This window comes from Pinus tabuliformis, chromosome 3_2 (genome assembly GCF_031772625.1).
Source record: "Pinus tabuliformis cultivar Carrire ecotype Pingquan chromosome 3_2, CPIR1, whole genome shotgun sequence".
NCBI classification, from domain to species: Eukaryota; Viridiplantae; Streptophyta; class Pinopsida; order Pinales; family Pinaceae; genus Pinus; species Pinus tabuliformis.
Window position 1 is genome coordinate 934680490 of NC_142302.1, and position 72089 is coordinate 934752578.

Consider the following 72089-nt stretch of genomic DNA (forward strand, 5'->3'; position numbering starts at 1 on the left):
ACCACTTTTCCTAATTTAGACTTAGGAAATATTATATTATGGCAGATTAATTTAATTAAGGTTTTTCCCAAGCTTATCTTGCAAAACCTTTTCTAGGTTTGGATACCTCGTGTTCCTAAGCCTCTTAGCATCATCTAAGACTAGATCACATGTTTGATGTTGTTAGTGTCAGTCTTTGAAACCTTCCTCCAGTGATCAAACATGCTCTTACAAAGTGATTGTAAGGTGTCAAGGTCAAATTTTGTCATTTCAGTGAGTCTTCAAGTAAAATTTGGTCACTAGGTATTAGGTTTAGGGTTTGTTTTCACTCCTTTCAAAGTTGTCTAAATTTTGGTCCATGTCACCATTTATCTGAGTGTACCATCATTCAGAGGGTTTCCATCATCATATCAGTTTCCAATGGGTCATTTTACACCTTGTTCATGCTTTAGTTGTGCTTAGGTAAGGTTCATTTCCCTCTCCTAGGGTTTTGAAGGTAATTTCTCTTGGATGGTCAAATAATCAACAAAACTTGTATCCTGATGTTCATACACCTTCCCCTATCCTTAATGTACCTTATTGAACACTTCCCATCACTGATATCCCTCAAATTCCTCATTTTCGCACAAAACCTAGTCTCTTGCTACAATTTGACAATTTTCTAGGCTAGGCTTGTGTTTTGCCCTTCTAGACCCCTTCCCCTCACTCAATCATTGAAATTCCACTTTCCCCTGCTTCCTAACATCCCTCCCTACTTCCCAAAATTTTCTCAAGAATTTAGAAGCCCCTTATCCCTTTCATTGCGACAAATCCCCTGTTCCACACATCGGGATAGTTTTACTCAAATGATGTTTCTGAGCAAGAAAAAATGAATTTGGAAAAATTGAGAGGGGATTTTTTCCATAATATTCCAAGGAAGAAAACCCTCCTTCATGTTTTACACAGGTGTCATGGTTTTAGAGAAAAGTAAAAAATACAGTTGCCTCAGGAGAACTGATGCACCTCTGAAATGACCTTGGAAAAATCAATATTTATCCTAGCTTGGTTGGCCAAATGACTTTCTTGATGAGTCAAATGATAGCTAGACACAAATCCCTTTCCAATGAGCTATCATGAGCTCAATTTGGAGTTGAGGAAGACTTTCAAAAGTTTACTGCAACAACACTCTGCCTTTAGGCAGCCTCATTTTTCACATTTTGACCAGTCTTGGGCGATTTGACTTTTGATAAGGAAAATGAACTCCAAATTGAAAAATTCAAGTTGTTTTGGAAATTATACTCAATAATATTTCCAACGAGCTATCATGCACCCAATTTGGACACCGAGAAGGCCTCCAAAACTTGATCTGAAAACAACGCTACGCACAGAATCAATGGCGCTACGCATAGAAATTTTTAACACAAGCTTTTCCAACAGGTGCGTAGCACCACTGGCGCTACGCTTTTGATGGAGGCATATTCTTGCAAAATGGCTTACATATTTGGAATCAGCATGAAAAAATATGCATGCTCAGAAATGGCTGAGAATTTTGGACAAGTTTTAGGTCTCCAAAAGGGCAAAAAACACCTCAAAAGTGCCCTTTCTGCCACTTTTTTGCCACACACGAAGCAGTCTTGGGAGAATCAACTTTTGGAGGAGAAAATGAAATCCAAATCCCAAAATTTAAGTTTTTCCAAAAAGTAGACTCACCAAACTTTCCAACGAGCTATCGTGCACCTAATTTGAACTTCGGTAAGCCTTCCAAACGTGGCCTGGAAAAAGTGCTACGTATAGGATTAGTGGCGCTACGCATAGGAGAAATTTTACCAATTTTGCCTGTTTGTTCAGAATTTCACCCAGTTTAGCTATCAGTTGACTTTTTCTTCTCTCTTTGATAAATTAATGTTGTAATATGATGTGAAATGATTTACTATGATGAAAAATGACTTGAGGGGGTAGATACATCAATTAGAATTGGTTGGAGGATGAATGAATCAGTTTCCATAGTTTTAGAGGCAAGTTGTTCCACTGCCTATTTTTCAGTTCCTAGTTTAGATCTTATTGAAACAGCTCCTTGACTCATGGATTCGAACCCTGATGGCTAGCATAGGTGGTTTGATGCCTATATCTTGTACTTTCTTAGTCATTTATCAAGGTTGGACTCTTGTGGATGCATTGAGCCCTATTGTAAATCACTTCTGCAGTTTGACAAGGAAATGAGCCAGGGTTTTGCAGCATTTTGTGGGATTCTTGTGGTAATGTGTCTTGGCATTGTTTTCTCTTTTGTAATTTAGCTTCTCTTATGTATATGTGTTCCAACATCTATTTCTTTCTTCATAACTAAATAAATCAAGAGAATTAGGTAGAATCCATTGATATTCAGTGCTCTGCCTGGAGGATACATTTAGTTTTTTAATATTTTCTGTTGTTTGAAGAGGACTCATGAACCTTGCATGCCCTCTCCAACTCCTCACCAGTATTTAGACTCACCATCACACTCATTTCAAAGTGCTAAAACACTTGCCTACCTCGCCCCACAGAAACCTCTACAAATCTGAGTTGATTTCCCAGATCCAAATCTATCTTCCTCATCTGATCCAGCAACCAACCATTAAAATCTATCAAATTCCTCTGAGCATATACCTAGCCTAAAATTAGTATTCATATCAGTCACATTACTTGCCATATTTTCCTGAGATTGAGAAGGGGAGAGCCCTCTCTCGACCTGGTAGGGCTAACTACCAGGTTAAGCGTGGTTTGATGTGACCCTAGACCTGCTTTTCTCAGCCTAAGGTAGATTTAGGCTATAACATAGTGGTGACTCCACTGGGGACATAGTTTTGTGTTCCTCAGTGAAATGTGTCAAGTTTATATCTGATTGTTGATGGTGAACAACGATCAGACACAGCAAGGCTGAAATCATTCACCTAGCGACTCTAAATCAGTTTCAAGATCAGATCCAAGGACTCCATTGGAGGGTGAACCTGACCAGCAAAAACACGAAAGGACAATATGGAAACATCAGGTATTCAAGTTGGAATTTCATCCAAGACATTTTGTTCTTTGTTATAAATTGTTTCTTCTCTTTTCCCGAGAATGTCAAGAAGGCTTTGCAAAGTATATTGTATTTGAGAAAATATCCTCAGCCTGCATTTGATTCTTTCCCTTTGAATATTGTGAATACAAAACATTCGCATGCCTTTGATCTTGATCAAGACCATTCTTTCAAATCTTATGATGTTCGTCTTCAAACTGATGAGCCTAAAGAGACCAAGACTGATTCTACACCTTCTGTACATACCCCTATACCTTGTAAAATTACAAATCGATACAAGTCTCTGATTTTACCTCCTATATCCCATGCTTTCCCTAAAAGTCATGACCTATATCTACCAAGATTTGATTGTGAACACGACAACATCACTGCTGAGAGATATGTACTAAATTTTGAGTCTTTCCTTGATCTTTTTGAAGTTGAAGAAGAGGATGTCAGTATTAGGCTTTTTGCTCTTTCTTTGCAAGGCAAAGTCAAGAGTTGGTTCAAAAACCTACCTGATGCGAGCATCTCAGATTTCCAGCAATTCATCAAAGTTTTCCTCGAAAAGTGGGTGGCTAGACAAAACCCTTTCTTGATTATAAAAGAGTATAACCAGCTGAAAAGACAGCCAGGGGAGACAGTACAACAGTTTTCTTCCAGATTTAACCAAGTTTATTTTTCGATGCCTATTAATATAAGACCTCCTCCTGGATCCGCTCTCTTACACTACCCAGATGCCTTTGATCCGGAAATGGAGTTTCAGCTGAGAGAAAGGAACCTTGCAACACTTGAAGAGATGCAAAACAGTGCAGCAGATGTAGAGGCTAATCTACTGATTAGAAGGACAAAGCTAAAGGAAGAAGAGATAAAGAACATAGATCCAGAGGAATCGACATATTTAGAGGTAAGGTTCGACATTTTGGTAAGTGCAGTGGAAGAGATGATGCAAAGGATCACCACAAGGAATGTGTATAATGTTCAAGCCCATGGCTCGCTGATTGAAGAAGAACAAGTTATTGATCCAAAACATATTCTTTCTTATCCCAATTGTCATAGATCTAATAATGATTGTTTTAGAGATCATCTTGGAGAAGAGAGATCTGTTGATATGACATGTATGCTTGATGATGTGTTTTATACTGATGATTTGCCTCAGTTTGATTAGTATGATGACGATTATGTTCTCCAAACCGAAGCTAGTCTTGCAGACTAATAAGCAGTTGGTTTGTGGAAGGAGGAAGTTCACTTTCAACAGCTTGAATACAGTGATCAACTATTGCATATCAGCTATGGAAGTGAGGAGGAAAGTGCAGTCAATTTTGAAGTAAGTGAATGATCTTTGCCTTTTTGTTTTGCTTCGTTTCAGTTCATCAGAGACAAATTTCATGCAATCAGAAATCAACTATCGACAAGTCTTGATCTGAACCATTTTGAAGGCAATGAAATCCTTGTTCAAGACTTTTCATATCCAAAGTTGCAGCCCCCGAATGCCTTTGATTTTCAAGTTGCAAATGAAGACATGGAAGCTGGACCATATGATCAAATGATGCAAGATGATTCTGTACCTTTCTGTTTTGAATCATTTCAGTTTTTGAAGGAAAATTTGCATAGTATATCTTCAAATGAGTAGCCTGTAGAAAATCATGCAATCTCATTAGAACCAATAGAAAATGGGTTGCAGTAGTCTTTTTAATTTTTTCATGATCCAATAGATGATGTGTTGGATGATGTCTACAGTCAAAGTCTTTCTCCTATCTGTGAGCTTGACAAAAGTATTGATACAAACTTGATCCAGCAGCCGGTTTCTTTGTCATTTTCAGTAGGAGTCTTGTCACAAGGCTCACATCAAAGTTTGCATTCATGGTATGAGGAGAAGATAAGTAATCCATTGGATGAGCTAAGTCCCAGTGTGCATGAATTTCAATATCCTTATGCAGTGTTTTTGGAAGCGGATAGGGAATCCATTGTATTCAACGGATCTATTCACAATTTTTCATGGGAGTTGCCTTTCAGTAGTCCTCTCTTGTTGTTCATAAGCAAGCACTTGCGGAGAATTCAAACAACAACCATAATACTTACTTGGTTGCATTGGTTGTTTCATTTCACTTGATCAGGTGATGAATGGAACAATTAGATTAGGCTTTATTGAATAAGCTCCATTTTGAGCATATTTTCCAGTTTGTCAGTTGTGTTTTAGTATTGAGTCAATTTCAAGTCAGTTTGTGTCATCAAGTCATCAGTTTTAAGTCATGCATTTCAGTTTGAGTTTTTGACTCCATTGCCCAATGGATAAGGCACTGGTCTGCTCTCCCAAAGATCTATGATTCTTGGCACCTCCAAGGAGCTACCATCCCCATTGGAGCCAATGTTAGTGTCAGTCTTTGAAACCTTCCTCTAGTGATCAAACATGCTCTTACAAAGTGATTTTAGGTGTCAAAGTCAAATTTTGTCATTTCACCGAGTCTTCAAGTAAAATTTGGTCACTAGGTATTAGGTCTAAGGTTTGTTTTCACTCCTTTCAAAGTTGTCTAAATGTCAGTCCATGTCACCATTTAGTTGAGTGTACCATCATTCAGAGAGTTATCATCATCATGTCAGTTTCCAATGGGTCATTTTACACCTTGTTCATGCTTCAGTTGTGCCTAGGTAAGGTTCATTTCCCTCTCCTAGGGTTTTGAAGGTAATTTCTCTTGGATGGTCAAATCATCAAAAAAATTGTATCCTGATGTTCATACACCTTCCCCTATCCTTAATGTACCTTATTGAACACTTCCCATCACTGATATCCCTCAAATTCCTCATTTTCGCACAAACCCTAGTCTCTTGCTACAATTTGACAATTTTCTAGGCTAGGCCTGTGTTTTGTCCTTCTGGACCCCTTCCCCTCACTCAATATTTGAAATTCCACTTTCCCCTACTTCTTAACATCCCTCCCTACTTCCCAAAATTTTCTCAAGAATTTAGAAGCCCCTTATCCCTTTCATTTCACTTCATTTCGACAAATCCCTTGTTCCACACATCGGGATAGGTTTTACTCAAATGATGTTCCTGAGCAAGAAAAATGAATTTGGAAAAAGTGAGAGGGGTTTTTTCCATAATAGTCCAAGGAAGAAAAATCTCCTTCATGTTTTACACAGGTGTCATGGTTTTAGAGAAAAGTAAAAAATACAGTTGCCTTAGGAGAATTGATGCACCTCTGAAGTGACCTTGGGAAAACTAATATTTATCCTAGCTTGGTTGGCCAAATGACTTGCTTGATGAGTCAAATGATAACTAGACACAGATTTCTTTCCAATGAGCTATCATGAGCTCAATTTGGAGTTGAGGAAGACCTTCAAAAGTTGACTGCAATCGCACTCTGCCTTTAGGCAACCTCATTTTGCACATTTTGACCAGTCTTGGAAGATTTGACTTTTGATAGGGCAAATGAACTCCAAATTGAAAAATTCAAGTTGTTTTAGAAATTATACTCAATAAGATTTCCAACGAGCTATCATGCACCCAATTTGGACACCAGGAAGGCCTCCAAAACTTGATCTAAAAATGCTGCTATGCACAGAATTAGTGACGCTACGTATAGAAATTTTTAACACAGGTTTTTCCAATAGGTGCATAGTGCCACTGGCGCTATGCTTTTGATGGAGGCATATTCTTGCAAAATGGCTTACATATTTGGAATCAGCATGAAAAGATATGCATGCTCAAAAACGGTTGAGAATTTTGGACAAGTTTTAGGTCTCCAAAAGGGCAAAAAACACCCCAAAAGTGCCATTTCTGCCACTTTTTTGCCACACAAGAAGCAGTCTTGGGAGAATCCATTTTTTGAGGGGAAAATGAACTCAAAATCCAAAAAATCAAGTTTTTCCAGAAATTAGACTCACCAAGCTTTCCAACGAGCTATCCTACACCTGATTTGGACTTTGGGAAGCCTTCCAAAAGTGGCCTGGAAAAAGCGCTACGCATAGGATCAGTGGCACTACACATAGGAGAAATTTTGCCTGTTTTGCCTGTTTGTTCAGAATTTCGCCCAGTTTAGCTATCAGATGACTTTTTCTTCTCTCTTTGGTAAATTAATGATGTAATATGATGTTATATGATATAATATGATGTAAATATGATGAAAAATGACTTGAGGGGGTAGATACATCAGTTAGAATTGGTTGGAGGATGAATGAATCAGTTTCCATAGTTTTAGAGGCAAGTTGTTCCACTGCCTATTTTTCAGTTCCTAGTTTAGATCTTGTTGAAACAACTCCTTGACTCATGGATTCGAACCCTGATGGCTAGCATAGGTGGTTTGATGCCTATATATTGTACTTTCTTAGTCATTTGTCAAGGTTGGACTCTTGTGGATGCATTGAGCACTATTGTAAATCACTTCTGCAATTTGACAAGGAAATGAACCAGGGTTTTGCAGCATTTTGTGGGATTCTTGTGGTAATGTGTCTTGGCATTGTTTTCTATTCTGTAATTTAGCTTCTCCTATGTGTATGTGTTCCAGCATCTATTTCTTTCTTCATAACTAAATAAATCAAGAGAATTAGGTAGAATCCATTGATATTCAGTGCTCTGCCTAGAGGATACATTTAGTTTTTAATGTTTTCTGTTGTTTGAAGAGGACTCATGAACCTTGCATGCCCTCTCCAACTCCTCACCAGTCTTTAGACTCACCATCACACTCATTTCAAAGTGCTAAAACACTTGCCTACCTCGCCCCACAGAAACCTCTACAAATCTGAGTTGATTTCCCAGACCCAAAGTTGCCTTCCTCATTTGATCCAGCAACCAACCATTAAAATCAATAAAATTCCTCTGAGCATATACCTAGCCTAAAATTAGTATTCATATCAATCATCTCCTACATTACTTGCTATATTTTCTTGAGATTGACAAGGAGAGAGCCCTCTCCCGACCTGGTAGGGCTAGCTACCAGGTTAAGCGTGGTTTGATGTTACCCTAGACCTATCTTTCTCAGCCCGAGGTAGATTTAGGCTATAACAGATGCTACCATATCCTTCAAAAAATAAACATGGAAGATGTTAAGTTCAGGATTAAGGAGCTCGCTAATGGGAAATCTAGGGATATTGAAGGTTACCAAGCTGAAAATTTCAAAATTGGAAGGTCTATCCTCACCCCTCATATACATATTACACAAACTCCTTAATGTGGTAGTGAAACACTGCTTCCTTAATCCTTGGACACAGAGCCTAATTGTGCCTATCTTTAAAATTCAGGATAAAAAAGTTCCCTCTAACTATAGGACTATCAGGATTAACCACATTTTAGCCAAATTGTATGGGCTTATTTTGGAGAAAAATATTAGCCTTTGGCTTCAAATCCATTGTAAAAGAGCTAAATGGAAATCCTGGTTTAGGAGGCATCACTCAACTATTGACCACATTGTTACTCTTAGGTCCATTGTCGAGGAGTGTCACAATAGTAAAATTGGTCTTTATTATTGTTTTGTTGACTTTAGAAAAGATTTCGACATTGTTCCTCAGGAGAAGTTATGGCAAAGGATCGATGAGATAATGGCTCCTCTTGAGTTGAGGGTTGTTGTAACTAGGTTATACGAGAATGTTATCGCAAAGCTTAAGACCACCAAGGGTTGTTCTGAGGAGATTAAATGCAATATTGGAGCTAAGCAATATTTTCCCCTATCCCCTACCCTTTTTGGCATTTACATTGATACGCTAGAAGAGTGTTTAGAAGTTGCAGCATGTGATGGACCAAGCTCGCTAGTATAGTCATTACTCTTCTCCTCTATGCTGATAATACCTTTATTCTTGCTAGAAGCCCTGATGAACTCGATAAGCATCTTAACATCTTCCATGATTACTGCTCCAAGATGGATATAAATGTTAATACTCACAAAGGTTAATGTCATGATAATTAAATCCAAAAAGATCAACATGATAATTTCATTTACAATAATAATTACTTGGAGAAAGTTTCATCATACAAATATTTAGGCATTGACATTCACCATCAGCTCAACGGGAACTAAAGCATTGAGAAAAGGATTATTGGAGGCTTGAAATCCTACTATGAGCTTGAGAACAATTACAAGTCGGCATATCTTTGGGTTTGGAGTAAAAAAAAGTTCCTCATCGAGACTCTCGTCACCCCTGTTATTTTATATGGATGTGAGGTTTAGGGTTGTAGTATATCTAGAGAATCATGGAGAAATATTGAGATTATCTAAAAGCATATTATAACTTACAACCTCAAGATTAAAGGAAACACTCCCTACCCTATTATCTTGATTGAAGCTAGAGTTTCCCCCATTGAAAGCCTGGTTAAGTTTAGGTATCTGATGTACAAGAAAAAGTTGTACAACATCAAATCCAAGCGGCTCCTCAAAATTTCTTCTAATTCTAATCAAAACCGGGTCACCATTGGCTCAAGCGGGCCTGGCATAAGGATGCCTAGTCTTGGCTTGGCCATTGGGGGATAAAGGAGGAGATTATCTTGGAGAATAAGGATAATATTAAAAACAATATTACTTCCAAATTTAAGAATAAGTTGTGGGATGATAAGGAGTTAGAGAGAAAAAGGGAAGCTAAGGTATTATAAGGAGGTGATCAACTCCACTCTTGCTAACCAAAATTATATTTCTGCCTTGACTAGTGCTAAGAAGAAAATGAACATTGCAAACATGAGAACTAATTCTCATGATCTTCAAAGTGAAACTAGGCATTGGTATATTCCTAAAACACCTTAGGACAAAAGAATCAACCCCCTTTGTGATACTATGAGAGTTGAAGATGAAAATCACTTTCTCTTGGATTGCCTGGCCCTTACTCACATATGTTCTCCTTTTCAAAGCATTTGCCACACTACCAACCTTCTTAACATGTTAAGTCAACAAAACTATAGTGATCTCATAACACTTCTCTCACTTATTTTTTATCATAAAAATAAAAGATTAGAAAGTCTAAGTTAATCGATTACTTTCTTAAGGTCCCATAAACCATATTAATTTTAATAGACATTAGTCAATCATATATATATATATATATATTACATAAAATTAAACAAATAACATTGAATTTTACCACACCATAAATGAAAAATAGAATTTGAGAATTTCATATTTAATATTACATCTTGAAACAATAAAAATAAAAAATTATTAAAAATAAAAATAAATAATCAAATGACATTAAACTTTGAGATATAATAATATAAAAGTAAAATTTGAAATATAACAATATAAAAGAAAATGATGATGTAATATGAAATATTAAACAACCAATACATATATTAAACATTTTTAAAATTTATGTTTAACCTGAAACGTAGAATTTATGTTCAATATAAAACACAGTTTTCAAACTATAAGCTTTTTAAACAAGAGCCATTGTAATGGTCGAAGTCCCTCCCGAAAAGGAATTGCAATTGCATAATTGGAATGTGTTTCATGTATTTGTTTACTTCATGTTTTAGAAGAAATAAAAAACAAAAAAATTACTCTAATATTTAACAACAAAAGAAAAAAGGAGCTAATGGATCCAAGAGCCATTGTAATGGTCGAAGTCCCTCCCGAAAAGGAATTGCAATTGCATAATTGGAATGTGTTTCATGTATTTGTTTACTTCATGTTTTAGAAGAAATAAAAAACAAAAAAATTACTCTAATATTTAACAACAAAAGAAAAAAGGAGCTAATGGATCCAGCACTGTGTTGTTCGCCCTTTTCTCTTGTCGACCATTTTCTTTGCTTTTGGTTTTCTCTTAGAGGCTCTTGTTTCATTATATTATTTTCAGTTTGCTCCCTAGGAAAACAAGGTAGGCTGCGAAGCATCTAGTCCCTGCACATAGTTCTTCGTGTACTTGGCAAGCCTCTACAAGGGTCCTTTATACTATGTTCGTTCAGAGATTGACCAGCAGCAAAATCATGGTTTTGTTATTGCCAATTTCATGTTGTTCAAGGAAGCATGTGCAACCATGAGTACGAAATGCAATTTCTGCCTTATTTGAAGAACATAATGTAATGGGGTTTGACTTATCAAGTTTCACTTTCAGAAAACATAGTACGAAATGCAACTGTTTCACTTTCAGAAAACATAGTACGAAATGCAACTTCTAAGATATGTAGCTCCGCAAAGAAATCTTTGGACATGGGCTGTCGTAGGCTTCAGTTTTTAAGAAGTGGTAGCAAGAGCTAAGAGCAAAATGCAGCTTCTGTATACCAGAAGTTTTAATTTAAACTTGCTAACATTTCACAATTAGATCATAACCCAAAGCCAATGAGAAACAACAATCGGGAAGCAATAAATAACCCAATGTCACCCATTAACAAAAGCATGGTTGAAATCAGAGATATAAATCATACATGGTAAGCATTCACATATAGAACATTGACTCACAAATGAATATATTGTTTCAGTGATAGCAAACTGACATTGATTTTTGCTGCATCGAGTTGCTATTGTTTCAGTGATAGCAAACTGACATTGATTTTTGCTGGATCGAGTTGCTTTTCTTAATAAAAATAGCTAAGAGCAACGGGTAGGCAAAGCCTTAATGACAAAACTATTTCGCATTGTAGTTGAACTGATTCACTAGCCGTTATCCCTGGTAAAGATAGGGGAGTTGCTGCTGCTCATGGAGAGCCACAGGCATTCAAGGATGAGTACAGATGGGCAAGTTTGTTCTTATCTAACTTATGAAGTTATTAAGACACAGACATTCACTGTAGGCCGAGAGGTACATGTTGTCTGCAGTCGAGCAGAGACGATAGACGCATAAAAAATGCGAGGTGCAGCACCATGGCGGACCCAAATGCATATTTGAAGCATCCGTCGTACACCTGTAACAGAGAAGGAAGCGGGGAAATAAGACAATGCGTAAGATAATGCAAAAGAGATGTTAATTTTTTTTTGGTTTCTTTTTTCTTTGTCTTTCGACTTTTGCGATGTCAATAATCAGAAGAGTCATGAGAATAAGTGCTAAGAGAAACAATGCTGTGAGTTCAGTAAGTTGGCTTATGCTAATGGATTCCATGTTATGTGAAGCGGGGAGGTGTATGTGAATATCCAGGTGCAGAGGAGGCCAATTTATACAAAAGTTCAATGTGTTTGTAAGGTGGTTTTAAGTGTGAATGGAGCTAAAATACTTGAGGTGCAATTAAGTGGTCGATAAGACATGGGGAGCGAATGGCATATGGAATGATGTATTTGGCGGCAGAAGTGATGTATCTAACATCGGGCAATCTTGGTGGTAGATTGGGTGCGACAGGAGATCTATGTCAATATCTAGGTGCAAAAATAATCTTGAAGATCAGATTGGATCAGGCCAGTATTTAATGATGGGCATATCGATCTAACATGGGGAGCAAATGGCATATGGAATGATGAATGTGGCGGCAGTAGTAAATGCGAAATTAGGTGCCCCTTTGAGTTTGTGGCGGTAGATTAAATATGATCAGTATTTAATGATGGGCATATCAATCTGACATCGGGAGTAAATGGCATATGGAATGATGGATGTGGCGGCAGTAGTAAATGCGAAATTAGGTGCGCCTTTGAGTCTGTGGCGGTAGATTAAATATGATCTGTAAGCATAAGTAAGTATACTCATTAAGCAACAGGTTTCATGTCCTGCATGTGCAAACATGTAACTTCTTACCAAACAAATTGCCATGTGGACTCCACACAACACGGTTGACAGATACACTCGGTTCCTTAACAAGTGCCGCCTGCAGCCCCAGTGCAAAAGATTAAAAACACAAATCAATTTAACTGCATGTGCAAAAACAATGCCCTGCATGTGCAAAAACAATGTAAATATGGAAAAGACACAATGTTTGTGCAACAGCTTTCAACATGTAACTTCTTACCAAACAAATTGCCATGTGGACTCCACACAACACGGTTGACAGATACACTCAGTTCCTTAACAAGTGCTGCCTGCAGCCCCAGTGCAAAAGATTAAAAACACAAATCAATTTAACTGCATGTGCAAAAACAATGTAGCTTTCAACATGTAACTTCTTACCAAACAAATTGCCATGTGGACTCCACACAACACGGTTGACAGAGACATAGCGAATAAGAGATAGCATAAGACAAGCTACGATACAATAAGCGATAAGCAATGGTTCAGTAGTGTATATTGCAGTTTTCTTAGCAAGTTGAGAAGCAGGGTAGCTTCAAGATTATTTAATCAAGTACAATCATGATAATAAATTTGTGTGCCTGGATTGCTCCCTTGTTCATGGGGTTTGATCTGGAAGCCATACAGTTGGCAGGGGATATTGGATCCGTAATAGCAAATCAGAATAACTTGAGAGTTATAAATACAAACCTTTTTTAATGATGTTTGTAACATGCCAATAGGTTGGTAAGGATCATCTCCTCCACCAAATCTGCAGGTTGACACAACAACTTTATAATTGTTCATAAATCTTTTATCTTCAAGATCTATATCAAAGCATCCACGTTCACTATAGAAACCACAGTGTACAGTTGTTGTCTCTTGTACCTAAACAGAAAACCAGTCCACAAAATTTAAATACAAGTGTTGAGATTAGGCACCGCAAAAAAATTGTAATTGTGTTTAGTTATGCATATGACAAACCATGTAACAGTTTAGAACATCAGACTCACAATCAGTTAAAGTGTCATGCATCCAGCCAGAAAGGCAGATTGTGAACAACAATGATACGCCATACTCCAATCGTGCGACTCTCATGAAGTTTCCTCCCTTCTGCTTCTTGTTCCAACAATGTGATTTCATCCCAAAATGCTACATAGCACACCTGAATTTCATCCACTTAAATCAGAACTACTCTAATTTAATAGCAAATCAGTATAACTTGAGAGTTATAGATACAAACCTTTTTTAATGATGTTTGTAACATGCCAATAGGTTGGTAAAGATCATCTCCTCCACCAAATGTGCAGGTTGACACAACAGCTTTACAATTGTTCATAAATCTTTTATCTTCAAGATCAATATCAAAGCATCCACGTTCACTATAGAAACCACAGTGTACAGTTGTTGTCTCTTGTACCTAAACAGAAAACCAGTCCACAAAATTTAAATACAAGTGTTGAGATTAGGCACCGCAAAAAAATTGTAAGTGTGTTTAGTTATGCATCTGACAAACCATGTAATAGTTTAGAACATCAGACTCAAGCAATATTTGGCCAAATTTCAAACATTTGGGCCCCCACAAAAATCTCAGAATATAGAGTAAATGTTCCACCTACATCACGTCAACATAGCATCTTAGAAACCGTTGATAAAATTGCATGCATATGCACACTAAAAAGCAAGAGACATGAGTAGTTTTTGGGTAGCAGGAACTCTTTGCTAGTCTAATTGAAATTCATAGCCTTCATTCAGGCCTCTGCAAAATATTTGATAGAAAGCAGTGAGCATAGTCATTCAGATCAGACAGTAGTACAAAAAATGTTTCAAGTGGATATTAAGTTAATTCAACTGATACAAGAGTTCAAAACATTGAGTTGCCAATGGCATGACAAACTTCTGTCGTTAAACAATAAGGAGCTTTCTTTGTTTAGTTATGCATATGACAAACCATGTAACAGTTTAGAACATCAGACTCACAATCAGTTAAAGTGTCATGCATCCAGCCAGAAAGGCAGATTGTGAACAACAATGATACGCCATACTCCAATTGTGCGACTCTCACGAAGTTTCTTCCCTTCTGCTTCTTGTTCCAACAATGTGATTTCATCCCAAAATGCTACATAGCACACCTGAATTTCATCCACTTAAATCAGAACTACTCTGATTTAATAGCAAATTAGTATAACTTGAGAGTTATAAATACAAACCTTTTTTAATGATGTTTGTAACATGCCAATAGGTTGGTAAAGATCATCTCCTCCACCAAATGTGCAGGTTGACACAACAGCTTTACAATTGTTCATAAATCTTTTATCTTCAAGATCAATATCAAAGCATCCACGTTCACTATAGAAACCACAGTGTACAGTTGTTGTCTCTTGTACCTAAACAGAAAACCAGTCCACAAAATTTAAATACAAGTGTTGAGATTAGGCACCGCAAAAAAATTGTAAGTGTGTTTAGTTATGCATCTGACAAACCATGTAACAGTTTAGAACATCAGACTCACAATCAGTTAAAGTGTCATGCATCCAGCCAAGCATACGGAACAAATTGTTCACGTAACATACTGTTGTATCAAAAGCAATATTTGGCCAAAGTTCAAACATTTGCGCCCCCACAAAAATCTCAGAATATAGAGCAAATGTTCCACCTACATCACGTCAACATAGCATCTTAGAAACCATTGATAAAATTGCATGCATATGCACACTAAAAAGCAAGAGACATGAGTAGTTTTTGGGTAGCAGGAACTCTTTGCTAGTCTAATTGAAATTCATAGCCTTCATTCAGGTCTCTGCAAAATATTTGATAGAAAGCAGTGAGCATAGTCATTCAGATCAGACAGTAGTACAAAAAATGTTTCAAGTGGATATTAAGTCAATTCAACTGATACAAGAGTTCAAAACATTGAGTTGCCAATGGCATGACAAACTTCTGCCGTTAAACAATAAGGAGCTTTCTTTCTTTTCATTCCAGTAGAAAATAAATGCCCAAAGGAAGAGTAACTACAGGTATAACAGTGGCATGAAGATGGTAATCCGAACCATCAAAACATTCATCAGAGTTGTTTATTTTCAGCCCAACAGAAACTAAAATGCCGAGAGGAAGAGTTCTTATGTTCAAATAATAATAAAGACAGATATAACAATACTATGAAGATGGTATTCCAAGCTTCCAGCAAATATGAACTCGTAGACTAGAGAAAGTCACATCCTACAGAGGATAAAATGTGTCAATCTGTCCGGACAATGACATCCGAACTATCCAACAGGAAGCTGCTGTGTACATGGAAATCTCGCAAACTGTATGTAATGTCGCCAACATCTTCGAGATATTTTTCATACGTCAGTCCTGTTAAGGATGGACACAGTTCAAGCAGTAAACTGTCCTTTAGGATGCATTTGTATTGAACATTTCCCTCTGTTTGGATTGTGCAATTCAATTGCAAACTGCGTCGATATATAGTTAGTTGTTTGCATGTAGAACAATTAAGTTGGTCCATGATAAATGTTCCAAATGTATCGGCGGGCAGAGAGCAATTGTTACAGATTATAACAAAGGGTTCTGCGTGTATGTCTGCTATAGTCAGCATTCCTTTAACCTGGTCCATGTTTCAGTACAAGCCTAGCGTTAGATATTGTAATAAAAATGCTAAAAGGATGTTAAATGAACGTGCGTAATTTAGGAGAACAGGAAATAAAGATTTATAATATATATTTTGTGGAGTATGAGAGGACCTTTGTTGTTGAGGCAGGTAGTTTTCTCAGGTCTGCAAGTACCCTGTCTGAAGTAACGGCTGTAATGAATGTAGATTTGCAAGTGCGTAACGACCCACGTTCTCTGCCTCGGGCAACATTTCGAAACAACACCATTGGTGCTTCTTGTTTCAAAATTTGTTGTTGGATTGATTTGAAAATTGGCTTAAATGTACTAAAAAGATGCACCTACGTTGCAAAATGTACTAGTGTTAAATGTAATTGCTTTTAAGTAAATGGTTACTTAAAATGTATAGATGATTTAAATGTTAAAAAGAATAAATGGTTGAATTTGTATATACCGTGGCTTTGTCTTTTTGAGCTGGGCCGTCCTTGATAGTTAGGACATATTGACCAGCTATTTCTTTCGTTGTTGTTACAAGGCCGGCAACTGTGCCGATTGCAAACGCAGCTGTTGTGCTGGTGAGCTGGTTAATAGTCGTCGTGGGAACAAATCTGTATTCCGTACAGATAGGTGGAATTGGTTCCAAGATGGTCTTCCCATGCAAAACAAGTATACACAGACAGTCTCCATGGTCGTAAACTGTCTTGGCAGAGACCTTGAAATCTGTAATACAGATTCCCTGGCCCACTACAAGTTTCGCTTTAGTAGCAGGAATCAGGTTGTGTTGCACATTTAGCGTAATTGTCATATGCCCTCTGCTGTCCACTAGGTCAACACGTAACAATTCAATTCCGTGGGCTTCGTCCACCAGTGTTTTGTATATTACCAGAACCTGGCCGTGAAAAGTTGTGCCCATTTTCAGCCTTTTTAACTCTTGTATTGTGATTGTTTTGCATAATTGATGCTTGGCTGCTATCTCAGATGTACTTTCCTGTTTCTGCCTGTAGAACAATATTAAAGAATCTAAATTAACATTATGTTTGTACTACAAAACTTGATGTACTCTCCTGTTTCTGCCTGTAGAACAATATTGAAGAATCTGAATTAACATTGTGTTTGTACTACAAAACTTGTAACAATAGATTTGAAGGTTTTTTAGTTACTTTTTAGCAGTTTCTGAGACGTCACAAGTCTCTGAGAGGGAGCATGTCTCTGGAGCAGGTACTTCTTCGTGTTGTCTTTTCATATTAATTATCTGTTTACCAGTCTCTGATCTGAAAGGCAGCAAGGCTCTGGAGGAGTTACTTCTTCGTGTTGTGTTTTCTTATTAGTTATCTGTACAACACGAGTACAAGCTATTAGGTCTAGAAGCAAAACTTGTTCCATGTAATAATAAATATGTATTCTATTAGGTCTACAAGAAAAATGTGTTCCATGTAATAATAAATCTGTGAATAACGTTATTCTATGTGTCGTTACATACCTAGATCAGTTAACGCAGAGTGTTGCAAGGGAGCTACAAGAAATAGACTTTCAGTATCGCCATTGGAGATTGATATTGCTCGGATAACACAACATTTGTTTGAACAACACAGCATTTGTTTGAACAGGGAAATATGAAGTTTCCTTGAATATGAAGTTTAGCAAATTGGTTATTGATTTGTTCCAAGGGTCATTAGAGCTGTAATAGCGCATAGAATATGCTGTGATCAGACCAATAAGCCCATGTTACATTTATCTCACACTGTTTCATAGGCAAAGTTGTCCGGATATGGTCTATTACTGTGTTTCGGCGCGGAGATAGTTTGCTTGTTATTTCATGTAAGTTTTCCATTTCCATAAATTGTACAAAGAGTTTGCTACGAGCTATTTCTTGTTGTATGTCAATGTTCAAATCACCAACAACTAAAAAAACACAGTCAGTATATGTAGTTTGCGACTTCGCTTCCTGAATTATTTGCATTATTGTGGACAATTGTTCAAATGGTGCTGCATAAATGTTCATTAAACAAATTGGTCGTTGGAAGTACATGTCAATTAGGCTTAGCTCTGTTTTTTTCTTGCAAAATGTCTTTCTTGCTCTAATAGGTATTTTTTTGTTTACGCAAGTAAGAACTCCATGTGTAGAATGTGCAGCCGCAAAATTGAATGATAAGAATTCTTTGACTACTGGTGGAGTGTACAAATGAGTTTCTTGAAAACATAGAATCATGTTGTCCATTAAGTCATTGTGATGAATAACGTCACTAAGATGTGCACATAGACTACGTGTGTTCAGGCTTGCAATCGATAAAACATCCTTGTTAACAGGTTTCTTCTTTGCAAATTCTAGTTTCCATGCACCAGTTGTTTCTAGCCATGCCATCTCATTGATTATTTTGTTTTTGACATGGAAGTTTTGTTGTGTCAATTTGTTAATCAAGTATAGTGAGTCAATAGTTCGAACACGTGATAATGCAATGTAGACTAGACCATGTTTTGTGACACCAGTTGGGTCAAATGCAAGTTGATCCAATGTCAACCCTTGTGTCCGGTGTATTGTCCGGGCACAGGCTAATTGGATTGAAAATTGTTTTCGAATTGTAATTTGTAATTTGTTCCGAGACATTGCTAGCGATTTTGCTATTCGAAAGATTGGTGTCCAATTTGGCATTATGTTTATGTCGTATAGTTGTTTGAAGTTGCTTCTTTGTTGTTTCCCAATTTTTGGGTCTGAAAAATCTATCCAGACAATGTCAAGCATGTTGTTATTAGATGAATAGGATTTGAAAATCCCTTCAGCACCATTTACTAATCCATCGTTTGTATTGTAATTTCCTGCATATAGTTCAACTAACATGTTCTGTTTAACTGTAATTGTTGATGGCAGTGAGATTGTTTTATCAAAAGCAAAATAACTCGACCCAGGAAGCTCGTAGTTGTCAATTGCAACGAGCATTATTTGTTCCCCCTTTGTTAGGGAAAGCATTTTCACATTGTGAATATGGACATCTTTGTTGCGATAGAAAATGTGTGGGAAAACTGGGCTTGAAGGTGGGACCCTATAGCAGTTGTTGTTTACATAAGCAATATCTTCATCTGTTTGCATGTTTAATCTCATCCTATTTAGTACATCAGTGAACAATGGGTCTTTTTTGCGCATGGATGTGTGCAGTTGATAACATTTTATTTTCTCTGGCCAGAAGTCATATGGAATTGTGTTTTTGTTGATTTTTGGGTTTTCAAAGATCAGGGAGTCTCTGACTGGGTTTGCCTGGTAAAGATCGCCGGAGAATATCGTGTCAACATTTCCAAAGTATGAAGTTGGTGTGTGTAAGATTTGTCGCAGGCGCTTATCAATTTGATATAGTGTTGTTGCACCAACGAGCGATGCCTCATCTATGAGGAGGACACACAATTGTTGGAAATGCTTTGATAATGTGTCCAATTTTTCATTGTTTAGTGAGGGGCAATCTGCTTTGTTAAAGGGCAAATAGAATGCAGAATGCAATGTGACACCACCAGCATTGAAGGCAGCTTTGCCCGTGTATGCAACGATTATTCCTATTAGTTGTGATGGGTTATAAGGCAATGCCACATTGTGTATGCGTACTAAGGATTGGAAGATTTCCTTGGCTGTGTGTGTCTTGCCTGTTCCTGCACCTCCTGTTAATAACAGGTAGATTAGCTCGTCTGGTCTGTACAATTTCCTTGTTATAACATCAGTAACTATGCTTGCTTGTTCGGTGTTTAATTGTCGCATTAATTCATATTACTCTACGTCTTCAAGTATACGTGGTTGTTTCACGATTTCATATGGCCTTGTAGATGGTAAAGCAAACTTTTTGCTATCTTGCAAATGTCCCAAGTCATTTTGGAAGTCGTAGTTTTCATATTTGTCATCTATCGATTTGTTAAATGTTATAGTTTCTGTTTCATTTGATTTCAAACTATCTATGTCAAATATTTCTCCAGTTTCTGTTTCTACTGTGTGCATTGCGTCATCTATGTCACCCCATGTAGTTGTTGTAGCAAATTTGAACTTCTGTTCATTTTGCTTGACTATTTCTTCGACCGCAACATATGCAGCTTGCCAACTTGTGTGATGTTGCTTAATTGCAGTTTCACTTCCTCGATAAGGATAGTATAACATCAATTGCTCTCTACAGTGATTTTCAATGTCCTTGTATTTGTTATATCTAACAGATCGAATGACACATGGTCTACTTGATTTTCTGCATTCTTGTCCTTTCTTTGTATAGCTAGATGCAAATTCTGCTAAGCAGACATGTTCAATAGCAGTAGGTCGGAGAGCATAGTAGTCAGTAATTGATGGGCACATTATGTCTTCTGAGTCATCTGCTTCCTTCTGCAGATCTTTTTGTCTTTTAAGAACAAATGGACGATCATTGACAGGAGATGTGTTAATAAATACACATTTCCGTGAACTGGAGTTTAGTGGGAGCGATAACACAATATGCACTGCTTGTTGTGCAGACATTTGTTGCAAGTTGACCAAAGCTTTCCCTAAAGATCTAATGGTATCTAGGATATCAGATTTTGTTTTCACATGATTGTCGCGTATGTTTTTAAATGTTCTTGTGAGTGTTTTATCTTCTTTTGTCATATAAGAACTGCAATACATTGCAGCTGCATATGAATCAAGTACAAATTGGGAATCAGTGTTTGCAATCCAAATTCCTGGAATATGTTTAGCGAAGTTGTTTGTCCAAGTGTCAACTGGGTTCCTTTGCAATAAGAGTGTTGTTCGCTTTAGTGTACATTGGATAGCATGTATGTATTCATTGTGTGCTAGTCCAAGGTTGGCTAAAAAGCTATCAAATGTATCATTCTCACTGTATCTTGTGTTGTTTATTGCTTCGAAGATTAGCTTTGCATGTGCTTTTGTTTTATCACTATCGAATTCAAGAGGCTCAAGTATTTTTGTTACTTTCATTGGCGGTACTGGGAAATTAAATCTGCAATTAGAATTTGCACGCTTCCTACAACTTTTTGTGTGACAATGGTGCTGTAGAACTCTAAGTTCACTTGCAAGTAACAGTGAATTAGTTGACAAGTAATTGTCAACGAATTCTTCGACTTCAATATTTGTATTTTGACCATAGATTGGTGCAGATTTTATCCATAGTAAGCCATGTTCATGTTCACTGCCCCGGTTTTGGAATTCAGCTACATAGAAGTGGTCAGTGAGCTCTCCATAATACTTGTGATCATGAGATATCAATTGATGTAATGCATCCCTCCTAGATCTATAGTAACGTACACAAGTAACAGGGTCGTTTCTTATTAATGAGCTAGGTTCATTTTCATCAAGTTCACCTGTGTTTGGTCTTCTAGTGTTTTGTTTTATGTGTCTCAATGCATGCATTAAAGGATCCCAAAGATGCTCCGCATTGCTAAACGAAACAAAGAAAGTGGGCGGCCCTAGTTGTCGTATCATTGCATAGAGTTTGTTCTGTATTTGCTGGTGGTAGTCCGGTGAGGTACGAATTGTTTTTAGGTCCATGTACCCAATGTCAGAATTTAAAATACGATCTAGGTTTGGTTTTGACTTAACGTCTTTTGCAACTAGTTTTCTACCTTTCAACTGCCCTTTTCTAATTCTAATCCACATTGTATTCAACACCTGATTTATGATAATGCGAATTGCTTTATAGAACGGGTTTGTAGTATGATAAGCAAAATCGTGGCTTTTATGCAGCACTTCCCAGTGGCAAATCTTTTGATATGTAAACTTTTTGGAGATGTCAGCTGGGCGTTTTTTGCCATAGAAAAGAGATGGGAAACTCATTTCTTCTGAGTACTTATCTTTGAAGATTCCTAATGGCATGTATCCAGCAGCAGGTGCAATGTTAATTTGTTTATTTACAAGGTCATGGACGGTGTGTGCATCAATGAATCCATGGACCAATGTTTTTGTCGTTGGTTCATTGTTGTCTTGGTTATCGTCTTCGCTATCTTTAGCGTCACTTGAACTTTCATAAGCTTCTTGGTTCTGTAGGAATGCCTCTTTCCAATTGTCATTTATGGTAGCGTTCTCGAGCTTGTAAAGCATCCTTTTGCATAATTGTTTTAATGCTTTCATCACTTTGTGAACTCGAACTCGACCAAATGCATAAGCACTTTTGAATCTTAAACTCTTTTTGAGAACAACGGCAACCGTGTCAGTGTCTTTTATAGTTCGAGGCAATGCAGATTGGATTCTGGAAATGTTAGTGGGGACATTGATGACTCCTCCAGTTAAGCCCAGTTGCGACTTCTTATGTCGATGGCCCATTTCTTTTATTTGCAAGAAGGGCAATCTTAATGCGACTAGTCTTTCCTCTAGTTCAGTGAGGTCTCTCAGTGTTCTAGTGCCATTATTTCTTCTTATGTGTTCAGGGACTGCATATTTAGCAATTGTTTCATGTTTAATTGCTTTTTTGCAATGTTTACAAATGTAGCAATTTTCAACACGAGATTTAACATTCTCGAAACTGGTTGATAGTTTCCTAATCTTATTTCGTTTTGCTTGACATTCTTGTTTCACAAAGCAGATGTCTCTTTTGAAAAAAGTTGTTTCACATGATGAACAATTGAAAATAGGTGTGTCACTTACTTGTCTTTGATATATTTGATCAAACTCTGATAATTCTGGTAATTTGTTCATTGATCTTGATTGAATCGAGAGGTCGGATTCTCCTGATTTCTTTGATTGTGCTGAACGATCCTTTGATGTTGTTGCAAATCGATTGTAGTCCATGTTTTCTATGACTATTTCTTATTTCATTGTTGTTGTGTTGAATGCAAGTCTTATTTTCTCCGTTTTCGATTTTGTCCGGATAATGCCTTTAAGCAAATGCAAAGATAAGCTTTTTGTCTCTTTGCCTAATGAGCAAGGGATTACAATTCCCGTTTGTGCGTTGTTTCTAATTTGTTTTTTCAAGTTTCTAAGTGATCGAAATCTCAGTGTCTCGAATTTTACTTGGTTCCTTGATCTTCCTGTAGATGGGCTGTAGTCCATGTTTTCTATGACTATTTCTTGTTTCATTATTGTTGTGTTGAAGACAAGTCTTATTTTCTGTGTTTTCAATTTCTCCCGAATGATGCCTTTAAGCAAACGCAAAGATAGACTTTTTGATTGTTTGTCTGGTCGACAACAAGTTACAATTTCTGTTTGTCTGTTGGTTCTAATATGTTCTTTCAAGTTTCTAAGTGATCGGAACCCCCGTGTGTCACTAACATCTTTTTTGTGCGGTGCGTCACAAATATCTTCTGTGTTGTTTAGAATTACTTGTTGTTCCATTGTACTTCTGTTATATTTAATGCTGGATTTTCCTGAGCAATGTCCTTAAGCACATGCTTGTTTAAGTGACAAGGTGGTTTGAATTTAGCTTCAATTGGTTGACATTTTGTCTTAGGTTGTGGTTCAATATTGTTCTTTGAGGTATCGGCTTGTTGTTGGAAGGTACGTACAATTGTAGGCTGCCTATGAACCAAAGGCTCGAAGTGCCCATTCAAAGGATCATCGTCATGGAACAGTATGTCACAAGTATTTGTTGTAATACCTGAATTGAAGTGCAAATACAGTCTCATCTTTGTTTTGGACCAAACCCTAATTGGAATTTTCAACCAGTTTGACAGCCAATGGATGCAGAAAATATCTCCCCATAGACCTCTAAATGCTAGGGGTATATTGTTTGAGGCAGATTTAGCCATTTTGTCTAAATAGATTTCACGGTTTCTAATGTTATGCATTTCTTTCAGTGAGGCTTCATGCAGTTCATGTTCATAAGACCAAATTGCCTGACTATCTTGTTTTTTGAGACAGTTTCTAAAATATTATATTGTTCCTTTCCTTAGCTCCACTGATGTGTATCGGAAATCTAGCAAAAGTTCTAAACTATCGAATAAACAGTCTCCAATTTGATATGAGAAATCGTCCACACGAAATAAGTCATGCCTTTGCAATACCAATTGCAACTTGTGTTTATCAGACATAGGTGTGTCACAAACATCTTCTGTGTTGTCTAGAACTACTTGTTGTTCCATTGTACTTCTGTTGTATTGAATGCCTATGTTTTGCCTTTTCTGATTCTTTTGAGCAATGTCTTTAAGCACATGCTTGTTTAAGTGACAAGGTGCGTGTAATTTAGCTTTGATTGATTGACATTTTGTCTCAGGCTGTGGTTCGATATTGTTCTTTGAGGTATCGGCTTGTTGTTGGAAGGTACAACGGATTGTAGGCTGCCTATGAACCAAAGGCTCGAAGTGCCCATTCAAAGAGTCCTCGTCATGGAACAGTATGTCACAAGTATTTGTTGTAATACTTGAATTGAAGTGCAAATACACTCGCATCTTTGTTTTGAACCAAAGCCTAATTGGAATTTTCAACCAGTTTGACAGCCAATGGACGCAGAAAATATCTCCCCACAGACCTCTAGATGCTAGGGGTATATTGTTTGAGGCAGATTTAGCCATTTTGTCTAAATAGACTTCATGGTTGCTAATGTTATGCATTTCTTTAAGTGAGGCTTCATGCAGTTCATGTTCATAAGACAAAATTGCCTCAGTATCTTGTTTTTTGAGACATGCTCTAAAATATTCTATTGTTCCTTTCCTTAGCTCCACTGATGTGTATCGTAAATCTAGCGAAAGTTCTAAACTATCGAATAGGTAGTCTCCAATTAGATATGATAAATTGTCCACACGAAATAAGTGGTGCTTTTGCAATACTAATTGCAACTTGTGTTTATTAGACATAGAAGACATGATGACGACTAAGTGTTCGATGCAATATTATGTTTACTGATGCAATGCAGTTACAACCAGAGAATCATAATAACAAGTTGAAACAATGAAAATGATTATAGAACAAGAAGTGATTGTGCGCACCTTTGGGACCGCAAATGTCTGCTGAGCTATGGAGACTCCTTATGTTAGGTAGCATCCACTGCGCAGGTCTGATACTGAAGTTCGAAATATGACTGCCAATCAACCCAATGCCGCAAATCAAACAAACTAAAAGCAATGTAATGTCACTAGTACAATCAAATTTGACACTGGTTCAAAGCCTTTGATGCAACGAAGCAAGCCACACCAAATTGTTACAGGTATATTGTTTCTCTTTCTTATGCTGGCATTTAAGACAAAAGAAAATTACTTATTTCGCTAAGCTACTGCATCAGCAAAGTAATCCCTCTGCAAGTCCCCAGTGTTTGCCCCTGGTATTTTGACATGCACAAGTTCTCCAAAGTGGCCAAATAATTATCTCAGCATTTCATCTGTCACAGTGGACTTAAGACGTCGGAAAGACATGTAGAATAAGAATATCAAGTGATAAATTCCTTTAAAAAAATGAAAGCGTATAAAGAAAAACAAAAATAGAGGCACACAGTTGTATTATTTGGATCATTATATGATGCAACTATTTGAGGACAAACTGCCGCTGCCGCAAACAAATCACTTGTGAGGAATTCCTTTAAAAAAATGAAAGTGTATAAAGAAAAACAAAAACAGAGGGACAGAGTTGTATTATTTGGATCATTATATGATGCAACTACTTGAGGGCCGCAAACAAATCACTTGTGAGGAATTCCTTTAAAAAAATGAAAGCGTATAAAGAAAAACAAAAACAGAGGGAGAGAGTTGTATTATTTGGATCATTATAAGATCTGAATACCAATCAGCATATAAAGATACACACAAACACAACAAACACTATTTTGTCATTGAAATGTGCTTGGGACAAATTACAGAAAGCAGAAGATCAGGCATTGTCAACTTGTTCAGAAAAGGAACAAGAACTCTATATTGCACAAAAACGATTAGCATGCATTCGAGTCAGCTGATGCTCATTGTAAGATTTCTGATAAGGAAAATGAGCTCTCATCTTTGCATGCTATGTTAAATGAAATTCAGCTGAAGCTACAATCAACAGAGGACAAAGTGGATGCTCTGTCTTTGTTACTTAATGATTTTGAATGTTCTGAAGAACACTGGAGAAGTGAAAGGGAGAGTCTCTCTTCTAAGGTTGAGCTTCTGCATACTGCCCTTGTTGAAAAGGAGAAAGAGGTGGAAATTCTTCAAAATCAGCAAGTTACACAAGTTTCAGAAGCTGTTCCACGGTCTACTTTGAAGGAAGATCAAAATGGAGATATCAAGTCAGAACTGGAGAGAATGAAATTGGAGTCTCAAAATCTCAAAGAAAATCTCTTTGAGAAAGATGAAACTATTTTATCTGTAAGAAAAGAAATGGAAGCTGCTCTAGCAAGCTTAAAGGAAGCTGAGATGGAGATGGAAAGAACAATAAATGAAAAAGAGGAACTGAGGAAGGCTGAGAAGCAGGGAAGGCATAAAATTGAATCCCTTATTACTGAGATTAAGCATTTGCAAGATCAGGTAAATCATAGAGAAAGAGAACTTAAACTACTGCAGTTGGAGTCCCTTGCCTAAGTGCTTCATTAATCCGATATAGGGTAGTATCGGGTAGTTAGTAAACACTTAAGTAAGGGATATTAGAAGGATATAAGAAGTTCCTTTCTCTGTTCAATGTTTTTGTGAGGCTGTTGTTGTGTTTAGGAAGTTTGAGGAGAGCCAACAGACTATTAAGGAAGCAAATCTCATGCTCAATACGTTGTTGAAAGCAAATGAAAATGCAAGATAAGACACAGAACAGTGGAAGAATGCAGGACAAGAGTTGGAAACATAAATATGTTCTTTGCTTGATGAGATTCAAAGAACCAAAAAAGCTTTTCAGAAAAAGGAAGAGCAATTTGTGTCAATGCAAGAGCAGATGCACATGAATTTGGATCATTATATGATGCAACTACTTGAGGACAAACTGCCGCTGCCGCAAACAAATCACTTGTGAGGGGGTATAGGACATATATAGAAGGAATAAAGAACGCAACAAATAGGCATATGCTTATGCACAAAGAAGAATACATACATCCATTTGTGTATATGAGCTTAATAATACATAAGATCTGAATACCAATCAGCATACAAAGATACACACAAACACAACAAACACCATTTTGTCCCTAGCTACAGATCTCATCTATGGATAATGAACTCAGAATATAAGATATTTTGGAAGTTTGAAGGACATTTGCCAGCCTATGCTTGCATTGACACTTCTTAAGACTCCGCCAAAGAGAGAAACCATATCATTAGAAATCACTTAGAAATTAAAACCACAGTTTCACACACTAAGGTACATCCTGCATGGCAGTGGGCCTTATGAACTCGCATGTGCAAGGAATGTGACTATGTTTATTGAAGCTATGGATAACAATAAAGTTGCTCATAACCACTCAACCAAGGGCTTTGAACAATGAAGAAAACATGGCAGCTCTTTCGATTCTGGGATATATTCTGAGCTCCTATTACAAACTACCCATGGATTTAGAAGATAACAATATATGGAGATTGATGTCATTAGAAGAAATTTGCCAAACTGATTGATTTTGACATCCACCTTAACCTGTAATATAGAGATCTGTAGCTATATGCCCACAATTTATGACTTGATTTGCAGGCAGGCAATCGGAACATCAAATTCCAGGCTCAAATTAACATAGTAAATCTACCTCACTATGAAATTGAGAACTCGTTTCAGGGAACTGAGTTCATATGCCTATAATGCAGAACGAAAGCAATGTTTATCAACAAATGTGCACACCTCTATCAAACCCTTGAGGCAAAATGGGAACGCTGTTGTGTTTAGGAAGTTTGAGGAGAGCCAACAGGCTATTAAGGAAGCAGATCTCATGCTCAATACGTTGTTGAAAGCAAATGAAAATGCAAGATATGACACAGAATAGTGGGAGAATGCAGGGCAAGAGTTGGCAACAGAAAGATGTTCTTTGCTTGATGAGATTCAAAGAACCAAAAAAGCTTTTGAGAAAAAGGAAGAGCAATTTGTGTCAATGCAAGAGCAGATGCACATGAATTTGCAAGAAACCAGAGGTGAAATTATGCTATAGTATTTAGGGTCATACTAATTTTCCATTAGTAGGTAACTGACCAATGTTACAACAACATCTGATTGCCTGTTACTACTTTTTAAGATAATTAAGAAGGGATAGGTGCTTTCTCGTTCTCTTATTGAGATTCTGCAGCAACTGGGTTCTACTTTCTTGAAATCTAAACAAATGAAAAATATTTCAATGGCCTTGGGATGACTTACTGGGCCTTAGAACTCCACACAGTGGAGATAACACTACTGAGTTGTGTTTAGGAAGTTTGAGGAGAGCCAACACACTATTAAGGAAGCAATTAGATCTTTCACATGCCTAAAAGCACCAAATTCATGGCTTGAAGAAATTATGTCCATTATGACTGAAAAAGGTACTGCTGCATTGGTTTTGCATACTTTCCAAGTAGAGGCACTATTAGGAAAGCTGCAGGCACTACACACAGAGATTGATTCTCTTAATGTAAAACTACATGAATCCAACAGAAACATATTTCAGTTGGAGGAGAATAACATGATCTTAAGAGGAGAAGTTGATATGTCTTGCAGTTTGGGCACCAAATTAGAACACACTGCTTGAAGAACTGCCAATAAATGAAACTTTGAATGTTTTGTCTACTGGTAATCAAAGGGGGGGTTACACAGATTCCTATAGCTATTGTTGCTTGCAATCCATTGAGGGATCTATATCAACCCAATGCCCTTGTTTTTGCTAATTATGCAAGTAAATGCAATGTCACATAACTTGGAAAGGCAAATCAAACAAACTAAAAGCAATGTAATGTCACTAGTACCATCAAATTTGACATTGGTTCGAAGATTTTGATGCAATGGAGCAAGCCACACCAAATTGTTACAAGTATATTGTTTCTCTTTCTTATCCTGGCATTTAAGACAAAAGAAAATCACTTATTTTCCTAAGCTACTGCATCAGCGGCAGAGAAAAGAGCGGTGGTTGGTTTCGAGAAAGCATCAGAGGTGAGCAGTCAGAAGGATAATTTTATTCAAGATTTGAAAAATGAAAATTTTGAAGCAAGATTGCACATTGATTCTCTGAAGCAACAGATACTGAAATTCAAGGAAGAAAGAGCAATTGAGGTTACCAAGGCCAGGGTAGAATCAGAAAAGCAGCAACTTATGGCTGTAGGAGATCAGGCATTGTCAACTTGTTCAGAAAAGGAACAAGAACTCTATATTGCACAAAAACAATTAGCATGCATTCGAGTCAGCCGATGCTCATTGTAAGATTTCTGATAAGGAAAATGAGCTCTCATCTTTGCATGCTATGTTAAATGAAATTCAGCTGAAGCTACAATCAACAGAGGACAAAGTGGATGCTCTGTCTTTGTTGGCAGAGAAAAGAGCAGTGGTCGGTTTCGAGAAAGCAGCAGAGGTGAGCAGTCAGAAGGATAATTTTATTCAAGATTTGAAAAATGAAAATTTTGAAGCAAGATTGCACATTGATTCTCTGAAGCAGCAGATACTGAAATCCAAGGAAGAGAGAGATGAACTCATGCTAGCACTGGCTTTAGAACAAAGTAATCTGAAAGTTGCTGAATCTAAATATCTATCATAAATTCTCTGGAGAATAATCTCATCTTTGGTTTCATCATGCCTAATACATGCAATTTGTTTCTTTATACTTTATGCATGCAGGTTGGATTGAAAGGTGAATCAATGAATCTCCACATAGTGGAGATAACACTACTGATTGGATGAAAGATGTAGCGATTCCTCAAAGATAGCCTCTAACAGGTATAAGCTACTGATCACTACATTTCGTATCAGCAACATATTTCTGGTTATACATGCATAGGAAAAATTCAGTAAGATAAAGATTTCCCTGACGTTTATTTATACAGAGTCTAAATTTATCTGTTATACAGGCCATGTCTCATGCACCAGCCGGCGAAGATACATTAGGATTGGTTTTAAGCACCGTGGGAAAAGGCCAAGCTTGGATAAATGAGCAGAGCATTGGACGGTACTGGCCTTGATATCTTGCGGAAGGTGTCTGCTCAGTTCTGTAGCTAGGCAAAATTAGTATTCTGCAACAATAAAGTTCACACTAGTTTAAAATTTTGCAAAGATTGACTATCCTGTGTACTTAAGATCAAATTGGGCATGAAATTGTGAACTCCCTTGCTTACACCTAGCAGTCCAGTGCAGTATTATTTGACCTAGCAGTCCAGTGCAGTATTATTTGGCCTTTACGTACCATCCATCCCATATACCCACTTTCTCGTTCAAATTTTTTGCTTTGACAAATGGGTCATTCTACAAGGGTTCTTAGGCATACAGAAGTTCTGATTTTCAGCAAACTTTCGATGTCATTGATTAATCTGATCTTTGTAGTGTGAATTTAATAGATTCTAATGCGCTAGAAAAACCTTGGTATTTCGTTTCCACTCTGCTCCCCATCCTATAGACATCGATTTCTGGTTCAGTTTCCAATAGACATAGATTTGTGTTTCAGTCTCAACATCTATTACGGTTGAATTACACATACCTAGTCTAATCCAATCCTACTATGGGTCCGGTCCGAGCAAATGTTATGTCTTTCTTATATGTTTTGCACTCACTCAATAAGAGGACTTGAGGAGGAATTCGAGACTATTAATACAGAAATTGGTAGCTTAAAATTAGATCTTTCACATGCCTAAAAGCACCAAATTCATGGCTTGAAGAAATTATGTCCATTATGACTGAAAAAGGTAGTGCTGCATTGGTTTTGCATACTTGCCAAGTAGAGGCACTATTAGGAAAGCTGCAGGCACTACACACATAGATTGATTCTCTTAATGTAAAACTACATGAATCCAACAGAAACATATTTCAGTTGGAGGAGAATAACATGATCTTAAGAGGAGAAGTTGATATGTCTTGCAGTTTGGGCACCAAATTAGACCATTGAGGGATCTATATCAACCCAATGCCCTTGTTTTTGTTAATTATGCAAGTAAATGCAATGTCACATAACTTGGAAAGGCAAATCAAACAAACTAAAAGCAATCCATGAAATGATCGTATCCTAGCAAGCAATTGAGGTTACCAAGGCCAGGGTAGAATCAGAAAAGCAACAACTTATGGCTGTAGCAGATCAGGCATTGTCAACTTATTCAGAAAAGGAACAAGAACTCTATATTGCACAAAAACAATTAGCATGCATTCGAGTCAGCTGATGCTCATTGTAAGATTTCTGATAAGGAAAATGAGCTCTCATCTTTGCATGCTATGTTAAATGAAATTCAGCTGAAGCTACAATCAATAGAGGACAAAGTGGATGCTCTGTCTTTGTTGGCAGAGAAAATAGCAGTGGTCGGTTTCGAGAAAGCATCAGAGGTGAGCAGTCAGAAGGATAATTTTATTCAAGATTTGAAAAATGAAAATTTTGAAGAAAAATTGCACATTGATTCTCTGAAGCAGCAGATACTGAAATTCAAGGAAGAGAGAGATGAACTCATGCTAGCACTGGCTTTAGAACAAAGTAATCTGAAAGCTGCTGAGATGACACTAGCAGTTAAAGAGAAGACCATTGGTCATTGCCTTTGTAGATGCAATCCTTGTGGCCAAGAAAATGCAACAAAGAAATGACAGGATTATGTGTCAACTTAGAGAGAGTGAGACATCATTGAAATGTGCTTGGGACAAATTACAGAAAGCAGATCTTGAGCTGAAAGAGAAAGATCAAAAGGTCCATGAAATGATCGTATCCTAGCAAGCAATTGAGGTTACCAAGGCCAGGGTAGAATCAGAAAAGCAGCAACTTATGGCTGTAGCAGATCAGGCATTGTCAACTTGTTCAGAAAAGGAACAAGAACTCTATATTGCACAAAAACAATTAGCATGCATTCGAGTCAGCTGATGCTCATTGTAAGATTTCTGATAAGGAAAATGAGCTCTCATCTTTGCATGCTATGTTAAATGAAATTCAGCTGAAGCTACAATCAATAGAGGACAAAGTGGATGCTCTGTCTTTGTTACTTAATGATTTTGAATGTTCCGAAGAACACTGGAGAAGTGAAAGGGAGAGTCTCTCTTCTAAGGTTGAGCTTCTGCATACTGCCCTTGTTGAAAAGGAGAAAGAGGTGGAAATTCTTCAAAATCAGCAAGTTACACAAGTTTCATGAGCTGTTCCACGGTCTACTTTGAAGGAAGATCAAAATGGAGATATCAAGTCAGAACTGCAGAGAATGAAATTGGAGTCTCAAAATCTCAAAGAAAATCTCTTTGAGAAAGATGAAACTATTTTATCTGTAAGAAAAGAAATGGAAGCTGCTCTAGCAAGCTTAAAGGAAGCTGAGATGGAGATGGAAAGAACAATAAATGAAAAAGAGGAACTGAGGAAGGCTGAGAAGCAGGGAAGGCATAAAATTGAATCGCTTATTACTGAGATTAAGCATTTGCAAGATGAGGTAAATCATAGAGAAAAAGAACTTAAACTACTGCAGTTGGAGTCCCTTGCCTAAGTGCTTCATTAATCCGATATAGGGTAGTATCGGGTAGTTAGTAAACACTTAAGTAAGGGATATTAGAAGGATATAAGAAGTTCCTTTCTCTGTTCAATGTTTTTGTGACGCTGCTGTTGTGTTTAGGAAGTTTGAGGAGAGCCAACAGACTATTAAGGAAGCAGATCTCATGCTCAATACGTTGTTGAAAGCAAATGAAAATGCAAGATAAGACACAGAACAGTGGAAGAATGCAGGGCAAGAGTTGGCAACAGAAAGATGTTCTTTGCTTGATGAGATTCAAAGAACCAAAAAAGCTTTTGAGAAAAAGGAAGAGCAATTTGTGTCAATGCAAGAGCAGATGCACATGAATTTGCAAGAAATCAACAGGCCATAACCAGTAACAGCCAGTTGCACTGATCACATATCTACGAACTGGGTTCGAACCCAGCTATGGAAAAAAAAGCAGTCATGCCTGCAGGGTGATGCGGTCCATACACCAAAGGAGGTATGTCAAGCCACTGTGTCAAATTCAACTCAACACAGAAAACTGAAAACTGAAAACACTTTCTATTTCGCTCAATAGGAAAGTTTGAAGTTACAGCTGCACATCTTCCTAGTTTAAATTTAAAAGTATATTTCCATTCCATAAATAGCAAGATTAAGAGTATAACCATGCCCAAAGTGGTTAGTGACAACAGTATTTATAGTAAAGCACAGTGAGTTACTGAGATTGTAACTCTGCTCGGGACGTGGCATTCAGAGTAATAGAGAGACCTCTCTATGCAAACGAAGACAGACTGAAATGCACAATGGCTTTCCTATATTCACAATAGCTAACATAGACAGAATTTCAGAACAGATGTCATGCCTTCAATAAGTAACAGGAATTCAAAAGAAATTTGAAATACTAAAACATCTCAATTGATGGTACAAAGTTGGTCCTCACCATCTAAAACTGGAACAGATACATGAAAGAGTGAAGTTGCCAGCTAGTTTCAGCTGGCATCCTATGATAAAGCATGGCAGTTTAAGGATATTCGTGTTTGCAGCATTTAAACTCGATTTGCCAGGAAATGTGATTTCCAGGGATGGAGCATTTAAAATGCTTAGGAAAATAATTCATACGTTGAAACATGTGGACAGTGTCACAAGCTAAAATATAAAATTGAGTGTACCAAAAAATATTTGAAAATAAGAACATGCAAACAGGGGAGCGACCACAAACATCTAAAACCCATATATAAAACATAAATTCCCTAAGATTTATACAAATGGAAACCATAGTTGATGAGTAAAGATAGCCTATGATGATTATAACCGTATCAGTAAAATCCAAAAAACTTTAAACAAGAATAGGCACAATATAGATAGGGTAACACTTATCAGTAATGTGGAAAAGCATTAATTTTCATACACCATGGCAGCTCTGATTCTCAATGTATGAGATACATAAAGCATTTGAAATATGGGTACACAACAACTATAAGCATTTGAAATATGTGATGTACACAGTCTGTCTCTGGCTTATATAATGTAATGGTAAATATAATGCAACACAGAGAAAATAACAATATATTGTACAAGCTCAGGAATGAAAACATAAAGAGTACCTGGACCCGAAGCGAAATAACAAGCCGCAAAGTAACAACGAAATCATGTATTATCTTATTATATAGCAAGAAAATTACGTTACACGTAGGCCCGACGCTACATGCACAAGGTCACCTGGAATGAAATGTGTACACAAGACAGGTAACCCCCATCAAATCAGTCTATGTGAGGGCGCAACAGATGTTAAGGATATCCCCTGAATCACCCTAACCCCCGTCAAATCAGCAGTGAGGGCGCAACAGATGTTAAGGATATCCCCTGAATCACCCTAACCCCCGTCAAATCAGCTAAGCTGATCGTCCAATGAAAATACCTTCCGAATTTCTTATAATGCTAAGTCTTCCTTCTCAACCGCATTTGCCACCCAGCTCTCAGTCCCGGCTGCTCCCGCCCCCTCAACCCCCACTTCCATGTTTAGGTCGCCATCTCAATCCCACTCAGCTTCCTTCCTCACGCCTTTTCTGACCCTGTCCCACGATACCTACCGCGGGATTTCACTGTGCGCCCGCCGGTGCCCGCCTGTCAGCCAGGTCCTTCACGAATTCATCCCTGCGAAACTGAGCTTTCTCTACTATTCTTTGAACAGCGAATGAATCCCCACGTCCTCCTATGGTCTGTCGAAACCTGCGAATGGTTTTGTGAGAAGAAGTCCCCATACTGCAGTCCTAAGCACTGCAACGATGGCCAAGCCCAGAAACCCTTTTTTCTTCCTGCTCTGGAAGCTGGAATCAAGAACATACCCAATTGCCATAGATCCGAACGTCTGTGCGCCCCAGTAAAACACATTGTTGAACCCTCTAGTCCTCACCGTAAAGAGTTTTCCATTGACATTATTGAATTGATAAGTGTAAAAGAAGTTGCAGGCCCATGAAGCAGGGACGAACAGTAGCATTTTCCAGTTGAAGAATAGCTTGCCTTGCTGCCATCGCTCCTGACCACTTTATTGGGTGGAAGCAAGGCCAAACTCAGAAAAGCCCCAGTGGCCATGAAGCACATGAAGGCTATATAGGTCCCGTCGCTCACGGACCCGGTCGTGCTGTGATAACTCAATATAAAGGGAATGAAACCGCCTATGACTCCTCCCAGATTGTCCTCTAGGACCCCAGAGAATCTATTAAGGCGCTTACTGATGGCTTGACTTATATCCCTGGGTGGGTATAGGGCCGGGCAAAGCTCTTTCGGCGGGCTGGCTTCCTGGTACCGCTCTTTCTATAATAGCTAGCTGGGATCGATGGCTTTGGATTGCTGGCTAGTGGCCTTTTACAGGCTTGCATTCTAGCTTTCAGGCCATAGCAATCCGCCCAAATACTCGCTAACCGAAGGAGGTTGTAAATCCCACCACCAAAAATGCCGAACACTGCGAACGTCGTGTACAGGGCAGTGTTGGCGTCGTTCGCGGCCTGGTCGTTTTCCTGGCCGCCCCCCCCATTCCGGAGAGAGTTGAACATGCCGGGGCAGCAAAAGCAGACTCCTCGCCAACTGAAAGTCTTTTCTTTCATTAGGCACCCATCCCATGCACCCAAGCGCTCCAGATCTCTGAAGTCTGGCTGTTGTGATTCGCGCTGATAACTGTAAGGTTTGTAACCGAAAGGATTAAGGTTCAGGCGGTTTCAAATCAGTTTCGGCAGCTCAAACAAACTCAGTCAATTCTCTGAGAGAAAACCCTTATAGAACCTCATTACCCACCCGTCAATGCCAGCCGAGAGACAGCGATGCAGCTGTTGATACCCTGCAACAACACGACAACACCTGTTAATACCCTGCAACCATAGCATAACGAAATACTTTAGGAAATAACGCAAGCTGTTTACCAAATAGCGAATTAATGCTAGCATTAACGCTAACGGTTGACGGTCAGGGATAACGAAAATGGCCACAATTACCAATTTAACCTATGTTCGGGCCTCTTCCGCCTCGGGAAGAGGCCAAATAAGATCACAAACGTTAAGGCCGAATCCAGACTTTGGGTATGCCTCACACGACTTTAGTATAAGCTAATAATAACGGACGGGGAAAGCACCCAAGTAATGTTAAGTCGGCATTGAATGATTACAATAGTCCCTGCCGGATGCCAGATGGCCAGATGGCAGGGACTAATAAAGATGTCATCGACCAGGCTAATAAGAATTGCTGCTGAACGCAATTTGAAAGGGCTTGGCAAATATACTTGCTGCATACAAGAGTTGCTGCTCCATTTTTGTGTAACGTGCTGTGCAGAGGAAACAACTAGCCTAGAGTGTAACATTGATACAAGAGCAAGGTTCCACTTGGTGTGACGCAACAACTACCTCACCTAGTGTGTAACACTAAAACAAGAGCAAGATTCCACCTGGTGAGAGGAAACAACTACCTCATCTAGCATATAGAGGCAACAACTAGCCCAGAGTGTAATGTTGAAACATAAGCAAGGTTCAAGGTGGAATAGTTGCATCTGGACAAACAATGAAAATATAGAAAAGTGTAAAATATGCAGCTTGCAAACCATTTTGATTTTTTAAGGATTAACGATTAATCAATTAAATAAATAAATTCATAATTAATGCAACGTTAATTGAAATTTGGAATAGCATATTAATAAAAAAAATAAGAAACATAATAAATGAAAAACCTTATTTCAGAAGCATGTGGGGTAGTGCATGCAACCCCAGGTATCTCAACCTTCAACAAAGGGGAGGAGATTATTAAAGTAATCATTGTGTAAGCTTGAAATGTTAGCAAGCCAACTTAAATAACGAAAAATGTATCTTGAAATGATATTGTGCATTATTGTTGGCTTGGAGAGCGAGTTTGCCCTTCCAAAGAACACTCTGAGTTATGTAATCCCATTGGAGTTTGTTGGTCAGTGGTAGCGGTGTTGGCCGCCTAAACCAATAGGCAAGAAATATCATATGGAAGGGAAATATTGTTGAAAATAGCAACAAGAATTGCTAAAAATAGAAGTGCTAAAAATAGCACTGCTATAAATAACATTTCAGGATACATTCCAATTTTAGTTAATCCCTGAACTAAAATTGAGAATTAAAATTTGAATTTGATCTTAGCAGTTGTTTGTAAAATAATTTTAATTCATCTTGAGTTAATTAGTTGCAGGAAATCAAACTTGAAGTCTATGTGAAGACATGCAACAGTTTCTCCATTGATTGAGGAAGTTATCCCTTGATTAAGGAGATCAGGATGAGTTGTACTTTGAGTTGTAATTAGTTAGCTCAGTTATCTGAATTAAGTCCAGTTATATTAGTTCCAACAGTTTGTGGAACTGATTGTGAGTTCAGTTAGTTAATGCATGCATGCATGTAACTGCTGCACTTCAGATAATTGAATATTCTCTCATAAATAACTCATGCATGTCAGTGCAGTCAAAGACACAGTTGAGATCAGGTGATGGGACAGTGTACTATCAGTTGCAGGAATATTCAATTGAGGATATCTCTTGCATGCAGAAGGAATTCATTCCTTGGAGATTGTGCAGTTACTTTTGAGTTTGATGACTGTGTGATGAGGCTAATTCACACAGGTGGCAGCATTGGACCCCAAGAGAAACTGCGCAAGGAAATAGGAGGCTTGGAGGGCTGAGGGAAGGCATATTTATGTCTATTTAGTCTATGAGCAGTATTGTAGGATTGTACTAAGAGCTGGGTAGCTTGTGAGCTAAAGCTTTGTGTAATCTGGACATATTTCCACTTGTATGATATTACAGAGATTGGGGTTTTTAGTTGAGGCTTTCCCCAGAGTATTTTTCTGTGTTTATGTGGGTTTGCTTTCTCATTCTTTGTTATATGTGTCCTATTTGATCTTGCTCATAATTGATTAAGCTTACGCAAGTTTGTTGTAGAAGTAGATCTTGTATTTTTCTTTAGTATATTGCATAATCTGTTGATCTATAGTGGGAAATTCTACATGGTATCATAGCAAAGGTGATCAAATGAGAGAACAGTATACAAAGAACAGAGAAGTTCAAAGTTTGAAGTTCTTGATTATAAAATTCGAATTCTTATCACATCTCAAATTTCACCAATGGCGTTCAACGGTTTAAGACTTGAGTATGCCCTTGATGGTAGCACAAGTTATATAGCCTGGAAGGATCGCATGGAAGCCGTATTAGAGGACAACGATCTAAAGGACTTCATTGATCAAGAACTCCCCAGGCCAGCAGCAGCTAATGCTACAGAATTGGTGAAATGGAAGAAATGTGTGGCTAGAGCGAGGAGAATCCTTCTGGAGGGAGTTTGAGACCACATAGTCTCGAGTCTCCGTGGGAAGGAGACACCATTTTCAATGTGGAAAACATTGAAAGATCTATATCAGAACAACAGCAATCAGAGGAAGATGGCACTGAAAGACAAGCTTCGGAAAATCAAGTGTGAAAAGGGCAACACGATCTCTACATATCTGAACAAGCTCACCACCTGCAGGCCAGGTGAGCTTGGAAGTGTAGGGGTCACGACAGCCAATGATGACATGGTGAGTCTTGCTCTCCTCAGTCTTCCTAAGAGCTGGCATAGCTACCAAAACTCAGTAAATGGAAGAGACAAACTGCCATATTGGGAACAACTTTGGTCAGAGCTGATGCATGAGGAGATAAGAAGAAGCACCAAAGATGGATCTTCATCAAAAAAAGATGATGAAGAAAATCTAGCCTTAGCGAGTAAGGCGAGGAAAGGGAAAGGGAAGGCGTCCCATTCCAAATCCAGTTCTTCCCATGGTGGGAAGAAGATTGACAAATCGAAAGTGAGATGCTTTCATTGTCATGAGGTGGGCCATTATGCTACGAATTGTCCACAGAAGAAATCCAAGAAGGGATCCTCGAAGGGATCAGATGGTGAGGCACTAGCCTCACAGTTCGAATTGGATTTCTCCCTCATCGCATGCATGGTTTCATCCATGGTGGGATGTGTTTGGTACTTGGACAGTGGAGCTTCGTTCCACATGACTGGCAACAAGAATCTTTTCAGTACCTTGGAGGAGAAGGATCTCCAGATGCGGATCGAGATGGGCGATGATGGAAAGTACCGTGTTTCAGGTGAAGGTATGGTTGTGTTTCAGAGGGAGCATGGAGCTCCTCTCACCTTAATTGATGTAAAGTATGTACCAGGTCTGAAGAATAATCTTGTGTCCGTTGCTATGCTAGAAGACAAAGGCTATGATGTAGTCTTTAGTAAAGGAAAGGTATTCCTGAGGCATATCGGCACTGGACAGACCAAGAGGATTGGGATTCAAGTTAAGAATCTCTACAAGTTGGAGGTATACAACTGTGCTGCATTGAGTTCCAAAGCTGAGTTGGTGCAAAGCCAAGATGTTGGCGAGCTATGGCATAGAAGATTGGGCCACTTGCACCATGGAGCCCTGAAGATCATGCAGCAGATTTCTACCGGACTTCCCAAGGGAAAACTAGAGCAGACGAATACATGCAAAGGTTGTACCTTGGGTAAGTATGCGAAATAGTCCTTTTAGGATCGAGAAAGTAGATCTGGAGCAATCCTGGAGCGAGTTCACACAGATGTGTGTGGACCATTCTCTACAGCCTCCACTTCTAAACAAAGGTACTATGTTATTTTTATTGATGATTTTTCTCGTAGATGTTGGATCTACTTTATGCATAAGAAGGATCAGACCTTCTCAAGGTTTTGTGAGTTTAAAGCCTTGGTAGAGAAAGAATCTGGAAAGAAAATAACGGCCTTGCATAGCGACAATGGTGGAGAGTATGTCCCCCAACAATTTAAGGAGTTTTGCGCAACATAAGGAATTAAACGAGAGTTGTTGGCACCCCATAACTCGCAGCAGAATGGGGTGGCCAAAAGGAAGAACAGATCAATTATGGGAGCAGCTCGAGCGATGTTGCATGACCAAATCCTACCACTTCATTTGTGGGCCGAGGCATGAAATACAACGGTATACCTGCAAAATAAAAGCCCGCACCATATACTGGGAATGAAGACACCTATGGATGCCTTTTCTGGGAAGCGACTAGATGTGAGTCACTTCAGGATCTTTGGATCTTTGATTTATTACCATGTGACCAAAGATTCCCGGAAGAAGCTAGATCCAATAGCTGAGTTGGGGATACTTGTGGGGTACACTGACACACCCCACAACTATCGGGTGTTCCTGCCTACCAATCAGAGGATAGTGGTATACAGAGATCTGATGGTCGACGAGTAGAAAGCCCTGCAAATATCACTTGGGAGGGAGCTCAAGTTTCATGCAGAGGAGGAATTTTCAGTTCCTAAGGAGGAGGAGCCTCAGACTGATGCTGAGTAGCCGCATGCAGAGGATCCGAGAGTGGAGACATCCACTCATGTAGAGTCTTCCAGAGATGGGTGGAAACGCTCAAGGGAAGTTGACAAGTTGATGTTGGATGTGCTACAAGCTATTCGAGTTAAGAATCTCTACAAGCTAGAGGTAGACGACTATGCTGCATTGAGTTCAAAAGCTGAGTTGGTGCAGAGCCAAGATGTTGGCGAGCTATGGCATAGAAGATTGGGCCACTTGCACCATGGAGCCCTGAAGATCATGTAGCAGATTTCTACTGGACTACCCAAGGGAAAATTGAAGCAGACAGATACATGCAAAGGTTGTACCTTGGGTAAGTATGCGAAATCTTCCTTTCAGGATTGAGACAGTAGAGCTGGAGCAATCCTGGAGCGAGTTCACCCAAATTTGTGTGGACCATTCTCTATAGCCTCCATTGCTAAACAAAGGTACTATGTTATTTTTATTGATGATTTTTCTCATAGATGTTGGATCTACTTTATGCAGGAGAAGGATCAGAGCTTCTCAAGGTTTTGTGAGTTTAAAGCCTTGGCAGAGAAAGAATCTGGAAAGGAAATAAGGGCCTTGCATAGCGACAATGGTGGAGAGTATGTCTCCCAACAGTTTAAGGACTTCTGCACAGCAGAAGGAATTAAACGAGAGTTGACAACACACCATAACCCACAGCAGATTGGCTGACCGAAAGAAAGAACAGATTGATTGTGGGAGCAGCTCGAGCAATGTTGCATGACCAAAGCCTACGACTTCATTTGTGAGCTGAGGCATGCAATACAACAGTATACCTACAAAACACAAGCCCGCGCCGTATACTGGGAATGAAGACACCTATGGAGGCCTTTTCCGGGAAGTAACCAGATGTGAGTCACTTCAGGATCTTTGGATCATCAGTTTATTGCCATGTGACCAAATATGCCCAGAAGAAGCTAGGTCCAACAGCTGAGTTGGGGATACTTGTGGGGTACACTGATACACCCCACAACTATCGGGTGTTCCTGCCTACCACTCAGAGGACAGTGGTACGCAGAGATTTGAAGTTCGACGAGCAGAAAGCCATGTGAGTATCACTTGAGAGGGAGCTCAAGTTGCATGTAGAGGAGGAACTTTCAGTTCCTAAGGAGGAGGAGCCTCAGACTGATGCGGAGCAGCGGCATGCATAGGATCCGGGAATGGAGACATCCACTCATGCAGAGTCTTCCATAGATGGGCGGAAACCCTCAAGGGAAGCTAACAGCTTGATACTGGATGCGTGAGATAATGCGGGACAACCATCTTCTCAGCGCAGATAGAGGAGGTCACCTGAGCGGTACACTGGTTACATGGCCTTGGTTGGGGAGTGTGTATAGTCCGAACCTTCTTCATTCGAGGAAGTTGTGCAGCAACCAGTATGGGTTGATGCAATGGTGGAGGAGTACGACTCCATTGTTTGGAACTGTGTTTGGGATGTAGTCCCAAGACCTCAGGACAAGTCGGTGGTGAGTTCTAAATGGTTTTACAAGGTAAAACAAGCAGCTGATGGAAGTGTTGAGAAACATAAGGCAATGTTTGTTGCCTGTGGTTTCTCACAGGTCGAGGGGATCGACTACGATGAGACTTTTGCTCCTGTGGCAAGGTACTCATCTCTCAGATCTATGTTGGCACTATCAGCTCAGATGGGTTGGAAGATCCATCATATGGATGTGAAGACAATGTTCCTCAATGGGAATCGAGACCTTCGATCGTGATTCGCATGTGTGCCAACTCAAGAGGGCTCTGTATGGGCTAAAGCAAGCACCTCGTGGTTGGTACACCAAGATCGACAGCTATTTCACCGTGTTGGGCTTCACCAAGAGTGAAGCAGATGCGAACCTTTACCACATCATGGTAGAAGGTAAGCCATTGATCATTGTTCTTTATGTCGTTGATATGATTTTGACAGGTGATGATCAGTTGATCAAGTCTTTCAAGGAGGACCTTGCAAGAGAGTTCAAGATGAAATACATGGGTCTTATGCACTACTTTCTAGGCATGGAAGTGTGGCAGAAAGATGGGAAAGTATTTGTGTCTCAAGGCAAGTATGCCAATGAGATACTCAGGCGGTTCCACATGGAGAAGTGCAAGCCCATGCAGACTCCTCTAGCTGGTAACTGGAGGAAGGAGGATGCTACTTTAGGTGAGGTAGTAACTACTACTATTTATCGGCAGCTTGTGGGTTCACTGATGTATCTAGTGAACACACGACCAGACTTATGCTTTGCGGTGAACCAGCTGAGTCAAGCTATGGTTCAGCCTACCAAGCTGTTTTGGAAGGCAGCGAAGCATGTGCTGAGATACCTCAGAGGCACATCTTAGTATGGATTGTGGTACAGACGGACATAGGAAGTGAAGCTTCAGGGCTTCACAGATGCAGATTGGGCAGGTAGTCCATCAGAGCGGAAGAGCACTTCTAGAGGAATCTTCAACCTTGGTTCAGTTGCAGTTTCTTGGTATAGCAGAAAACAGAGGTCAGTTGCACTTAGCTCAGCAGAGGCTGAATACATGGCTGCCATTCAGGCATCATGTGAGGCCATTTGGATGCGGAAGATTCTAGTGGGATTGTTTGGTCAGAGGATGGATCCAACTGTGATATACTGCGATAATAAGAGTTGTATCAAACTCTTTGAGAATCCAGTTTTTCATGACAGGTCAAAGCACATAGATATCTGGGACCATCATCTTCGAGATTATGTGGTGAAGAGGATCATGTTGTTACTGTATGTTTCGACTGAGGAACAGGATGCAAATATTTTGACTAAGGCATTTTCAAAATGCAAGTTCAAGTTCCACAGAGACAGGATTGGGGTGACTAATAATCCCTTTCTTGTTGAGAGGGAGTGTTGAAAATAGCAACAAGAAATGCTAAAAATAGAAGTGCTAAAAATAGCACTGCTCTATATATCATTTTGGGATACATTCCAATTTTAGTAGTCCCTGAACTAAAATTGAGAATTAAAATTTGAATTTGATCTTAGCAGTTGTTTGTAAAATCATTAATTAATTCATCTTGAGTTAATTAGTTGTAGGAAATCAAACATGAAGTCTATGTGAAGACATGCAACAGTTTCTCCATTGATTGAGGAAGTTATCCCTTGATTAAGGAGATCAGAATGAGTTGTACTTTGAGTTGTAATTAGTTAGCTCAGTTATCTGAATTAAGTCCAGTTATATTAGTTCCAACAGTTTGTGGAACTGATTGTGAGTTCAGTTAGTTAATGCATGCATGCATGTAACTGCTGCACTTCAGATAACCGAATATTCTCTCATAAATAACTCATGCATGTCAGTTCAGTCAAAGACACAGTTGAGATCAGGTGATGGGACAGTGTACTATCAGTTGCAGGAATATTCCATTGAGGATATCTCTTGCATGTAGAAGGAATTCTTTCCTTGGAGATTGTGCAGTTACTTTTGAGTTTGGTGAGTGTGTGATGAGGCCAATTCACACAGGTGGCAGCATTAGACCCCAAGAGAAATTGCGCAAGGAAATAGGCTTGGAGGGTTGAAGGAAGGCATATGTTGTGTCTATTCAATCTGTGAGTAGTATTGTAGGATTGTACTGAGAGCTTGATAGCTTGTGAGCTAAAGCTTTCTGTAATCCAGACATATTTCCACTTGTATGATATTATAGAGATCAAGGTTTTTACCTGAGGCTTCCCTAGAGTATTCTTCTATGTTCATGTGTGTTTGCTTTCTTATTTTTTATTATATGTGTTCTATTTGATCTTGCTCATAATCGATTAAGATTCCGCAAGTTTGTTGTAGAAGTAGATCTTGTATTTTTCTTTAGTATATTGCATAATCTGTTGATCTACAGTGGGAAATTCTACAAATATAAGAGTTTCTAGATGCAGGAGCCCGCCACGAGGGACTAGATTCTAGAGTACCACTCTGGTGAGACTGACATTGCAGAACTTAGAGTGAAGATTCTCTCTCCTGGAAGGTAGATGATGAAAAATTTAATAGAATAAAGGATCCACTCTGTAACTGCAAATATTTTTCTTTATGGGAATGACAATAAATCAAGATAAAAAAAGCTTCAATTTCTCTACGATTCTTTTATTTCATCTTTCTGCAATCCTTAGAACAATGTTCGACACGAGTATGTCACTGTATTGATTTCCATTCTTTAAATAATCTAATGTTTTATACGATGGATTTCTCATTTTTGAAATTGCAAAATTCTTAGTCATTTACACAAGTTTTTATAGATTTTATATCGTTCACATGGAGCATGTTTCCCATGGATAACGAAGAATGATGGTATTCATGTGTTTTGAATTTTGTGCTAATCTTTTCTACTATGTCAAGATGGCACTCCCATTAGCTCTGTATCCAAGCATAGGGAAAGTGCCATGCTGGTTCAAAACGTTATTGCACATTTTTTGTTAATTTACATTTATAGTTCCTTGGAATTGTTTTCTATAGCATCCCAAAGACTCTTTGAAATATTGAGTAATTTGATAGTCGGGTTTGTATTGAGACCAAGCCTAGTGCCTGGGAATAAAGTAAGTGTGCCAAGTATGCCAAAGAGCACACAACCTAAAGATGATGGTGGGAAAGAGCAAGCCCTAAGAGTGATAATGTTTATAGAGCCATTGATTGATTCAAAATCGAACTATGAAACATCAGCATTCATTCATTAAATGCAAGTCAGTTTAGTTAACGGTCGAGGGAAGGAAATTTCTCAAGTCTACACTTTTCAGCAATTCCAAAGCCAACCATAGCATGATCAACTCATTCAGCAATAATGAGATATGTTATTCATCATTCGATAATCCCTTCCCCTACCTATGTCTACCTGCTACCTGCTACTATACCCAACTTGAATTATGTGCTTTCATTATTTGATTACCATGCTGTGTTGAGGACCTCACGCCCATTCCAATTCGAGCAACAAGATGATTACTTGATTTTAACTCCCAAAACTATAACATCGTCAACATCGTTATGCTTAGAAATCCAAGATGCAAGAGAAAAGTAGGAAGAAATCCATTGTTGTACTTAGAAATCCAAGATGTAAGAGAGAAGTAGGAAGAAATCCAATTGAGAATCTCAAGTGCGGTAAACTGAGATTCAAAACTATAGACATGCCTAATGTAAGCTCTAACCTAAAATTTAGAGAGAAACATAATGTAGACAGAAGTTGCTATGAAAAAACTTCATTTGATGCAGATGCAAAACAAAATTATGAATTGGAAGATAAATACTATAGAAAAACTTCATTTAACACAGATGTAAAACAAAAAACAAAATTAACATTATGTAGACATAAATATGAATTGGAAGACGAATGCTATGAAAAATCTTCATTTGATGCAGATGCTGCCTACAAAAATCACTATGTTGTTATATAGAATATTCCAATTAAGTCTATTTTGTTCAACATTGCCTGAATGCGCAGATAATTGATGTCAGAAAGTTATTCCATGGTATCAAATCCACCCTGAAAACCATGAGATCCATCTTTCCTACCACACACGCATGGAAGCCCATCCTCTGAGTGGATTGATCACAGCCACTACACTCACATCCATAGCCATTGACTGCACGATGTGAGCGACATTAGATCCTCACAACCAGGTGAAATGGCATCTACTACCTTCGGAGCAGATGGAATGCTTTGCTCTATACATTGCTGGAAGGAACATCCTATGCTACATACATTCAATGAAGAATGTTCACGTTGATCCATCAACATATCAATAGAGCCAACATTTGTTACAATAGTCCCCATGGTTGTAGTCGTGGTGGAATGGATGATGCTAGACATAAATAGGAATTTATGGCGAGCTAGAGAACTCTATGTTACATATAACAAAATCAGAGTGCAGGCCAAAACGCGTTGGAAGCAATTTTACTTACCTCGTTCAGCGGCATGCAGTGTGCCACGAAGCTCTGGACTATAATGTAGTGGATTTGCATAGGAATTGAGTTAGATATGATATCCATTACAACGAATAATGAAAAAATTTAAATGATTTCAACTAATTCTAAGTACAATGTAGAATTAAACCATCATTGAAATGAAAATTGAAAACCATTATTCTAAGTTTTAATAAAATCATTGAGCTTTCCCAACAATAAGTGGTCTAAATGAAAACTTCAGATAAAAATTTGTTTGCTCAAAAATTTATATTCAAGCATTAGTTAAAAGGGGAATAGGTTCTTTGGTCAAACTACTTTAATGTTCGTTCAACACTTAACGATTATTATAGTCGCTGTGTTGCCGAAGGCAAGGACTAATAAAGCACTCTTCTAGAGAAATATTGTAGAGAGAAATATAAGGTTGTATAGGTTTCTTATGGTTTTATTTGATTCTTAAAAGATTAAAATGTGAGTACATTTATATTGGGCATGTATTATTATTTAATTAAGGTATATTTTGTTTATAGTTTTATTTTTATATAAAAGTGGTTTTTTTATAAATAAATATAGGAAAAAGTTATTTATTCTTTAATTTAAAAGAATATATTATATATTAAAAGAATAAAGATTTATTTTTTAATGGAGAATATGAAAATTTTAATTAATTTTTCTTTGGAAAGTAACATTGAAAAATAATCATGAAGTCTTACCAGCACAACCAGTTGAGGATGGTCTCCATTAGCAGGGCGACCTACAATCAAATCTCACGAGGTGGTTTTGCATGTGCTAGGGAAGGACACATGCTAAAAAATTTAATTAGCTTAGGGCTAGTGTGGCCCAGACCAAGTGTGATCCCCAGGTGACTTTGACGAATTAGATGTCCCTTACCAGCACAACTAGTTGAGGATGGCCTCCATTAGTAGGGCAACCTAGGATCAAATCTCATGGGGTGGTTTTACATGTGTTAGGGGAAGAGACATACTAAAAAATCAACTTAGCTTTAAGGCTAGTGTGGTCCAAACCGGGTATGATCCTCAGGTGACTTTAACGAATTAGATATCCTTAAACTATAATTTCTTAGGCCATTAATCAAACCCAAAAAATCACAAACAACTTAACAAAAAAGCATTGAAAAATAATATATACATACCCATCTGCATTTTTAACTTTAAACAACCCACCTTAATCTTGTAAAACCACAACTTTGACCGCAACAAAAAAAACCATTGAAAAAAAATCAATATATATACATATCTACGTTTCGAACTTTAAACCACACACCTTAATCTTGTGAAGCATAAGCATGCATTAAATGCTTAAGTGGACCACTCACATCGTGTGCATAAATTTTTATGGTCTAGTAAGTTGTTATGAAAGCCAAAATCATGATAGTTAGTGTACCCATAACATGGACATGAAGTATTACCCTAAACAGAAGGATACGTGTTACCTTTGTCAATCTTTTTCGTGTGAGTTCGTAACATTAGCAATATATTATATAATATATATAAATATTGCAAATTTGTTAATGTTAGTTTATGATATTTAATTTAGTAAAAATAATAAGGGAGGAATGTAATAGAGGTATTCAGTTTAAGAGATTGATCCCGGACCTTTTTGGTAAGTAGAGTAATTTTAGGAATTGGATATTTTCTATTAACTCAATATATGCATAAGTAAAATTGGTTACTTAACATTTTATGAGGAATTATTTGATTTTTTATTTTACTTATCTCCAAATTATGTATAATAATAATAACTCTAAAGGATGGTATGTATAACATTCTCTTGTTTCAAGTAAAAAGGGGGTTTGTGTGTCTAATTTAATATTATTTTAAAATTTAAAATTTTTATTTTTCAAGTGTTTTGGAGAAGATATTAATAATTTTTGGAATAATGTCTTAAATAAATAATCATGGTCTTTACATAATATTGATTAGATGGTACTTTGTGTTGATGTGCTCGGTTTAATCATGGAACTTAAGATTTTTGGCCAACGTGATTGTAGAAGTATTGTCAATTAGAAGTGGGGTAGAATTCGCTTGTTTCTCTTGCAAATTTTCAAGTATTTTCCTAAGCCACAAAATCTCCTTTGTTGCTTTTGTAATTGCTATAAATTTTACCTTTGTTGTAGAATCTACTAGAACTTATCATTTGCATGATCTCTAGGAGACAATTGTTGATCCAAGACTAATAAAATAGCCTAAAGTTGAAGCCCCACTTTCTTTAACCCATAGGGTCTCCACTTAATCTACCCGTTCATAGCACATGCATTCATGGGATATTAAAGAATTCCTCTAATCTTATTAGATATTGAGTAAAACCCCAAAAATTGTTTTATTGAATCCCCTTCCCAATGCATCTTGTAATAAAAATAGTCCATATTTCTAATATATATCCCTTTTTTTTTATTGGATACCATTTTTTATATCTCTTGATACATATAACCCCCGTCCCCCCAATACATACAATATAATGAGTCAATTTTTTCAAATTTTAAGACACCCTTTATGAATAAATGTGGTAAGATGTTAATCAAAAAGGTGAATCCATGTGATTTATCCCTATCAACGTCTAAATTAGAATGTCTAATTATATTGAAGTCATCCACCTTAGAATACTTGAGTACAAAGTCTTGAGTTTCATCCAAATTTTGTAGAACTCATTTGGCAATAAACCAATGTCCTTCACAAGGTTTTGCATGATATGGGAAAGGATCTAAACAAACAAATAAAATATATACTCTGCTGATGGTTCACTAGATAAGACTTCCCATAAGTTATTCTCTTCTTTTTATGTGAGCTCCAAATTTTACTCCATTAGAGTAGGGAGAGGGTTACACTCAACTAGTCCAAATTTGTTTAACGATTCTTCAATGTACTTATTTTGGGATATGAATATGTACTTTGGATTTTCAATCACTTCAACACCCCAATAGTAGTTAATATGTTCCAGATTCATCATCTCAAATCATTTCTTCAATTCTTTCTTTATAGATATAATATAGCCTTCGTTGTTCCCTAATATCAAGAAATCATCTACACACACTACAAGATATGCAACAATTTTTCCAACCTTCTTGACAGACATAGTTGTATCAACAACATTAAAGTGTTTGAAATTCAATTTTCTTAGTTAGCTTTTCATAATAGGATTGTGATTCTTGTTTTAGGAAATATAAGGATCCAATTAGTTTTCATACTTGTTATCCTTGTCCATTCACAACAAGACCTTCTAGTGGAGCAATGAATACATTCTCTTTCAAGTATCCATTCAAGAAATCAATGTTCAAATATGTTTGATGAACTCTCCATCCATTCTATGCTACCAAGGAAAATAGAGTACAAATAGTAGCCCTGATCCAAGTGGATATTGGTGGCCACCCGACAATTCCACTTGGACCCCCACCATTGCTTCTTTCAGTTTTTCAGTTTCCTTAATTTTAGCACAATTTACTATTTTTAGCAGTTTTTCAGGTCCTAAACTTCCGGAGCCGTTTTGATGCCCTAAACGATGTTTTTTTGGAAATCTACCACCAGCAATTTTTTGTTTAAAATCATCTTTTTCGTCATAGTCCTCGGCGAGATCTTTCCAACGGGCTATCATGCGAATCAAACAGAGATAATATGACCAAGTCGCGACCCCGGGAAGTTCGTTGTCCAACTCACCCCAACGGGGCCCATAAACTCTTGGTGTTACTTCTCCTCAGGTTAGGGTTTTCTCTTATTGTTTAATAATAAAAAGGCCCTTGAGCCTCATTGTAAGGAGTTCAGAGGCATGTAGCCGCCACATCTCTTCTCAGAGATAAGCTACCATCACCATAGCTGGTTTATTTCCATTCTTGTTTGTAATCATATTTCAGTATTTTACATTAATGAAATGAAGTGTTATTTTCGTTGCATCTCTGTGTTTATGGTTATCTCTGTAATTTGTTGTGTTCCTGTTTAAATCCGGATTAGTGGATCAAAGCGGTCTGATTTTTTTCTCTGTTTTTCTTTGCATGTCCCCAACGAGGTCGAGATATAAGGAGTTAGGGCTTGAACTAGTCAAACCTTTGCAAGATCGGCCTCGTAAATCCCGATGGCCTCCCATGGCAGATGAAAAGAAAGACGAGGCGGCAGGAGATCCTATCAAAATCTTGCTCGAAGAAGCCCTCAAGCGACAAAGGAACGCGATGAGAGACAACTTTGCCTAGATCCTTTAGTGGCTACCCAAGGGCGACGCATCGACTTCCAACAGCTACTCTGGAAACACCACACCGTTTAAGGTACAAGTTCATTTTGAAATCCCCATATTCAAGGGTCAGATAAACGCAGATGCCGTCAATAAATGATTAAATCTGCTAGAGGGTTATTTCTCTGTTCATGATTTTTCCAATCAGGAAAACATTATTTTCGCTCTTCTCAAAGCAGCCCCCCACGTTAAGGATTGGTGGGAAACCTACTGCGAGCAGAAGGATGAAAGTACAGGCTCACTGTTTTCAGCCGCACCCACTTGGAATTCATTCCGGGATGACATCAAGGAGTAGTACTACCCTGTCGAAAGCTATGAGGTTCAATACATAAAGTGGACCACGCTGCGGCAGGGAAGGGACCAAGACGTGTCGAAGTTTACCAATATTTTCCATACCCTTCGCACAAAGTTGGGTATCAAGGATACGGAGCAGCATTTGGTACTCAAATACTGCGGTTGCCTGCACAAGTACATCCAGGAAGAAATAGAATTCATGAACATCTCCTCGCTCGGCACGACATACCAATATGTCGTCAAGGTCGAGCAAAAGTTTAAATAGAAGAAGTGAGACTTTGGATCTGCAAATCCGAAGCAAGGGAAAGGTGCCCCCAAATCGCAGAACAAAGGAAAAAGCTAAGGCGGGGCGGCCTAAGACAACCCGCCAAAGCTGCAAGCAAGGAACAACGCCGCGAAGCTGAAAAAGGACACAGGAAAGTGGTGTGAGTTCCATAAGAGCTCCACTCACAACACAAGTGAGTGTCTGGCCAAGCAGTCACTAGTGGCCAAGCTAAAGGTTTCAGAATCAGATGCATGTTCCGACTCTAAGTCAGAACCTGATAAGGGGAATGACAAAGGGAAGCAGATTATCGATGCGGAGCCCAACGCCATCGTTGCCACCACAAAGATCCAGAGGAGGAGGGGTGTCTCTTCCACTCCCAGATGTGGGTAAAGGGCTCCCCGTTACAGTTCATTGTCGACAGCGGGAGCCAAAAGAACCTCATTTCGGCAGAGGTCATGAAGCGGCTGGGCTTACCGACCATAGCACATCCATAGCCTTACACCATTGGGTGGCTTCACCAAGGACGGGATCTTCGCGTGAGCCAACAGTGTCGTCTTCCATACAACATCAAGCCCTTCACGGATGAGGTATTGTGCGACATTGCTCCCCTTGAAGTTTGTGATGAATTATTAGGACAATCATACTTGTGGAAGCGATATGTAGTGTATGAATCAAGGCCCCGTGCTATTATTGTTACTTTGGGAAATAATTTGTACAGGATACCAAAGGTAGCACCGCCTACTGCCATCTCTTTGGTTACTGCAAAACAATGCAGTAATCTCATTTCCAAAACTAGGAAATTTGTTTTCCTGATGATACGCCCTCAAGGAAAGAAGAAGAAGATGGCCACGAGCTCCAGACAAGGCCCCTCTGCACGAAAACTATAGATGGACAAGGTCGTGGAGGAGTACAAGGACATCTTCACCTCCCCCGCAGGGGTTCCTCTGCACTGCCAGGTCAAGCACTCCATCGATCTGACCCCAGGTGCGTCACTGCCCAATGGACCAATCTATCGGTGCTCTGTTCTGGAGAACGATGAAATCAATATGCAGATTCAGGATGATCTAGGTGGATGTTGGTGGCCACCAACCTATCCCATCTGGACCCCCACAACTGTCCCTTTCAGTTTTTCAGTTTCCTTAATTATAGTGCAGTTTACTATTTTTAGCAGTTTTTCAGGTCCTAAACTTCCAGAGCCGTTTTGAGGCCCTAAATGACATTTTTTGGGAAATCTACCGCCATCAATTTTTTTGTCAAAAAATCGTCTTTTTCGTCGTAGTCCTCGGAGAGATATTTCCAATGGGCTATCATGTGCGTCAAATGGAGATAATACGACCAATTCGCGACCTCGGGAAGTTGATGTACCAACTTACCCAGAAAAACGGGGCCCACAATTTGGTGTTTCATCTTCTAGGGTTAGGTTTTGGAATGTGAAGGGTTTTCCATTGTTTCCCAACAATAAATAGGCCTTCGAGCCTCATTGTAACACAGTTTAGAACAGTTCAGAGGCATGTAGCCACCACATCTCTTCTTAGAGATAAGCTACCATTGCCCTAGTTGGTTTATTTCCATTCCTGTTTGTAAGCATATTTCAATATTTTCTATTAATTAAATGAAGCATTATTTCCATTGCATCTTTGTGTATATTGTTATCTCTGTATTTTGTTGCGTTCCTGTTTAAATCTGGATTAGTGGTATCAGAGCGATCTGCTTTTTCTCTGTTTTTCATTGCATGTCCCCAACGAGGTCAGGATATAAGGAGTTAGGGCTTGAACTGGTCGAACCTTTGCAAGACCAGCCTCACAAATCTTGACGACCTCCCATGGCGGATGAGAAGAAAAACGAGGGGGCAGGAGATCCTTTCAAAATCTTGCTCGAAGAAGCCCTCGAGCGACAAAGGAATGCGATGATGGACAACTTTGCCCAGATCCTTCAGCGGCTACCTAGAGGCGACGCATCGGCTTCCAACAGATACTCTGGAAATGCAACACCCTTTAAGGTACACGTTAATTTTTAAATCCCCATCTTCAAGGGTAAAATAGACGCAGATGCCGTAGATAAATGGTTAAATTTGCTAGATGGGTATTTTTCTGTTCATGAATTTTCAAGTTGGGAAAAGATTGTTTTCGCTCTTCTCAAAGCAGCCCCCCATGTCAAGGACTGGTGGGAAACCTACTGCGAGCAGAAGGATGAAAGTACATGCTCACTGTTTTCAGCCGCACCCACTTGGAATGACTTCCGAGATGCCATCAAGTAGAAGTACTACCCTGTCAAAAGCTATGAGGACAAATACATCAAATGGACCACACTGCGGCAGGGACGAGACCAAGATGTGTCGGAGTTCACAAACATTTTTCATACCCTTCGCACACAATTGGGTATCAAATATTCTGAGCTGCATCTGGTACTCAAATACCACGGTTGCCTACACAGATACATCCAAGAAGAGATGGATTTCTTGAACATCTCTCACTCTGCACAGCATACCGATACGCTGTCAAAATCAAGCAAAAGTTGAAACAGAAGAAGTGAGACTTTGGATCTGCAAATCTGAAGCCCAAAGGACAAAGCCAAGGCAGGGTGGCCCAAGACAACCCGTCGAAGCCGCAAGAAAAGAACAACACCACGAAGCTGAATAAGGACACAGGAAAGTGGTGTGAGTTCCACAAGAGTCCCAGTAATAACACAAGTGAGTGTCAGACCAAGCAGTCGCCGGTGGCCGAGTTGAAGGCTTCCGAATCAGATGCATGTTCCGACCCTGAGCCAGAACCTGACAAGGGGAATGGCAAAGGGAAGGAAATCATTGATGCGGATCTCAGTGCCACTGTTGCCACTGCCAAGATCCAGAAGAATGAGCCCGAAGACCCAGAGGAGGGGGAGCGTCTTTTCCACTCATAGATGTGGGTGAAGGGTTCGCCACCGCAATTCATTGTCGACAGTGGCAGCCAAAACAACCTTATTTCAGTGGAGGTCGTGAAGTGGTTGGGCCTATCAACTACACCACACCCACAGCCATACAGTATCGGGTGGCTTCATGAAGGACGAGATCTCAAAGTTCGCCAGCAGTGCTACCTTCCCTACAGCATCAAGCCCTTCACAGATGAGGTATTGTGTGATGTTACAGCTCTGGATGATGACGATGTACTATTAGGCCAGCCATACTTGTGGAGGCGACATGCTGTGTATGAGTCAAGGCCTTGCGCTGTCATTATTTCTTTGGATAATTCATTATATAGGATACCGGAGGTAGCCCCACCTACCACCACCTCTTTGATCATTGCCAAGAAAGGAAGCAAGCTCATCTCCCAGACTAGGAAATTCATTTTCTATTTGGTTCTCTCCCAAATTAAGGGGAAGATCATTGCTACATCCATGACCCCCCTAAAGGATTCCTCCACACAGCAGCAGCAACAAAGGGATACAGTCATGATAGAACCCAGGAACAACTTCTCCTCACTCACAGGGGTACCACACAAGTTTCAGGTGGGCAAAAAAGTTTGGTTACATCTGCAGAAAGAACGCCTTACCAGAACCCATCAGAAACTCAGACCACTCTGACATGGTTCTTACACTAGTACCAAGGCTACGGGAAACAATGCTTGGAAGCATAACATTCCTCCATTCCTTTGCACCGATTGTTCAATGTGGACTGTCATTGACCATGCTTCCCACCATTTCTGGACACATCAGAGATTGCAGAACAACTCACCAGAGACCCAGCTCAGCAGAAGCTTCCTCATCTCAGGGAGGAACTCAATGCAATGGGGACCATTGCTTCCTAAGGGGGAAGGAATGATCCAGGTGGATGTTGGTGGCCACCCACCTATCCCATCTGGACCCCCACAACTTTCCCTTTCAGTTTTTCAGTTTCCTTAATTATAGCGCAGTTTACTATTTTTAGCAGTTTTTTCGGGTCCTAAACTTCCGAAGCCGTTTTGAGGCCCTAAACGACATTTTATGTTTTTTAGGAAATCTACCACTAGCGATTTTTCTGTTAAAAAATCATATTTTCCGTCGTAGTCCTCAGAGAGATCTTTCCAATGGGCTATCATGCGCGTCAAACGGAGATAATACTACCAATTCACGACCCCAGGAAATTGATGTACCAACTTACCCAAAAAAAAGGGGCCCACAATTTGGTGTTTCATCTTCCAGGGTTAGGTTTTGGAATGTGAAGGGTTTTCCGTTGTTTCCCAACAATAAATAGGCCTTTGAGCCTCATTGTAACACAGTTTAGAACAGTTCAGAGGCATGTAGCCACCACATCTCTTCTCAGAGATAAGCTACCATCACCCTAGCTAGTTTATTTCCATTCCTGTTTATAAGCATATTTCAGTATTTTCTATTAATGAAATGAAGCATTACTTCCGCTGCATCTTTGTGTATATGGTTATCTCTGTATTTTTTTGTTGCATTCCTGTTTAAATCCGGATCACAGGAGCTGCTACAGAAAGGTCACATCCATCCAAGTTCATCACCCTGTGGGAGCTCGATCGTGTTGGTACAGAAGAAGGATGGGACTTGGAGACTCTATATTGACTATCGAGCACTGAACAAGATCATTGTTCGTAATAAGTACCTGATCCCACAGATTGATGACCTCTTGGACCAACTGAAGGGGGGGGAATATTTCAGCAAGATCGATTTGAAGTCAAGATATCTTTAGGTACCAATCGAACCCTCTGATGCGTGGAAGACTACATTCAAAGCTAAGGAGGGCCTTTTCAAATGGTTGGTTATGCCTTTCGGATTGACGAACGCTCCTGCAACCTTCATGAGGCTAATGGATGACATCTTGCAGCCATTCAACAACTTATTTGTATAGGTATACTTGGATGACATCTTGATCTTCAGCCAGAGTTGGGAAGAGCACCTCCACCACATCTGATAGCTTCCCCAAACAATGCGACAACACAAGTTATGTGCCAATTTGGAGAAATGCACTTTTGGCATGGCCCAGGTTCAGTATCTGGGATACATTATTGATTAACAGGGGGTGCATGTGGATCCAGCGAAGATCCAAGTCATTCAGGATTGGCCATCTCCAACCACTCTGATAGAGCTTCGCAGCTTTCTAGGTCTTTCCAACTTCCACCGCAGGTTCATGCTGGGATTTTCTCATATCACTTGGCCCTTGAGTCAAGTCACCAAGGGAGGAGCAAAAGAAAACTTCTTTTGGTATGAATCTCAACAAAAGGTATTCACAGAATTGAAAGATCACCTTTGCTCGGTACTAGTGCTCGCATTACCAAACTTAAAATAACCATTTGAGGTCGAGATAGATGCCTTTGACTATGCTATTGGGGCAGTCCTTACTCAACACGGGCATCCAATGGCATATCACAGTGAGACACTTTCAGACATGGTCCGGAAGTATCCCAGAGATGTATTCCATTGTGTAGGCCTGCCGACAATGGAAGAATTACATTTTGGGGAAGGAAACGGTCATCCACACAGACCACCGACCCACACAGTTCAGGGAAATTGCAGAACGATCGCCATCAGAAGTGGTCCACATACGTGCAATAGTTCCATTTGAATATCAAGTATAAGAAGGGCAGCACCAATAATGTTGCAGATTGCCTCAGTCGACCATTGACCATGGCGTTAACCATCGTGCTCAACTCTTGTGGGCACGAGACTTCTGATTGGCCACTTCTCTATAAAAGCGACCCAGAATTCGACCACACATACCAGACACTCTTGGAGGGTCAGCATGTTCCAGATTTTCACCTCCAGGATGCCCTGTTATGCCACCTGGGTCACCTTTGTGTTCCTTCAAGCGAGCATGCTAAGATGATTGGGAAGCACACTACAGTCGGGCTGCTCGGCATTTTGGGGTCGAGAAAATGGTGGTAGTACTTCAGAAGTATTTCTATTGGCCGAATCTTCGACACGATGTCATGAAGTACATCAGATCAGGCACTACCTGCGCCATTGCCAAACCGACCATTAAGAAGCAAGGCCTCTATACCCTGCTACCTACCCCTAGTCGACCTTGGGAATCCATCTCCATGGATTACATGTCAGGCCTTCCTTCGATTAAGCATGGAAATGACTGTGTTTTTGTGGTCGTCGACAAGTTCTCGAAGATGGCCATTATTGCGGCCTGCAAGAAAAATATCATAGTAGAAGCCACTGCTAAACTCTTCTTTGAACGATTGTGGGTACACTTTGGGATCCCACAGTCTATCATCTTAGATTGGGACAGTAGGTTCCTCAGTACATTTTGATCCAGTCTCTGGTTGATGCTAAACACCAAACTCACTACGTCCACAACCTTCCATCCTCAAACTGATGGCTAGACAGAGGTTGTCAATAGGATGATTGTACACATTTTGTGCATGTACAACTCAAAGCATCCACACACAAGGGATGAGAGCCTCCCCTATGTTCATCACAGCTACAATCAGGCTCTCCACAGCTCGACTAGCCACAGCCCTTTCCAGGTGGGCTTGGGATTCCAACCACAATGTCCCATTGATGTGGCCATGCCATTTGCAGCTACTCACGCAGATTCGGCTCGTGTCCAGTCTGAAAAATATAAGGCAAACAAATTCATTGATCACATCCAACATATTCTCCAGTAGGTCCATGACATTCTGGAGAAATCAAATGCCAAGTACAAGCAGCGACATGATGAACATCGGGTGCCACACAAGTTTGAGGTGGGCGACAAATTCTGGTTGCGTTTGCAAAAGGAACGCCTTACCGGAGCCTATCAGAAACTCAGACCACTCCAATATGGTCCTTACACCATTACCAAGGTTGTGGGAGATAATGCATTTGAGCTCAACATTCCCCCATTCCTTGGCTTGCACCCATTGTTCAATGTGAACTACTTTCGGCCATACTTTCCACCATTAGTAGACACATCCAACATTGCAGAACAACTCACACCCACAGAGTTAAATCCATATTGCATGGAACAAGCTGCAACGGATCAGATCATGGACACACAGATCAAGCACACTCTCCAGCAGAATATCCAACTGTATCGAGTTGTCAAAGCAAGCCAACTCCTGCACCAGGGCAAGTGGCTCACCAAGGACCAACTTCAGCAGAAGTTCCCTCATCTCATGGAGGAACTCAACACAATGGAGACTATTGCTTCCTAAGGGGGGAGGAATGATCGAGGTAGATATCGGTGGCCACCTGCCAATTCCACTTGGACCCCCACCATTTCTTCTTTTAGTTTTTCAGTTTCCTTAATTGTAGCACAATTTATTATTTTTAGCAGTTTTTCAAGTCCTAAATTTCCAGAGCCGTTTTGAGGCCATAAACGACGTTTTTTTTGGAAATCTACCACCAACTATTTTTTTTGTCTAAAATCATCTTTTCCTTCGTAGTCCTCGAAGAGATCTTTCCAACAGGCTATCATGCACATCAAACGTAGATAATATGACCAAGTCGCGACCTCGGGAAGTTGGATGTCCAACTCACCCCAACAGGGACTATAAACTCTTGGTGTTACATCTCCTCGGGTTAGGGTTTTGGTTGTTAGGGTTTTCTCTTATTGCTCAATAATAAAAAGGCCCTTGAGCCTCATTGTAAGGATTTCAGAGGCATGTAGCCTCCATATATCTTCTCAGAGATAAGCTACCATCGCCCTAGCTGGTTTATTTCCATTCCTGTTTGTAAGCATATTGCAATATTTTACATTAATGAAATGAAGTATTATTTCCGTTGCATCTCTGTGTTTATGGTTATCTTTGTAATTTGTTGCATTCTTGTTTAAATCCGGATCAAGCCCATTTTCTATGAGTACAAAATCCTCCTCCTAATCAATGCCTTATTTCTATGCAAATCCTTTTGCCACAAGCCTCAATTTGTGCTTGTCAAGTGTGCAATTTGATTTTTAATTTTTCTTAAAGACCCACTTACAACAAATTTGTTTTATTATGGTTCCACCAACTGCCATGACCCATTTTTTATGAGAGCATCATACTCCTTCTGCATTGCTTCTTTCCACTCATCACAAGAAGCAACTTCTTCAAAGGAATTTGGTTCATAGTTAGTAGATAATTTCAATTCAAAATCATATTAAACATATATGTCATCTACATCACCTAAATTTGAATTATCTACACCTCCATATTGTCTAATGGAACCTTTGGTTCCTATCTTTCTAGCCTCAACAGGATGAACACCTTCAAGAGTTTTAATGTGCCACTTTAGTGAACCTTTCATAGATGGTATAGATTACTCCACTAATTTAGATGTTGTTGCATTTCCATCAAGGTTCATCCTTTCAATCACATTATCAAGAACTTATTGATATAATGAGGTGCCTAGAACTTCTTGATTAGGGGAAGATGGTGCTTCGAAAGAAGATTCCTAATATTGACACAACATAGGTATGCCCCCCTCAAGATGTGGAATCTCATCATCAAAATCATTATATGGATTACATGAGTGGATATAGATGATTAAGTTGTCATTCAACAATTTTTTTATTCTTGGAAGATTCAATCAAAGTTATGACCTATGGAAAGAATGAACTTCTTGTTTACCAAATTATAAAGACGATATGTCTTGGTGGTATTTGAGTACCACAAAAATATGTGATTCTAACTCCTTACATCAAGATTATTTCTTTACTCCTTAGTAATCAAGGCATAACAAGTGGAACCAAAGAACTTGAGATGTTTCACTAAAGGAATTTTCCATAGCACATTTCATATGGTATCTTATTTCGAAGAGCATGAGATAGAAATTTATTTTTCACATATATTGCATATTACTAGAATTGCATCAATTGCAAAACATCAACTTCAATTTTTTGATAAACATCATGGAATGAACCATATTTAAGATAGTCCTATTTATTTATTTTTAGATACACCATTTTGTTGATGATTGTATGGAACTATGGTTTAATGTTGAATCATTTTGATAAAGATAGTTTTCAAATTCATTAGATGTATATTCTCCTCCATTATTAGTATGAAGAGTTCCAATATATTCATGAATTTTAAACCACTAACCACTCAAGTTATCCATTGAGTTAAATATTAAATAGCATATATTTGGTGATAAATTACATATATCAACACAGAGCCATCTTAATATAAATCTATCAAGAACTGAGAGGTATCAAAATTGTTAAGTGCAAATCTTTCCTCAAATTGTGCACTATAATAAAAATTTACACCTAAAAGTATTTGTTCATTCTTTAGGTATGATAAATTTAAAGTAAAAATTGATATATGCTAATTTGTTTTATTATAGTGATTTTCATTTTTAGTTTATTGTTGTTATTGTTAGCTACTTTTTCCCTTTTATTGAGATCATTTTTTAAGTCTAATTTATTAATGCTTATGTCATACCCTTATGTACTATATCAATTCATTGATTAAAAATAACAAAATTAAATATCAAATAAATACCTTTAAGCATTGTTATTATTACTTACCTTTAGTTTTGTATAAAATATTATATTTGGTTAACATACGGAAAGAGACGTTAGAATCTCTTCATTATTAAACTATAGAATTCAATACGAATTTATTTAATTATTTTATATATATTTGTTTTCCATGAGAAAAAAAGATGGTTTATACTTACAAGATTGTTTATACTTACAAGACTGAATATACATATTGTTGTTATGGTTGTTATGGAGGATTGTCCAGTATTTTTTATATCAACCACTAGTTGTTTGATAAAAAAAGAGACTACATCAAAATTTCAACAAAATTTCTCTCAATTTCAATAAACATGTTATTGTTGTCCTTCTTCCGCAGAGTATGGTTGTAATATGCATTATGTTGCTGTAATATATTGGATAATTTATTGGAAAAAAAATGTCTTGTGATGCCTAAAAAAAATTGATATCTCATATGAAAATAGCCTGTAAAGGGCATTTATAATAGAAAGAAAAATAGCTGAGTAGAGCATCTATAATAGAAAGAAAAATCGTTGACTAGTTGAAATGCTATACGTGGATGGCCATCCGGTGATGTTCCACTCCATCCATAAATTCAGAGATAACAAAAGTTCCTATAGAAAACTCGAGCGCTTATTTTGATAGTCTATCGGTGATGTTGGATAGATTGCGGAGTATGTACGTAAACGATAGCCAGTCACAGGAAGAGATAGAGTATGTGATGTGATGTCTTGTAGAATTGGTTATAAATATATGTTTTCTATGATAATATTTTTGTTTTCCTAATCAATAAATAGCCTTGAGTCTCCCCAAATTTATAAATATTTGACTTTTTATAGGACTGCCACTTCCAAAAGAGTATGAAGGGCTATGAATTCTGCAAATTTATTGGTGTCGCATATCTGGTTTGAACACAAGATAACTATGCGGGGAAAATAACCACTCCCACTCCACACCCTGGAAGGTTCCTTTAAGATGCTCCATCATAGAAACCCAATGGATTTCCTAGAGTGAGAAGAGGAATTATAGGAACTTGGTGTTTGTGGGGCTTTGGTTCCACTTTATATTCGAGGCATAGTTTTATAACCAATCATGTAGTGACCTCTACAAGGACATTTTTAGAACTACAGGTGGTATTATTTTCATCCCAGCGTATGTTTTTAATAAGGATGTAGGGAAATCCCCTAAGCATTCAATATCTTTATTGTACATCCAAGCTTTTATAGAATCTTCCAAGTATGTACTTGTCTAAGAGCCTTTGATTTCCAAGTCATGGAGGGTGCTTGTTATGACTTGTCCTCTATAGGAGCAAGAGAGAAATAGGTGAGAGGCATTCTCACTTGTTGATTTGCATAATGGGTAGAGGCTAGGTCCCTGCAATCCCCTTTTATTTAGGTTATCACATGTGAGTAACTTTGATAATGCTAGCCAGAAAGTTACTTTTCTTTTTAGAAAAGAGTGTATTTTCCATAAAGAGTCTCACCACCAACTTTTGAGATCTATAAATTGTTGTTCGTTGTGTACTTCATATCCCAATATAGATATGAATTCACCATTGTTTGGGTTCATAACCATACTAGGTCATCCTCTACATCTTCCTTTAGCCAGATAAAATTGGAGGTAAAGAATCTAATGTACCTTTCCCACTCTTCAGTTTCTTGTCCTTTTAGATTTGGAACACAATTTTTTTCCATCTTGCCTCTCCCCATTCTTATGGATACCATGCCTTATCATATGCAAGTGTATAGACAATTACAACATGTAGGAAATAGATTGGGGGGTTGGACAAAGTGAAATATTCCCCTACACCAGGCCAAGGGTCAATATCGAGTTTGATGATCGTTGTTGACTCTGAAGACAATATAAGAGCCAATGAATGGGAAGGCTTGAACAAGGGATTTTTGAGTATTTAATCCTTTGGAATATTTTCTTAGAAGATGAAATGAATAAGCGAAGGAGATGTTACGAAGATATTTTTCTTTGACAGTGTTACCCAAAGAGAAGAATTATGTGTGAGTCTCCAAAGGCTTCTGGCTACAGGGGCCTTATTGAAAGTGTATATGTTCTTGAAGCCCCATCCCCCCAAGGGTTTTGGTAATGCCAATATTTCCCATTTGACAATTGGAATGCATCTTGTTGTCACTATGACAACGATCCTCCAAAAAAATTCCTAAGTCAATTTTGGAGCCTACATGAACCATCGTTCCAAGCCCCCTGGTATTGTCATGTTGTTTGATTTGTCATTTTTGTGTTTTCTCCTAGTGTCTCATCCTCCTAAGTCAATGTTTCCTAAGTGTCATCATCTAACCCTTAGAATCACTTAGGTTATCTAGTCCATGGTTAGGGGAACTCATGACTTTTCTTGACTTAGAAACTAGCCAAAACGCCATGCACTCAAAAAGCACTCAAAAGCACATAAAAATCAAACAAAACCAAGAAAAGCACTCTTTAAGGAAAAATCGCACTTCAAGTTGATGAAGACATACACTTGAGTTAAAGAACTGTGCCCTCCTTGAGCGCACTCCTTCATGTTGAGCAAGTGCACCCTCCTTAATCTCACTCCTTTGTGTTGAAGACATGCGCTCTTCCCGGTTACATGTATGTGCCTCTTTGTTGCATGTGGGTGCACTCCTAGAAAATAGGAGCCCACTTAACTTCCCTTAACTAATCCTTTCACTTTTCGACAAGTGGTGATCATGCATGAAACAATTTTGCATGTAAACTCTTTTAAATTAACCTAGTCAATCATTCATTTTCATAATCATTCTCATATGGGTTGGGTGCAAGGCTATGGATCAAGAAACTCTTCATCAACCTATATTACAAGTAAGTTTTGCATGTTGAATCTATTCATTTCCTTTCATGATTTCACTGTCGATCTTGCTTTTCTTGTTGGCATTTCTTTGTTTTTCAATTTATTTACTAGCGTTTTTGTTCAATCTTGATTCTACAAGTGTTAATTTGTTGCCGCATGCAAAGACTATACACATTCCTCAATCTTTCACACTCTACCATGATTGTGACAACATCCATATAAGCTTGTAGATCCTTCTTCTTCTCATTACTATAATGAAATCTTGTTGTCAAACTTGTTCTTGAGCTTTCCTTAGGTAGAGTGCACTTTTGGAACTTGAAGCCCGATCAACCTTGAATTCTATGCTCAGAGTGACAAAATTTCCTTCTTGAGTGCACTCCTTCATCACGAAGAACTATGTCATCCCTTGAGTGCATGGGTGAACCTTGAATACTCGAATTATTTTCCTTTGGCCCTTTAGCATGTGCTAGTGTTCCCTCATTTCCTTTAGGCTAATGAGCACACCCTGAAGGACTGAAGGCTTGAAGACATGTCCCTTGATCCCTTTCGAGTGCGCCAGTGCACACTCTCTGTCTCCTTGAGCGCATGAGCGCACTATGAAGGCTTGAAGGCCCGACAACTCACCACTTTAACCCTTTGGAGTACGCCAATGCACCCTTGATGGTTTCGTTCCCTTGCTTGAGCGCATGAGCACACTACAAAGCCCTGAATGACCCTTGACCTTCCTTCATGCTTTGAAAGTGCACCCTCCTAGTTTGCATGCCTATTTTCTTACACATGTAGGTGATTTTTTATTGTCATCGATATATTTCATGATTAGTTACATTTGATGGCTCTTTGTACATTATTTACGAGATATTACTATATAGTTAGGTTGCATTAAGCTAATCTTGTCATTATGAGTGTGCTACCACAAATAGGTGTTTGAGTTACAATTATTGTCACCCTAAAATTATTTTTTGGAGCCAAGCCTCCCCATAAAGTAATCTCCAAAGAAGTCTCAGAAGCAAGCACTGAGGAACATGTTGAATTTACCAAGTCAACCATTCCCATTTATGCATACCCACAGTGCTTCATTGATAAGTCTACTGAGGTCACATGGAGCGGTATATACAACACATTAGCACAAAAAAGTTTTCCTAAGAACTTGGAGGACATGCAAGCATACATCAACATTAAGAAGTCCAGGATGCATAAGATCACATGAAAACTCTCGGTCATCCATTGTGTAGAAGTGATTGGGTGGATTTGGATGATTCTCATCTCGTGCTTCACAGTGAGAGTGGCGGTCAACTCGCCACTTATTATGTAGAATACACGCAAACATACTACCATATGCTAAGTCCCACAGAATATGCAAATGATGACATCTACATTAGATGGGTTGACCTCGACACAAGTGACATTATCAAATCATGGTGTTGAGGACCTACTAAGCTTCACCACCGCCCATCTACAATCTATCCCACTAATATTCTCATAGATGTATATTAGCATTTGATAGTCATGTGTTGTCAGTTGCATGGGCGTAAGAACACTGAGGCATTTGAGGAAATTTGGATATATATGCTCAATATGGTGGTAACTCATGGAAGAGCCTTCAATTGGGTAGATATATTATCATTTGAGTTGCAGCGTCATGTGGGGCAGGAAAAATAATATTTGAGGGAAAACTAGCACAAGAATTCTACATGTCTGCATTTCTTTTAAATGGAATTTGTGCATAGTATGTGTTCCCGGGAATGTACTAGAAATGGACCTCTAAGAAAAAGTTCCCAATTTACTTTCACTGTAGAGTGTTATCAGAACCAAGATTAATAGGTGTAGATGATAGACTGGTCGAGAACTTCTTTGCAATCATCTTCCATATGATATTTTAGATTGATCCTCCTTGCATGACCGATCAGGTGAAGGAGTAACTACAAGATATTATGGATTGGTTTTGTTATGAAACCAGCTCACAAAAAGATAGAAAAGATAGATCAACGCCTTAAAAATAAGCCTCTTCGAGGGAGAAACCTCCTTAACATTACACAAATGAACAATTCTTGGATGATTCAAATGACAAAACCTCCTTTCTATATATAGGAGTCTACAGGGTCACAATATAACCAACCTGACCTAACAATAATAATATAAAGGCACAAAAATAACAATAGAGGGATTCTATGGGGCACAATAATAACAATATGGGGACAATAGGGGCACAATAATAACAATAAGGGATACAACAACAATAGTAATGGGGGGATCACTAATATTATAGGGACCTAACATGCCCCTCTCCTTCAAAAAGTGTTGTCCTCAACGCTTGAGTAGTTATGGATGCTTCTGTATAAAATTCTCATCCTCCCATGTGGAATCTTCAATGGGTAAGTTCTTCCACTTGATGAGATACTCTGAAATTGATCGATTTCATAGCTGTCAAGTTCTTGTTTCTTTGACTGCTTCAGGTTCCAATATGATTTTTCCTTCCTCATCAAGTTCTGGCAATATTGTCTGAACTGGAAGCTTGTCACCTATAACCTTCTTTAAGCATGAAACATGGAAAACTGGGTGCACTCGAGAAGCTGCAGGAAGCTCCAATTTGTATGCCATAGTACCTATCTTTTGCAACACCTTGTACGAACCATAATACTTTGGTGATAATTTTTTATCCTTCTTAGCTTTCTTGAGGGACATTTTTTTATATGGTTGTAGCCATAGGAATACCCAATCACCTACATCAAAACATATTTCGTTGCGATGTTGATCTGCCTGTTGTTTCATTCTATTATGTGCAAAGGTGAGGTTATCCTTTAAGAGTTGGAGAACTTGTTGTTGATGCTCAATGTGATCTTCCACTACTTGAACCTTAGAATTTTCTCTTAAATATGATGTGATGGATAGTGCTTGGCACATTGCCTTTTTAGGATGTTCAAAGTCCTTCGTTGCTTCTGGAGTCCATGAAAATGCATATTTCTTCAATAATGTTGTTAGAGGTGCTGCTATTCTCCCATAATTCTTAACAAACTTGTGATAATACCCTGTCAACCCAAGAAATCCTCGTAGATGCTTTATGGATGTGGGGATTTTCCATTCCTTAATGGTTTTAATTTTTCTAGGGTCTACCTTAACACCTTCATGAGATACAATATGACCCAGATATTCCACCTCTTGTACTCCAAAGAAACATTTGGAGATTTTTGCATATAATTGTTTCTCCTCCAATAGTTTGAGCACCATGTCAACATGTTGGACATGATCCTTCCAAGACTTTTTGTAGATTAGTATATCATCAAAAAATACTAACACAAATTTTCTAAGGAAGGGTTTGAAAATGGAATTCATCAAAACTTGAAATGTAGAAGGTGCATTAGTAAGGCCAAAAGGCATGACCAAAAATTCAGAATGACCCTCATGAGTTCTAAATGCTGTTTTTGGAATATCTTTAGTCTTCATTCTGATTTGATGATATCCTGAATGAAGGTCCAACTTGGTCAAGTAAATTGATCTATCCAATTCATCCAATAATTCATCAATGATAGGAATGGGAAACTTATCTTTAATAGTGAGCTTGTTGAGCTCCCTATAATCTGGAAACATGTGCCATGATCCATCCTTCTTGTGAACTAATACTACTGGAGCAGAGAAATAACTTTGACTAGGTTGAATTATACCATCCTCTAGCATTTCTGCAACCATACGTTCAATTTCACTCTTTTGGACATAGGGATATCTATAAGGCCTGATGTTTGGAGGAACACATCCTGGAACCAAATTAATAGCATGATCATGATCACAAATAGGTGGGAGGCCCTTGGGAGCCTCAAATACCTTGGAATGTTTTTCCAATACTTTTTGGAGATCTGGAGAAATGGATGATTTCGATGTGGGAACCCTTAGTGAACATAATTATGCAATTATGCCTGGTTGTTCTTTCTTTAGAAGCTTTGTCATTCCGTTAGAGCTGATTATCTTTCCCGGTTTCCCTGTGATACCCCTTAATTCAACTTCCTTTCCTTCTGAAGAGAATTTCATGAAAAGTTCTTGAAAATTAAAAGCTATTGTACCCAAGGATTGTAGCCATTGGACTCCTAGTACAACATTAGCACCACCCATTGGAATGGAAATCATTGGGCTATTCAATACATATTCTCCCATGGATAGCTTTATATTATGGAACTTTCCTGAGAAATTTATGGTTCCTCCACTTGCAACCATCACTTGACACTGTGGTGCTAGATATAGGAAGAAATTTAATTCCTTGGCTATCTTACAATGAATAAAATTATGGGTACTTCCCGAATCAATCAACTTTTCTTCTTGTTATGCCCTTCTATCTTGATAGTTTGAGGAGTGGTAATTCCAGCCAATGCATTACAAGATATGGTTCGATTCATTTCTTCTTTTTCTAGGGTTTGTTCCTGGTGTATATCCTCTTCTTTTGACTTTTCTTTTTCATTTTCTTCCTCCTCTTCACAATCTATGTAAAATAATTTCTTCTCGGCACACTTATGACCTTTAGTGTATTTTCTATCACAACTGTAACAAATCCCTTTTGCTCTTTTTTCTTCCAATTGTTGTGGTGTCAACCTTGTAGGTTGTGGATGGCTAGGGGCAGTAACACTTCCATCTTTATGATTGTGAGTGGTAGGCTTCCTTGTTGCCATAATTTTTCTTTCCATTTTTCTTGCCAACCTGAATGCCTTCTCCAATGAATCTGGTTCCGAAAGGTGAACCTCATGTTCGATGTTATGTTTTAAATTCCCTATAAACACATCAATGCTATGCTCCTCTGGAATATCTTTTACCCTTATATTCAATTTTTGGAAGTCCTCAATGTGCTCCATCATTGAACCCTTTTGTTTGAGATTTATCAATTGGCTAAAAAAAGTGTTGCTTTTTGTATCCTCATAATGTGTTATCATTTCATCCGTAAAAATAGCCCAAGTGACAATTTGTTTGCGAGAGCAAAGTCATTGATACCATACAAACTGATTTGGTTCCAAATATAACGTTGCAATGCGTACTTTTGTGTGTTTTGCACATTATGGAGATCAAAAAATTGCTCCATCTGCAGTATCCATGTTCTGGGATCCTTGCCATCAAACTTCCTCATATCGATCTTTGGAACATGGTGGTTCTTCGATCCAACATTAGAGTCTATGAAATCATGATTAACATTTATTTTTTTCTCATCATGAGTTTCCTTTACTTCCCTATCGCCATTAGTAAGCATTCATTGTAGAAACTTTGTCAAATTTGTCTTCAAATATGTCTGCAAATCTTCCATGCCTTTATTTAAATCATCCATCACACCATCCATCTCAGCTTCCACGTCGTCGATCTTCATTTCCACGCCGTCCATCTTAGCCTCCACGCCATCCATATTAGCTTCCAAGTCATTCATCTTAGCTTCTACGCCTTTCTTTAAACCATCCATCTTAGCTTCTATGTATTTCTTTAAACCATCCATCTTATTTTCTGTTACGTTTTGTGTGAGTGAAATTTGTTGCACTTGGTTTCGTAATATTGATATATCATGTTACATTTCTTCCTCTTCTTCATGAGTCATGCTAGAGCTTTCAGGTTGCTTACTAGGTGTTTCCATTTTCTTTCTTCGGGGCATCAATTACCGATAATAATGCTTCACTATGCCCTTTGAATTCCTTCAAACTAATTTTTCAAACCAAGGTTATGCAAAAATGAAAAAAAAATACACACCTTTTTTTCACTTTGTAGGAGCTCAATATTGAATCTGATGTACCTCTGTAATTATGGATCTCCCAGTTCTGAAATCATTAACTGCAATAGCCCTCGACGTCCTCTTTCCAATGCCACCATTCTGATCGAAATTGGATTCTCCAAGGAAGAGTTATGCCAAATCTCCCACGGTGACCTGATTATAGACTAGTTCAGTAGAGAAAACTTGTACGATGTGCCACGTGTCACTGTTTCGACCTTAGTACCTAAAAATGATACACAGAAAACTAGAGGCCGTCCTCTTTCTGAAAATTCTTACGAGATTTCAATCTGATGCTCAAAACAAAAGTTATGACGATTTTCCCCAGGTCACCTGTTTGGAATGTAATTTGGGAGTTTGCAAAAATGTCAATTTCCTCTGATCCTATCTCCACAAATATAGCGATAAAATCTCTGAAATTTGGACCCAAAGTTCAAAACTATTTCAGCCCAAATGGGTTTTTTTTTAGCTTCTGAAACGTCGCAGAAAAAAAGAAAAAAGAAAAAAAGTTATAGCGAAAATGGCACGATGACCTGTTTGGAGTAGCGAAACCCCAGAATCCAAAGCTCTGGTACCAAATGTTATGAAACCAGCTCACAAAAAGATAGAAAAGATAGATCAATGCCTTAAAAATAAGCCTCTTCGAGGGGGCAACCTCCTTAACATTACACAAATGAACAATTCTTGGATGATTCAAATGACAAAATCTCCTTTCTATATATAGGAGTCTACGAGGTCACAATATAACCAAGCTGACCTAACAATAATAATATAAAGGCACAAAAATAGCAATAGAGGGATTCTATGGGGCACAATAATAACAATATGGGGACAATAGGGGCACAATAATAACAATAAGGGATTCAACGATAATAGTAATGTGGGGATCACTAATATTATAGGGACATAACAGGTTTGCAGCACCTGAGGGAACATACATAAGATGTTTTGGTTGTCAGATATCCCCTCATCACATGCCATGGTTTTTTCCGAATAATGTTGTAGGGAAAAGTATCCGACTCGGATGACCCTATCCCACTCTAAGGGTGACAGTTCCTTAGCAACAACTGTAAAACAAACTACTAAAGGTTTACTTCTTTATGAAAGCAAAAGAGAATGGAGAAATGCACTAACCGTTGCCTTGCGCTTAATGTCGAATCCAAACTCTTCTCTTTGGCCGCTTGCTCCTAGCTCCTTGTTCTTTTGCTTTCCCAGCTACAATGAGATCCTGCAAAATAACAAAGAAGGAAACTACAAGAGGCATGCAATCATAACTGGTTCATGGATTAGTGTAAACCAAACATGCAATCATCACAATATATTATTGAAACAAGAGCACATAGAAGAACCTCAATAGCTTTTATTAACGAAGAAGTAAAGGTTCTGAGAGTATTACAACCATTGAAGGCTCCAACCCAGCAACACCTCCCAGCAGAAATAATTTCTCTTCTTCACCTCTCTCAAACAATCACCCAATAGCTCAATAGTGAAACCAACAGCATATCATTACTTTGCACAAAATTCCAGCCTCCTAAGCTCATAGGAGAGAGCTCAATATATAGATGAATTGAGAAAGGATGAGTCAGCTTGCAACTGATGTGTAGCTGCCTTGTTTCCTCTCTCTCTTCAGTTAATCTTCAGTTGATCTTCAGTTCTTGAGTCCACTTGGAGAACCTTGCTTCCACTTGGAGAAACAGAGCCTATGACTCATCACAAGGCGAAATACCTGAACCAAGTGTCATTTTTGGAAGATTCCAAAGCAATGACTCATTGTGCCACTTGTCCCATTCCGCTCAGCGCAGGTGGCCTTTGTTCCACTTGCTTTGCAATGCAGGTACACCATGGAGCAACTGAGTTTCAGCGCAGAAACCTAGTGGAGCACCTGCTTTGATTTCAGGATTGCTTGTTTTTGAGTGTTTTCAGGTGGAGAACTGATCTGAGAGCTGTTGGTTTGCTGACCTTGTTCCTCTAGGGGTAGGAACATCATGTTTAGGGAACTTTGGATCCCTTGGATTATTGACAATTCATGCTTGTTGCTGTAAGGCACAAAATTGTCTATAACAGATGCCCCCTAAAGTATGAGGTCGTTTATCGGGTGAAATGCTTTATTGAGAGGATCCGAAGTTCATTCAATCTGCTGAGAAGTGTCCTGTAATAAGATACAATACAATACATTATTTTTTCATACATTTTTCATGATCTAGCTGAGGCGGGCATTCCCATGCTCAGCTTTATAAATACATTTCGGTACATAGAACAGACGATCGTCTGATTGTAGACTGATAATTTTCTGCTGAAATTATCATCCTTTGAGAAGGATGATCATCTGCTGTATTGATGTACATATCAAATGTCTTTATGTCCTGAATATATATCGCAGCCCGGATGGATGAAACTAGATCCGGGGTCTTCAATCTCTTCCGATCTTCACTCGATGTACAAGTCGATCCATGTGAGAATTTCTTGAAGTCGAACATGGAAAGACATCGCTTGATTACCGGTCAATGATGTAAACCATTAACAAGCGCGAGAGGAGTCACCGATAAGGATGATGACCCTCAAGGTACGGCAGTAAAATCTACATGGTGGGAATAAAGGACTTGGTGTCGACCACCATGCAAAATCTTCTGGTCGAAGGTCATTGATGTATACCTGTCACCGGAAGTGAGAAACTTGCCATTGAGGCATGCAAGCTTCAAAGTACTAAGGGGGGTGTTCCTAGATCAACTCCTTGGATAATGAGCTGATGTCGACAAGGAGCGATCCGTCAAAGGAGGGCCTTAATGAATCCCACATCAGTGACACGGAACGGAGCTAGTGATTGTGATGAGGTGAAAACAAACTGTGATGTATGATTCAGGGTGGCGGTCATGAAGTGGATGAAGGATAATGTATGGCAGTGGGTGGAACACGGTTGACTCTTTGCAGAACCACATCTCTTGAACATATAACAACACTGATGTGATGGATTGGTAGCATTACCCCAATTGCGGATGGT

The 72089-nt window shown here is 38.7% G+C and overlaps 1 protein-coding gene and 1 long non-coding RNA gene across 2 annotated transcripts; both read right to left on the reverse strand.

The window, feature by feature from the left end:
- Positions 1-11487: 11487 nt before the first annotated feature.
- LOC149183710 (uncharacterized) lies at positions 11488-35974 on the reverse strand. The gene is made up of 3 exons (XR_016257200.1): positions 34221-35974; positions 25075-25166; positions 11488-11809 (listed from the first exon to the last, which is right to left on the reverse strand). It is a non-coding gene; the product is annotated as an uncharacterized LOC149183710 (long non-coding RNA).
- LOC149183711 (uncharacterized) lies at positions 12838-17195 on the reverse strand. Its single transcript, XM_089417224.1, has 9 exons — positions 16658-17195; positions 16338-16544; positions 15107-16201; positions 14805-14981; positions 14575-14726; positions 13838-14014; positions 13608-13759; positions 13306-13482; positions 12838-12908 (listed from the first exon to the last, which is right to left on the reverse strand). The coding sequence occupies exons 1-3, from the start codon at positions 17114-17116 to the stop codon at positions 15833-15835; spliced, it is 1035 nt and encodes a 344-aa protein (XP_089273350.1). The 5' UTR covers positions 17117-17195; the 3' UTR covers positions 12838-12908; positions 13306-13482; positions 13608-13759; positions 13838-14014; positions 14575-14726; positions 14805-14981; positions 15107-15832.
- Positions 35975-72089: the final 36115 nt, after the last annotated feature.

Bases quoted from the DNA above. Each gene is read 5' to 3' on its own strand.
- LOC149183711 (XM_089417224.1), bottom strand. From the start codon at position 17,116: ATGGGCACAACTTTTCACGGCCAGGTTCTGGTAATATACAAAACACTG. The intron at 16,545-16,657 runs GTATATACAAAT...TTTGCAACGTAG, and splicing joins CTCAAAAAGACAAAGCCACG to GTGCATCTTTTTAGTACATT. The intron at 16,202-16,337 runs GTCCTCTCATAC...AACATGGACCAG, and splicing joins TACCTGCCTCAACAACAAAG to GTTAAAGGAATGCTGACTAT.